Genomic DNA, 71,560 nt, shown 5'->3' with positions numbered 1-71,560 from the left:
CCCATTGAATAATATATTGCACAGACCATTAACTGTGACTAGAAGATCTGGAGATGGAGAACATTCAAAGATCCAGGCTGCTCATCCACCTGGAAGTGAAAGTCTTACCTTTGGTTCTAAGAGCAAGAGAAAGTGAGAGCCAGAGAGAAAAGGCAGGGGGCAGGGTGACAAGGGGAGAACTGAACCCCACCCTAGAACCCTTGACCTTGCCCCTGCTCAACACATCCTGCCCTTCATAGTGTCCCTCCACACATTATCACCCACACACAAACCTACCCTGTCTCTGGCTGACAACTTCCGCTGACACACATTTTCCATCACTCAGGGGGGCAGAGCAGGTGACAGGTAAAAACAACCTCTGAGGTCTCCTGGAAAGAATCGTCCCCCAGCTTCCAGTCCCTAGGCTGGCTTCCAGTCTGTGTAGGTTTCACCTTCACACACTCCTGACTTGCAGGGACCAGGGACGGTCACAGACACAGAAACATAGGGTCACCTGTGTCTCAAATCAGGTACAGGATACACAGTCAGGATGTGGGCATTTGAGTTGTGACTCAACCAGACCTTTACACTCTCTGAATCTCCTTTCTCCCAGCAAGGAGAGGGAGCAGCAGTTCCAGTTCCCTGGGACCTACTGAGGCCATAGGAATTAAATGGGACCATGGAGAGTATATAACTGGCCACTCTGATCAGATTCTTTTTGGAGACAGGGCAGCTCCCTTTTATTTTATTTTATTTTATTTTATTTTATTTTATTTTGGGTCACACCCGGCAGTGCTCAGGGGTTACGTCTGGCTCTATGCTCAGAAATCGCTCCTGGCAGGCTCAGGGGATCATATGGGATGCTGGGACTTGAACCACTGTCCTGCATGCAAGGCGAACACCCTACCTCCATGCTATTTCTCTGGCCCCAGGGCAGCTCCCTTTTAAAATAGTGAAGTTCAGGCCGGAGAGATAGCATGGAGGTAAGGTGTTTGCCTTTCATGCAGAAGGTCATCGGTTCAAATCCTGGCCTGCCAGGAGCAATTTCTGAGCATGGAGCCAGGAGTAACCCCTGAGCACTGCCAGGTGTAACCCAAAAACCACAAAAAATAAAATAAAATAAAATAAAAATAGGGAAGTTCTTCTCAGAGCCCTGTATTTATTGAGCACTGAGAACCAGAAGAAACTATTGTTTCTCAGTGGGAGGGGGATGTATGGAGTCTTGTTTCACCTAGGATATTTCAGCAGGACCATAGATGAAAATTGATGGTAGGAGGTCAATTGGTAGGACAGTATGCCTACAAGGAGACAAGATCAGAAAACAATTAAGGAAGACTGGTTTAGACTGTTAAGTGAAAGATTAAGGCTTCAACTCTTTGGGAAAGATATTCTAAGCGTAAGTGTTAGAAATCCAGGCTCTGGGACCTCTTGACTTTAACTTTGGTCTTTCTAGGACTCCATTACTTCAATGACCTTGGGATGTTTCCTTTGTCTTGCAGGTGTTGGGATATCAGGTCCTGAACTGCACTAAGCAAACCAAGGCCAAGAAAGTATGGTACATGCTTCAGGGTTGCCCCACTTTTAAGTCCTAAAAATGGGGGTGAAACTGGCTTCAGGCTAGTCTTCTTTTCCTTTCTGCACTACTTCTGTGGAAGGTTCTAAATATTGAGCCAGTCACATCTCTGCCCAGCAGTTCAGCTCCCCTCTGGCTTCACCATTCTCTGATAGGTCCTCCTACAGACCAGTTCTGGGGTCCTCTCAGGGAGTTTTCTCTGATTTAACACCTCCCTGGAGCTCCCCCTGAACCTTCTAGAATCCTTCATCACCACACTTATCTCACCTGTTAGACTATCAGATTTGGAGGAAAGTTCATAGCTTACTCTTCATGGCACATGAAGCATGACACCCAGGACCAGGGGTACAGTTGAGGGCAACAGGAAGGTAGGTAATAGCATTGATGGGAATGAAAGAATGCACAAGAGAGACAACACCCAGTGGGACATGTCGGTGCTGGCTGGCTGGTGACTGGGTCCGCAGATACATGGAGAATAGTTGAACACTCACCTTAAATCATTGTTTTTAGCATCACACAATGTCTCTGCAATCACCAAACACACACCATGGACTTGCTAGAGAGATCTACCCACTTCCATTCTTCTCTGACTCAGCCTCTTCTGGAAACATGAATGTGGGCCAAAGATCCTCCCACAAACCCCTCCAGGGCATCCCAAGTGAGCTGCTCATTACCACATCCTCCCTTTATCATCCAGTGAAATTCCCCAGATAGGGCCAGGGAGGTAGCCTCAGGGAGAAGGTGCTGCGCCAGCACCTACAGGGCAATGGCTAGAGGGAGGCTTTGGAGCAGCACAAAGACAGGTTCAAATTGAGTTCTATCGTAGAGTTATACCTGTGGGCAAGTGACTTAGCCTCTCAGAGTCTCTATTTTCCCCTCTGCAAAGTGGGTTATAGAGCCACCACCTCCCATAACTGCTATGACTTCAGGTCAAAGATGCTCAATGTCGAGAGAGAGAGAGAGAGAGAGAGAGAGAGAGAGAGAGAGACAGAGAGAGAGAGAGACAGAGAGAGAGAGAGACAGAGAGAGAGAGAGACAGAGAGAGAGACAGAGAGAGAGAGACAGAGAGAGAGAGAGACAGAGAGAGAGAGACAGAGAGAGAGACAGAGAGACAGAGACAGAGACAGAGACAGAGAGACAGAGAGACAGAGACAGAGACAGAGAGAGACAGAGACAGACAGAGACAGAGAGACAGAGAGAGACAGAGAGAGAGTTTCTGAGTTTCTGGCAAAAGGGTTCACTGTGTGTGTGTGTGTGTGTGTGTGTGTGTGTGTGTGTACTATTACTGGAAATCAGGCACAGGCACAGGCAACCACTGGGTTTCTGGCAAAAGGGTTCACTGTGTGTGTGTGTGTGTGTGTGTGTGTGTGTGTGTGTGTGTGTGTGTGTGTGTGTACTATTACTGGAAAACACATACTGGGACTCAAAGGCTCAGAAACACAGGAGATCTTAAGTTTTTTTGTTTGTTTTAGGACCATGAGTGGCTCTGCACTCAGGGATCCTTTCTGGTGGAGCTTGGGGACAAATTGTGGTACCTAATGTGGTACCATGTCTTTCTGCATGAAAGACAAGCACCCCCAGAATTTTTGTGTAGATTTTTTTTTTTTTTTTTTGGTTTTTTGGGACCACACCCAGCGTTGCTCAGGGGTTACTCCTTGCTGTCTGCTCAGAAATAGCTCCTGGCAGGCACGGGGGACCATATGAGACACCGGGATTCAAACCAACCACCTTTGGTCCTGGATCGGCTGCTTGCAAGGCAAACGTCGCTGTGCTATCTCTCCGGGCCCTTTTGTGTAGATTTTTATTAACAAAATTATATGCTCATAATATTTTGAAATATTGGGTTAAGTAAAATGTTTTTTGATTGTTTTAAAAGAAGCTGTTCCAAAAATCCTAGCACAATATAAAACCTCCCAGAGTCTCTGAGTTCGTAGCTTCCCTTCTACCTTACCTCAAGATTTACACTCTAGTCTGGCTTTGTGTTGTGCTTGTCTAAGTTTCTGTTTCCCCTGAGCCCCTTGAGACCTGGGTGTGCATACATCTCAGTTTCTTTGTTCCAGCTCCAGGTACAGAACCTGGCAGATAGTGGAATCTGATGAATAAGCAATGCACATATAGGATAGCCATGTGGCTTTACTGTGCCTGGATCCTGGAGGGATGTAGCAGGATCCGAAAAAAACTAAAGCCTCAATCAAGGTTCTGGTGGGAAGCATCAGGTGCCTACAAAAAGGGCAATTTGGGGCCGGAGAGATAGCATGGAGGTAAGGCGTTTGCCTTTCATGCAGGAGGTCATCAGTTCAAATCCCGGTGTCCCATGTGGTCCCCTGTGCCTGCCAGGAGCAATTTCTGAGCCTGGAGCCAGGAATAACTCCTGAGCACTGCCGGGTGTGACCCAAAAACCACACACACACACACAAAAAAAAAAAAACAAAAAGGGCAATTTGAAGAGCTTGATCCAGGAGCTACTTACCAAGACAGAGGCAGGATTTAGGGAAGCCCTAGCACCACCCAGGGCAAGGCTGTAGAGCTGTGAAGACCACCCTGGGTCTGAGACAGGAGAAGGAGAGCTTACCCAGACCTGGAGCCAGCCATGTTTGTACAAACTGTCTGACAGGAGTCACCTTTGGTGTGGGACAGGACACAGCCGGCCGTGGCCACCTTACAAGAAGAGACCAGGGGTCAAGATACATCTCTACCTTCCTTCTGTCCTTTCTCTGCTTGCCCCATGACCTGGAAGCCAGATGGTGAAGGAGGCCACTGAGGTCACCACAAAGGACACATCCCATATCACAGAACAGGATGGGAAGGGCAGGGGGATTCTGGAGGAATCTAGTAACTGAGAGAACATTATGACTTAGGATCATTAAGGGTCTTGGCTCCTCCTCCTATTGTGCAAGAATAGTCAAAGCCAGGGCCGGGCGGTGGCGCTCGAGGTAAGGTGCCTGCCTTACCTGCGCTAGCCTAGGAGACGGACCTCGGTTCGATCCCCCGGCGTCCCATATGGTCCCCCAAGCCAGGAGCGACTTCTGAGCGCATAGCCAGGAGTAACCCCTGAGCGTCACCGGGTGTGGCCCAAAAACCAAAAAAAAAAAAAAAAAGAATAGTCAAAGCCAACCAGGATCACTAAATTACTGTCTCAGGCACCAATGCTGGTGTTCCCCAGGTTCAGAGGGTCCAGGTAGGCTGGCGAAAGTCACCCTGCAGGAAATGGCAGAGCTAAGCCTGAAGACATGTTGGTACAAAAGCTCAGCATCATTTCACCTATTTATGAACATATGCCAGACTCCAGGTTCAGCATTTCCTGTCCATTATCCCTAATCTGATAAAACTACAATATAGGAACTGTTTTTTGACTCAGAGAAGTCAAGTGATTTCTCCAGAGAACACAGCTTATGCTGTGGGTAAAGGGAGCAGATAGGGTAGCAAAGCAGGGCTGGAGAGCTTGTCATGCATTAGAACAGGTGACCAAGCAGCCTGTAGGCTGGCAGCCTCAGGGACTTTTTTTTTTAGCTCCAGCGGATGGAGCCACCCCTTAACAGGTGGCTCCTGAAGTTAACTCCCCAGCTGCAACCACAGGATTTAGATTTTCAGAGCTGGGCAGGGCCCTCAGCATCCTCTGGGTTGATTCTAAAACCAATAATAATTATCACAGTGACAGTCACACCTTCCCATGCTACTAGTATACTCATTCGTAGCCTTTCCCTACGTTGTCACTAAATCAAGCCACAACTGTGCAGTAGGAGTGTCTAATATCTGAAGGCAGAGATTATGGACTACTTACCTTGTATAGTCACTCTACAGATCACATGCTGCTCAGCTGTATCTGTCCCCACGACAGTGCCTATAGCTGAGGACAGCCACTCCCAGCCTAGACCTGTCCCTCCTAGACAGGGTTAGTAGACTTAGCACCAACTAAATATGGGGCCATGGGCAAGGCACTTTCCACTGTCTTAAATCTCCTCCTCTGCAAAATGCAAAAAACAGTAGCCAAGGAGATAATGGGGAGGGCACTTGCCTTACATGCAGCCAACCTGAGTGCAATCTCCAGTACTGCATATAGTTCCCTAAACCCTGCCATGAGTGACCCCTAAGCACAGAGCTAGGAGCAGTCCATGAGCACAGCCAACTGTGGCCCAAACAAACCAAAACAAAACAATGCAGAAGAGAATATAATAAATTTATTTTTATTGTGATAAGGATGAAGTAAATTATACCTAAAGTACTTAAAAAAGCAAACTGGGAGGGGCTGGAGAGAGAGCATGGAGGTAAGGCATTTGCCTTGCATGCAAAAGGATGGTTGTTCAAATCCCGGCATCCCATATGGTCCCCCAAGCCTGCCAGGAGTGATTTCTGAGCATGGAGCCAAGAGTAACCCCTGAGTGCTGCTGGGTGAGACCCCAAAACAAAACAAAAAAATAAACAGCAGACTGGGGCCTGGAGAAGTAGTACAGCAAGTAGGGTGCTGACTGCACAAGTCATATCCCTGGCACTCTATAGGTTTCCTGAACCCCACTAAAAGTGATTCCTGAGCACAGAGTCAGGAGGATGACCTGAGCACCATCAGGTGTAGCCCCCAAAACAAGATCCCCCCAAAAAATCAGCAGCTGGAACACACCCAGACTTTTCTGAGTCTCCCCCAGCTTTCCTACCATGGCTTAGGAGTCTCTTCTATCACATCTGCCTGTCTGACCCTGACTTTCCAAGTCACCAGACTGTGGGTTTTGGTGCACGCTCCACACCACCCTCACCTTCTCCTCACCCCTATTTTGAAGAAGAGACACCCAAGTCCCAGAGAGCAGCCGTGACCTGTGTAGGCCTCAAGACCTCAGAAATCTGAATCAGGGCAGCCATTTCTATCCAATTGGAACTGGTAATCCCTCCTTCCCAGCAGCAGGAAACCTAGGAGTATTATGATTATTGGTATTGTTCAAAACAATACTGGAAACAATGACAATCGTACAATCAGAGAGGGTGCTTATTTCCCTGGGCTCACAATTATCCTGCTGCATGGGGAGGGGGCCTGGGACTTGAAGAAGAAGCTCCTCAAGTAGGATGAACAAACAGGCAGTGAAAACTCGCAGCTGGGCCCCAGGTGCTGGGAGAGAGAGTGGGGCAGGAAGCGGGCAGGCCATTTCTTTCTTTCCTCTTCTTTCTTATTTGTTTGAGAAGCAACTTTACTTTCTAAATCGGTCATTGTCACCCAGCCGGCCCAGCCCCACCTGGGCCAGGGCCTCTGGTGAAGGCTCAGGAGGAAGCTCTAGGGGGCAGCTGGGACAACGGTATTAGCTAAGGCGCAGCCTGGGCTGGGCAGACCTTGGGGAATTGCCTTCCTGGGAGGGGTTCCTGGGTTTTCAGATGGTTTCAGTCTGAGATAGGACCTGAATCCCTTAGTTCTGGCTGCTGGAAGGAACCACTACACAGAAAGGTAGTAGGGATTGGGATGAGAGGTCCTGGCGTTGGGTCATGACTGGAGTCAGATCCATTTGGTTTCCAAGAGTGGTGAGTGCTCCTGACCTAAGATAGTAGCATGATCAGTATAAAACATTTAACATTGGGGGTGGGGCAGAGAGATAGCATGGAGGTAGGGCATTTACCCGTATGCAGAAAGGCAATGGTTCAAATCCCAGCATCCCATATGGTCCCTCGAGCCTGCCAGGAGTGAATTCTGAGTGGAGAGCCAGGAGTAACCCCTGAGCACTGCTGGGTGTGACCCAAAAACCAAAAAAATAAATAATTAAAAAAAAAACATTTAACACATTTATCATCCAAATGTGGACTTAAGAAGGCAAGTTAGGGGCCAGAACAGTTTACAGAGGACAGGGTACAAATAATACCTTTGCCTTATATGTTGCCAACCTGGGTTCAATCCCAGCATTCCATATGGTCTCCCAAGTACTGTCAGGAGTAATTTCTGAGTGCAGAACTAGGGGTAACCCCTGAGTACCACTGGCTTCAATCCCTCCTACCCCATATAGTCCCCTCAGCATTATAAAGAGTAATTTCTGAACATCACTAGATATGGCCCAAAAACAAACAAACAAACAAAAAGGTCAAATTATTAAACATTTACAATGTGCCAGCACTTATCTTTTTCTTTTCTTCTATGTGTGTGTTTAGGCCATACCCAGTAACTTCTGGCTCTGTGCCCAGAAATCACTCCTGGCAGGCTCAGAGGACCATATGGGATGCTGAGGAATGAACCTGGGTCTGTCCCGGGTGGGCTGTGTACAAGGAAAACACCCGGCTGCTGTGCTATCGCTCTGGCCTGCCAGCACTTTTCTTTCTTTTTTCTTTTTATTTATTTATTTATTTATTTATTTATTTATTTATTTATTTTTGTTTTTTGTTTTTTGGGTCACACCCGGCAGCACTCAGGGGTTACTCCTGGCTCCATGCTCAGAAATCGCCCCTGGCAGGTACAGGGAACCATATGGGATACCAGGATTTGAAACACCATCCTTCTGCATGCAAGGCAAATGCCTTACCTCCATGCTATCTTTCTGGCCCCCTTTGTTATTTATTTTGATTTGAGAATAATATCTAGATGTGTTCAGTGGTGACTCCTGTCTCTATGCTCAGGATCACACCTGATCCTCAGAGGACGATATGTGGTACTGAGGGATCAAATCTGGGTTCACCATGTGCAAAACAAATTCTGTTACCAATGTGTTATCTCTTCACCCCCTCCTGTATCAGCACATTTAAAGCTCCTCCCACATACTCCTTCATTGATTAACAGGTATATTCATCCCACTTAAACAGATGAAAAGAATGGGAAGCAGGAGCTATAATACAAGGGTCAGGGCACCTGTCTTGCAAGTAGCTGACCTGGGTTTGATTCCCAGCACCCCATATAATCCCCCCTCCCCTGAGCATTGCCAGGAATGATCCCTGAGTTGCAGACCCTGGAGTAAGCCCTAAGTACCTCTGGGTAAGGCCCCAAAACCCAATAATAATAACAATAATAATAATAATAATAATAATAATAATAATAATAATAATAAATAGGACTAATCTCATTGCCATTGAGGTGTCTCAAGTAAACTGGTCTCTGTGCTAAGATCTCTGAAACGTTCTCAGGATGGTAGTGAGCTAAGAAATCCAGTACTCCATCTATACTGGACATTCTCTGGCAGGTAAGTGGCCCAGCTTCACAGCTCCACAATTCATCTCAAAGAGACACCAAGCTACTGAATCATCCCAGTTCAACAGCATCTCTAGAGCAGGGCCATATGACATCTCCAAATTTCACAGTACTGACAGCCCAGTAGGAGCACAACAAATTCGAATAGAAAGTTGTTTAGAAGCCCACTCTGCTTAGTGAGCAAAAACAATAACACAGAAGGCTCACTTAGCCTCAAACAGCTCAATAAATCCTTAGACAATGACTTTAGTAACACTATTGAAAGATCTATGTTATAATAAGCAATATAAAGTAAATTATTTTGAGCCTTTTTAGGGGGCACTCTGGTGGGGGTAGGCTGTAAATGGAGACTTTGGTAGAAGGTAGATTACAATAACAGTGGGAGGGGCTGGAGCAATAGCACAGTGGTAGAGTATTTGCCTTGCATGTAGCAAATTCTGGACGGAACCCCGGAGCCTTCCAGGAGCAATTTCTGAGTGCAAAACCAGAAGTAAACCCTGGGTGTGACCCCCCCCCCCAAAACAAAACAAAACAAACAAAAAAACCCAAACCATAATGGTGGGAATGGTGTTAGAACACTGAATATGTAATATAACTGTATTATGAAAAATTCTGTAAATCATGGTATTTAATAAAATTTAAAATAATGCAAAATTAGGGTCTGGAGAGATAGCATGGAGGTAGAGCATTTGCCTTGCATGCAGAAGGACGATGGTTCGAATCCCGGCATCCCATATGGTCCCCTGAGCCTGCCAGGAGCGATTTCTGAGCATAGAGCCAGGAGGAACCTGTGAGCGCTGCCAGGTGTGACCCAAAAACCAAAATAATAATAATAATAATAATGCAAAATTAAGCCAAACCCATGCAAGTGAGAGTCTACAAGCCTCACATTAAATCTCCTTTAAAGCTCTAGACCCCCACGCTAGCAAATGACAGAGCCTTGGTGGCTACCTCTGAATCCCTAGAATTATAAGAGTAACATAATATGTCCCCCCTTCCCTTTGTTGTTGTCATACTGCCAGGGATCATATATGTTTGGTTATGGTGTTCATGCACAATTACAGCAACTGGAAATCACAGACTTTTAGCACCAGGGATCATAAAGCAGGGCTTTGGGGACTGGAAGTTTCAGTTTTAGACATTCAAAGCTAGTGCTGCCACTAAGCCACACCGCCAGGTGCCAATGAAAGTAGTACTGACGGCAGAGATAGGGTCCGTACAAAGTACTAAATGAGATGCTTACAAGTAAGATGTATTACTTTCAAAACTGGGGTGATAGTACAGTGGGTAAGGCATTTTCCCTGCACTTGGCCCACCTGGTTTTGATCTCCAGCATCCCATGTGGCCCCCTGAACCTGCCATGAGTAATTTCTGAGCACCTCCAGGTGTGGCCCCAAAACAAATACAAACAAAACAAAGAGGCTTCACTTCCATAACTCTTGCCTTGTTGTTAAGGCTCTTTTATTTTTTTTTTTTTGTTTTTGGGCCACACCCGGTAACGCTCAGGGGTTACTCCTGGCTATGCGCTCAGAAGTTGCTCCTGGCTTGGGGGACCATATGGGACACCGGGGGATCAAACCGCGGTCCGTCCAAGGCTAGCGCAGCAAGGCAGGCACCTTACCTTTAGCGCCACCGCCCGGCCCCGTTAAGGCTCTTTTAATTGAACTCTCCGAATTATATCAATTAGGTATATTAATACCATTTACCATTTCCAGTTTACTGATGATGAGATTAAGGACCAATAATTCACTGGCTGACATAGAAATAACGAATGTCAGAGAACCTGTAGCTATAGCACAGTAGTAGGGCATTTTGTCTTGCATACAGCCAACCTGGGACGAACTCACGTTTGATTCCCAGCATCCCATATGATCCTCCAAGCCTGCCATAAGTGATTTCTGAGCACAGAGTCAGAAGTAACCCCTGAGCGCCTCCAGGGTGAGCCAAAAAGTTCCCTCCCTTTGCAGGTCCTCTAGGCTCTCAGCTAAGAACAAATAAGACAACTGCCTTTGGAATCAGAGATGCTAAGACACTAACTAATCTTCAGTTTGTTACTTCCAAGCCTTGAGTCCCTAAGACAGTCTTTTCACATCTCTCAACCTCAGTTTTTTTCATCTGTAAAATAAGATTGTGAATAGTCGAGTGACCATAAGGTCTGTGTAATTGATTATTATTATTTAACATGCTCTGCAATGTACTATCCATTGATTGCTTATTGCAAATGTTGCATATGTATTTGCCTCTTTTCTAGAACTTTCTGGTGGCCTAGATATTAAATCATAAGTAGTTTGGAAACTCAGAGATAAAGGAGGCAGAAATGCATGCTGCAATCCTAATTTAGGCCACACTGAGATTGCTATCATGGAAGAAAGATGAGAAGTTACTTTATTTCATTTTTTTGGTTCTGGGGTCATGCCCGGCAGTGCTCAGGGGGTTAGTCCTGGCTCTGCACTCAGCAGTCACTCCTGGCAGGCTCGGGGGACCATATGGGATGCCAGGATTCGAACTGGGGTCTGTCCTGTTTTGGCTGTGTACAAGGCAAACGCCTTACTGCTGTGCTATTGCTCCGGCCCCGGGAAGTCATTTTAGACAGTGGAAAAGGCACTGATTGGTGTGAGGCAAATTGCATTCAAAATAGATCTCTAGATAGACCTTGGACAAGCCACACATCCTCCATCAAACCTGTTTTCTCATATATTAAACAGGAGAAAGTAGACAGCCTTATCCCCATTGAGAAACTCAAAAGTCCCAGAAGTCACTGCAGGTCATGGTACCCACCTTGTCCTACTTTCTCTCCCCACAATGTGGGAATCTTGACCCTTCAGTCCATACCAGGATGTCAGGTTCCCATGTCATAAGTAATGGGGCCTCACTGTCCTTTACTCTGTTGACATCCTATTCTTCCTCTCTTCTCTACCTGGTCCTGTGGGATCAAGCCCTTTGCACACCCCCGTGCACTTCCTTTCAACCCTGATGATTCTGATCAAGCTTCCTACCTTCTCTGGACCTCCTCCCTCATCCATGTAATAGGAAGCATGGTTGTATAGCAACTACTTGTGTCCTTATCAGTTGTCCTGTAAATCCACCTCAAATGTTGCTACCTGAGTAGGCACCAAATGAAACAGGCTTTCATAGTTCCCTAGTCCAGTCTTTCTGGCACTTACTACCCTGTATTGTGTTTTTTGGTTTTTGGGTCACACCCAGCAATGCTCAGGAGTTACTCCTGGCTCTACGCTCAGAAATAGCTCCCGCAGCCTCAGGGGGGACCATATGGGATGCCGGGATTCCAACCACCGACCTTCTGCATGCAAGGCAAGCACCTTACCTCCATGCTATCTCTCCGGCCCCATTACCCTGTATTGTAATGATCTGCTATCAAGACTGTGTTCCACTCCCTCAGTCTCTTATAGTCTAGTTTTATTCATGTCTGCTGTGTTTGGCACAGGAACTCATCTAGAGCAGATGCTCAGTTACAGATGGTTAAATGAATAAATGGATGCTCATCACTGCTTGACTTATTAGCAATACTTCCTGCCCTAGTAGGACAGCAGGATTCTGGGGGCTGTAACAATTATTTCTTTCAACCATATAATAAATAGCACCCAGTTAGTGAGCCTTTTCTATGTGTCAGGCATGGGGTTGGGAGGAAACTTTCTCAGCATCCATGGAGCATTTTCTCCATCTCCCAAAGGAAATGATGTTCTGTTAGTATTCTCCTTTCACCAACAAGGTGGCTGGATTCTGGTGGAGGTGGTAGCCTCTGAACAGGCTCAACCAAGAACCCCAGCCTTCTCCCTCAAAAGAGTGTGGGTGGTTGATTCCCTCAGGACTTTGTGAGTAGATGATCCCCTCAGGTGAGTGTGGGTGGTTGAGCCCCTCAGGAGAGTGTGGGTGGTTGATCCCCCTCTGGTGAATATGAGTAACTGATCTCTTCAGGTGAGTGTGGGTGGATGATGCCCCTCAGGTGAGTTGTGAGTATTTCATTCTCCTCAGGAGATTGATTGTCCTCAGGAGAGTGTAGATGACTGGAGTCTGGCACCCATTTCAGATTTTGTCTTTGACCAGCTGCTCCTTAAACTTTCCTTGAAGACCTTGCATCTCCCAGAACTCCCTCATAGTCCTCAATTTCCTTCCAAGTTCTATCTAACTTTATATTTTTATGGATTTTTTTGTTTATTTTTTTGGGGGGGGTCAAACCCGGCAGCACTCAGGGGTTACTGCTGGCTCTATGCTCAGAAATCGCTCCTGGCACGCTTTGGGGGACCATATGGGATGCTGGGATTTGAACCATCAACCTTTTGCATGAAAGGCAAATGCCTTACCTCCATGCTATCTCTCCAGCCCCCCTAACTTTATATTTTTAATTATGTAATTTTGTAAATTATTTTAATTATTTATAAACATTATGTAATTTTGTTTTCTGTTTGTTTGTTTATTTTGAGACATACCTGGTGACGCTCAGGGATTACTCCAGGTTATGCACTCAGAAATCACTCCTGGCTTGAGGGACCATAGGGGCCCTGAGGATCAAACCGAGGTCCATCCTGCGTTAGCCACGTGCAAGGCAAACAGCCTACTGCCGCGCTATCGCTCCAGCCCCATAAAAATTATGTAATTTTGTAAAATAATCAAGAACTGGGGCCGGAGCGATGGCTTGAGCCATAAGGTATCTGCCTTGAGCGTGCTAGCCTAAGACGAACCACAGTTTGATCCCCCAGCACCCCATATGGTCCCCGAGCCAGGAGAGATTTCAGAGCATGTAGCCAGGAGTAACCCCTGAGCGTTACCAGGTGTGGCCAAAAACAAACCAAAAAAAAATCAAGAACTATCTAACTAACCAAGTTCTCTCTAACTTTAAATGGTGTTCCCAGCAGTGTGTTTAATTGTAGCTGGCACCCTACGCCATCCCCTCTCATTTTGTGTCGATCTGGGCACGTGGGCTTCTAGCTCAGATTTACACTCACAGGTGGATCCTAGGGATGTGGTCAGGCTGGGAGCATCAGGTTTCTCACTGGGTCATGGGTTGAGGCAGTAGGACTCTTAGCCTCTTCCTCTTACACAAGGACTGAAAGGCTGTGGACATGTCAGCACATTGCCTGAGATTCATGCATGAAAACTTGCCTTTATCAATACTGTTAATCACGGTGCCTAAAGTTTAAAAAAAAAAAAAAAAAAAAAAGAGGGCCTGGAGGCCAGAGAGATAATACAGCAGGTAAGATTCTTGACTTTCATACAGTTGAACCAAGTTCAATTCCTGGTACCATTTATGGTTCCCCAAGCTTGTCAGGAGTGAAGCCAGGAGTAACCCCTGAGGACCACTGGGTGTAGTCAAAAAAAGTGGGGGACTGGCTGCCCCAGAAGAGGAGGAGACCCATTTTTCAAGGAAAACAGAAACATGAGGGCTGGAGTGATAATAAAGCAGATATAGTACAGTGCATTTGCCTTGCATGCAGCCAACCCAGGTTACAATCCCTGGCATTCCATATCGCTGGTATCCTGAGCCTGCCAGGAGTGATTTCTGAGCACAGAGACAGGAGTAACTCCTGAGTATCGCCGGTATGGGAAAAATAAAAAAAAGGCGGGACCGGAGAGATAGCATGGAGGTAAGGTGTTTGCCTTTCATGCAGCAGGTCATTGGTTCAAATCCCGGCATCCCATATGGTCCCCTGTGCCTGCCAGGAGTGATTTCTGAGCGTGGAGCCAGGAGTAACCCCTGAACACTGCCTGGTGTGACCCAAAAACAAAACAAAAAAAAACAAAACAAAAACAAAAACCAAAAAAAGGCAGAAACAGGGCCAGATAGATAGTACAACATGTAATATGTTTGCTTTACACATGGTTGATCCAAGCTTGATCCTGGGCACTATGTCTGGATCCCTGAACCCACCAGGAGTGACTCTATGCACAAGGCCGGGAAATAAGCCTTGAGTACCACTATGTATGGCTCTAAAATAAAATATAAATAAAATATAAAATATAAAATAAAATTTAAAAAAAAAGGGAGCCGGAGAGATAGCATGGAGGTAAGGCGTTTGCCTTGCATGCAGAAGTCGGTGGTTCGAATCCTGGCATCCCATACGGTCCTCTGTGCCTGCCAGAGGTGATTTCTGAGCATAGAGCCAGGAGTAACCCCTGAGCGCTGCCAGGTGTGATCCCCCCCCCCAAAAAAAAAAGGGCAGAAACAGACATTTCACTGAAAGACAGTGGAGAACCCTAACCAGCAAATACCTAACCCACCAAATTCTTAATTTCTTTCACTGTCTTTTTATTTTTTTTCTTAATGTTGCTTGAATTGAATTTGTGTCACTTTCAATTAAAACACACCTAAATATTCTGGTATCTCCCTCTTTTTAGCATTTCCCTGGACAACTTTGCATCTTACCTACTCCCACATCTGGGTGCCCAGACAATAGATGTATTGCTCCAGAGCAATAGATGTCTGATAGTTATCTCAAGATGACCTCACTCTGTGTCTATGTCCTTCCTGGGTTCCTCCAACACAGTTTATATTGTCATCATCTACTCAGGCTCTAGAGACAGAAAGCTCTTGACCTTCCTTCTTCAGACTGTTCTCCTGTAAGAAGTGCAGTTCTGGGCCCGGAGAGATAGCACAGCAGCGTTTGCCTTGAAAGCAGCCGATCCAGGACCAAAGGTGGTTGGTTCGAATCCCGATGTCCCATATGGTCCCCCGTGCCTGCCAGGAGCTATTTCTGAGCAGACAGCCAGGAGTAACCCCTGAGTGCTGCCGGGTATGGCCCAAAAACCAAAAAAAAAAAAAAAAAAGAAGTGCAGTTCTGTTTTAGAAAGTTCTCGTCCATCGGTCCCTATCTACTGTTGCTTTGCCATTGTCTTGGTTCAGACCATCTTTAGCTCACTGGATCTTCAACCTTTGCTCACCTCCTCTTCATCCTCTTCCACTCCTATAACTAGGGTATTCCTGGAACCACACTTGACCATGCTGCACCCTCCTTCAGACTCTGTTCAGCTCCCTGCCAACCTGGGAGACTCAGAGTTCCCTAAGATGACATTGTGAGCCTTGTCCAGTAGCTCTTTATCCCGAAGCCCCCTACTATCCTTCTTAGTTTAGCTACATTTCAAGTGCTTTTCTTGTGCACAAACCACACTTTCATTGCCCGACTTTTCTGATGGAAATTGTCTCTGCCTGGACTGCCTCTCCCTTTTCCCTGCTCTCTAATCTACTACTCTTCCCTAAACTACTGTTCCCCTCACTGTTCTCTCAAGGCCAACACCTCCAGGAAGTCCTCCTCTTAGAAGCCTCAGCCCTGCACCCCCCCTTCGGGGTCTACTTCTTCCCTCCTTAGTGCTTCCAGTACACCTTTTGCCTCTTGGCAAAAGGCAAGGATCATGAATGCTAAGTGGCTTTCAAAGATGTCCCTGAAACTCACTGAAAATTAATTTGGTTTTTGGTTTTTCTTTTGAACCATGCCTGGTGATGCTCAAGAGCTACTGTAGGCTCAGTGTCTGAAGTCGCTCCCAGATGGTATTTGGGAATCCTAATAATGCCCCATATAGTGACGTGAACCTGGGACTCCCATATGCTATGCACACATATTCAGCCCTTTGAGCCATCTCTCTGGCTCTAGTTTGCTTCTTAATTCTTTTTTTTTTTTTTTTTTTGGGGGGGGGCACACCCATTTGACGCTCAGGGGTTATTCCTGGCTATGCGCTCAGAAATCACCCCTGGCTTGCGGGGGGACCACATGGGACGCCGGGGATCGAACTGCGGTCCGTCCTATGCTAGCTCTTGCAAGGCAGACACCTTACTTCTAGTGCCACCTTCCCGGCCCCTGCTTCTTAATTCTTTACCATTCATGTCAAAGAGGTCCTGGGAAGAATTACTAATCACAGTCTTTGCATGTGAACAGTACTTTAGGATTTCAAAGACTTGGTTTCAAAGAAACTCTGCCCTTGGGCATGGGAGTGTTACCCATACCAGTTTACAGAAGGAAAACTGGTTCAGAGAGCTGGAAATGGAAGCTATTTCCAGTTTTGGGCAAATCTCTCAATCGCTCATTTTTTGTCCATCCAAGTCCTCCTCATTTCTTAGATAGAAGCTGATAGCCTGGGAAACATAAGCCTGAGTCAGAAGAGAGTGTCAGAGAATTCCAGCAACAAACGGGCATAAAGTGAGCCACTATCCATGACCTATACCTGGTTCTAGGCCCTGCACTAGCCTTCTATGGACAAGAGCTTTTAGTTTTGGTTTTATAGCCAGACCTAGCAGTGCTCAATAATTACCCCGGCTCTGTGCTCAGGGATCTATATGGGGTGCCAAAAATTGAACCCAAACATGAAAAAATGCCCCACATCACTGATCATGTTTTGATGTAAATCAAAACAATAATGAGGTACCATCTCAAGCCACAAAGACTGGCACAGATCACAAACAAGAACAATCAGTGCTGGCAGAGATGTGGGGAGAAAAGAACTCTCATTCACTGCTGGTGGGAATGCAGTCTAATCCAGCCATTATGAAAAATAATATAAAGTTTTCTCAAAAAACTAAAAATAGAGCTCCCCATTTGATCCAGCTATACCACTCCTAGGAATATACCTTTGGGACACAAAAACACAACACAAAAATGCCATTTGCACACCTATATTCATTGCAGCACTATTTACAATAGCCAGAATTTGGAAACAACCCAGATCCTCAACAACAGATGAGTGGCTAAAGAAACTGTGATATTTACACAATGGAATACTACGCAGCTGTCAGAAAAATGAAGTCATGAAATTTTCCTATACATGGATAGACATGAAAACTATTATACTGAGTGAAATAAGTCATAGGGAGAGACAGACACAGAATAGTCTTACTAATCTATGGGTTTTAAGAAAAATAAAAGACATTATTGTAATAATACAGAGACAATAGAGATGAGGACTGGAAGGGCCGGCCCACGATATGAAGCTCACCACAGTGAGTGGTGAGTGAAATAACTACACTGACAACTATGATGACAATGGTAGTGAGTGAAAGAAGTAGAGTGCCTGTCTCAAGCACAGGCAAGGGATGGGGAAGATGGAAGTTGGGGGCCATTGGTGGTGGGAATGATGCACTGGAGAAAGGGGGTTTTCTTTTTTATAATTAAAACCCAACTATAAACATGTTTGTGATCATGGTGCTTAAATAAAGATATTGAAAAAAAAAAAAAAAGAATTGAGCCAGGCAAACACCTTGCTGCTGTACTTACTACCTCTCTGGTCCTACTTGGTACAAAGAAGGAAACAGAAGCACCGGCAGTGAAAAGACTGACCTCTTTTCAGTTTTCCCCTGACTTCTGGGTATTAGTTCATCACTTTAGAGTTTATTAACATCCATATCGTTTTCCTAATTTCCTAATGCCAGCCTGACCCTGGCATGGGGGCACGATCTCATTTTACAGAGGTGGCAGTTGCAGCTGAAAAGTCACCAAAATCTGGGCTGGAGCTGGAGGGCAATGAATAAAGCGCTTGCTTACCTTGAACCCTGCTGACTGTATTCAATCCAGGGCTCCACCTATGGTCCCCTGAGCACTGCCAGGAGCGACCCCTGCGTTCTGCAGGGTGTGTGGCCCCAAAGCCAAAAACCAACACACAAAAGAGAAAGTCAACAAGTCAACAGAGGAGCGCGGGAACGGGGGCGGTAGGGTGGGCAGGTCTTGTGCGGGAAGCCGGCCTGCAAGCCCTGCGGGGGTGGCATCAGCTGCAGCATCTTCCCGCAGCAGCAGGTGGCATCCAGGTGTGCGCAGCCCTGTGCAGCGGCGGGCGTGGCAGCGTGGGCGCCGCCAGCTCCCCTACCCCAGCGGGCGCGGCCCACGCCCACCCTCCCTCCCGCCCCTTCTCCCGTGGCTTGTGGCAGGTGAGTGGGTGTCGAGGAACCGCCGGGCAAAGGAGAAAACAGGACGCCGCAGAAATCAGATTACTCACCTGCAGCTGCGACGACCCAGGGCTAATAAAAGCTGCGCTTCCTGTTGTTGCTTTATGACCATCCTCTGCCTCCCCCAGACCCTGCCGGCTCCTGGGCCTAACTAACCCAATGATCAGACATGGAATTGGGAGAGGGGGGTTCAGTTTGGGACCTCTCCTCTGACTGAAAATGTCACCAGGTATGCAGCCCACTTTGGGTTCATGTCGTAAGGGAGGCCCAAAAGGAAATCTCCTGGGATGCTCCTTCCCTAAATAAGGCTGCAGACTTGTTGCTTCACACCTGCTGACTGCAGACACTATGGGGTTAGGGAGTCTGAATTCAGGCGGTGTTTGCTGTTCTTTAGATGGGGTGAAGGCTGCGCTGATAGGGCTCAGGCGGTATGCTGGGGGGACCCCGGTGTTTCTTCTGTCTGCCACCCCCAAGGGAAGGACTGTTCCCCCAAATAAGCCGCTGACCTCAGGGCCTCGGCTGGCTTATGTGTTAGGTGGGGATGAAATAATACAGACTTCCTGGGGCTGAAAGGAGGCTCAGATGAGCTCATACGCTTTGCAGATTCCCGGGGCGGCCCCTGGAATTTACAGTCCAGCCATGGGTAGACACTGCTTGGAGGATGGGAAGAAAGCTGTAGAGGCGGCACAGGAAGGGCTGTTTTTCGCTCTGGGAACAAGGAGAGAGACAGACTTCATGATAGTGTCCCCACCCTCGGGGGGAAAATGTTTCTGCCCTTGATGCAAGCTGTGGTGGCTGCTTCTCCACCTCTGTGGCAGCCGGCTGTAGGGGGCGTCACACTCTCCCCCTGCAAGCTCTTTCCTCCCTGTCTCAGGGAAACCTTGCATTCCTATTGAACTTCTTCCCCTATCCCCCAAGCAGGTTCCTTGGCTTCTCTTCCTGCCCCAACATCTGCAGTCCCTTAGCCTACATCACAGCCTCCACACCCTCCCTGGACAACCTTCTTGACTTCCAATGTATATGTACAGGACCTAGTAGGCGACCCCTCCCAAATACCCCTGTTTAGCCCCATCAATTTTGAGCTCATCCCCTTGCCTTTCCTGCCAACCTGTTTCTCTCTGGATCTTCAATCGCAGGACATCACCACTGTGATGGTTTGCCCAGGGTGATTTCAACACCTTGAAACCATAAATAATCTTCCATTGGATTCTGTTATCTCTCCAGTAGCTCTCAAATTGGGTTTCTTCTTTCCAGTTTTCTGTTCCTGTGCACTGTGGACCTGTTGGTTCAGGACTCCACTGGAGAAGGAGGTAGGCCACACCCAAAGGTTCTCAGGGTCTATTTTTGGCTCTATGCTCAGGTGGTTCTTAAGGTCATATGTGATGCTGGACCAGGACCTCTGCTATCTATCCTATTTCCTCCAGAAGGAAACACTAGTCTGAGATTTGGGTCACTGTTCACTTGCTTTGGGAGAAAGCAGTGGATAGAGAGATAGCTAAGAGGTAGAGATTTTTGTCTTACATTTGGCAAGTCCCTGGCTTCTATCCCCAGTACCCCATACCCACCTCACTGCCCCCAGCACTGCACGATTGTGCTTGAACACTAAACTTGCATCACTTGCATCATTGAGCAGCTCCAAAGGTGACCCTACCCCTTCTCAGCACCACCAGTCATCATACCAGTAAAGAAATAGTGTCATCATATGGGGTAGGTCCTAAACAACATATTGTTTTGCTTGATCTTTGGCATTTATTAACAGACAACAATGATACGCTTTTCTCATTGCCTTGATTGGTTCTTTCATGCATTACTAAGCCTCTAAATTGCATATATGGTTTTGCACCATAGTTGTCATTCATTCATTTTCTCTACTACCCTCTAAAATCAATCATGTACTACTTAATGATAGGAATATATTCTGGAAAATTGCTGTTTAGACGTCATTGAGTATAATTACACAAACCAAGAAGTTATGGTCTGTAATATGTTGAAGCTATACCTGTTGGACCCATTGTGGAATATGGAGTCTGTTTCTAAACAACAAAATAGTTATTTAAGAATGTGGGACAGGGCCGGGCGGTGGCGCAAGAGGTAAGGTGCCTGCCTTGCCTGCGCTAGCCTTGGACGGACCGCGGTTCGATCCCCCGGTGTCCCATATGGTCCCCCAAGCCAGGAGCGACTTCTGAGCGCATAGCCAGGAGTAACCCCTGAGCGTTACCGGGTGTGGCCCAAAAACCAAAAAAAAAAAAAAAAAAAAAAAAAAAAAAAAAAAAAAAAAAAGAATGTGGGACTAAGTGGCTAGTCCCTAGTCAGTGGCTTGCTGCTAGGTTGATTCTGGTTTGTGTGTGTTCTTCATCATCATGCATGTCTCTTGGAGCACCTATACAGGTATTTCTCTAAATATCACAGTTAGGATTCAAATTGTGGGTCATCAGGGACAGATTGATAGTACAGGTAGGGCACTTGCCTTGCATATAACTGACCTGGGTTCAATTCCCAGCATCCTATAGGGACTACCAGGAATAATTCCTGAGAACAGAACCAGGAGAATACTCAAGCACTCCTGGTATAGCCAAAAAAACAAGCAAACAAAATTTATTAAAATTAAATTGGGGCTTAGAGAAATAACTACATTTTGAACTGTCCTAATATTGAGAATGTATGAGGGAAATGTAGAGCCTGTTTAGGGTACAGGCGGGGGTTGGGTGGGGAGGAGGGAGATTTGGGACTTGGGTGATGGGAATGTTGCACTGGTGATGGGTGGTGTTCCTTTTATGACTGAAACCCAAACACAATTATGTATGTAATCAAGGTGTTTAAATAAAAAAAAAATTAAATTGGGGCCTAAACAATAGTGCAGTAGGTAGGACATTTGCCTTGCATGTAGCTGACCTGGGTTTGATCCTTGTCACTCCATATGGTCCTCCAGTACTGACAGGAGTAATTTGTGAGCACAGAGCCAAGAGTAACCCCTGAGCATTTATGTGTGTGGTTCAAAAAACAAAATTAAATTTGTTTTTATTTATATTTAATTAAATAAAATTAAATTATGGGTCATCAGAAAAGTGCATTTCAGCTTTTCAAAATGCTGCCAAATAGTTCCCAAGAGATGTTTTTATTGATGTTTGTTCTCCTATTCCAGTGCTATAGTGGAGAGGAACATTCTAGCTGGTTCAGGTCCTCCCCAGCACAATGCTATCATATTTCTCCATTTATCCCAGGATGTCAGTCTTCATCTACATTTACCTAATAAATCAAGGCATCTTCATTTGTCTATTTTTATTCCGGTTTCTTGGCCAGTTAATTGTTATTTAAGCCCCCCTTCCACAGTTTATATATATGTCTCTCTCTCTATCTCTCTCTCTCTCTATATATATATATATACATATATAGATTTATATGTAAGGTTATGTAATCTTTGCTTATTTCTTTGAAGTATTCTAGGAGTTTTTGTTGTTGTTCTTTTTTTGTTTTGTTTTTGTTTTTTTGGGTCAGCTCTCAGGGGTTACTCCTTGCTCTACACTCAGAAATCACTCCTGGCAGGCTCAGGGAACCATATGGGATGCCGGGATTCGAACCACTGTCCTTCTGCATGCAAGGCAAATGCCCTACCACCATGCTATCTCTCTGGTCCCGCCAGGATGTGCCCACCCACTCAAACAAAAAGATAAAGCAGAGCTTCATTTTATCCAAAGTAAGGTAGAGCCCTTAATTTGAATGTGCTTGACCTGGTTTCCATCCCAATAGCATATAAAGTCCCTGAACCCAGCTAGAAGTGATTCCTGAATGAAAAGCCAGGAGTAAAACCTGAGCACTGCTAGGTGTGGCTGGCCCAACAAGAAAAAAAAAAAAGATAAAAGATAAAAGGGCCAGAGATTACTCAAAGGGCTGGAACACATGCTTTGCATTTGGAGGTCCAGGCTTGATTCCTGGCACCACAGAATCTCCCAAGTTTTGCCAGGAATGACATTTGAGTAGAATCAAGAATGTGGCCTGGGGGTCAGAGAGATAGCACAGCCTTGCAAGTGGCTGACCCAGGACCAGTTGGTTCTAATCCTCGCATCCCATATGGTTCTCCAGTGTCTGCCAGGAGTGATTTCTGAGCACAGAGCCAGATGTAACCCCTGAGCAATGCCGGGTGTGGCCCAAATACCAAAAAAAAAAAAAAAAAAAGAATGTGGCCTTTTTTGGGTTTGATTTGGTTTCGGGCCACACCTGGCGATGCTTAGGGGTCACTGCTGGCTCTGCTCAGAAATTGCTCCCGACGGGTTCAGGGGACCATACGGGATGCCAGGTATTGAATCTGGATTGGCTGTGTGCAAAGCAAACGCCCTACTCGCTGTGCTAATGCTCACTTCAAGGGTGTGGCCTTTTAAACCACAGCTGAGTACAGGCCCCCAAACAAACAAAACACTCTTAATAATACTGAGACCAACACACTTCTCTCAGAGAGTTGCTGTGGGGGGACTGAAGGTGCCGATTTATACGCAAGCCAGTGCTGATGAATAGCTAGCATGTGCAGGCACTAAGCCAGAAGGAACTTGTTCTAGAACCATAATGATGACAGCGCTATTCTCGTGGAGCTCACTGTTCAGCAGGAGACTGACATGAAACTAGGAGAGGAAGAAGAAAGAAGACAAGCAGGAGACAGAGTGACCAAGCACTGACTCACCTGGCTGGCCAGGCAGGGAGAGCTCCTAGGAAAGGTGGCAATTAGACTCAAGTGTGAAGAATGAGAAGGGATCTCAAACAGGGTGGAGACAGATCATGGCAGCAAAAAAGCCCCTTTGTTTTTGTTTTGTTTGTTTGTTTTGGTTTTTGGGTCACACCCAACAGTGCTCAGGGGTTACTCCTGGGTCTATGCTCAGAAATCGCCCCCGGCAGGTTCGGGGGACCTTATGGGACACGGGGATTTGAACCACCATCAAAAGGCCCCTTGTTAAACAGGAACAGCCAGGGGCCAGGCGGTGGCGCTAGAGGTAAGGTGCTTGCCTTGCCTGCGCTAGCCTTGGACGGACCATGGTTCGATCCCTGGCATCCCATATGGTCCCCAAAGCTAGGAGCAACTTCTGAGCGCATAGCCAGGAGTAACCCCTGAGCGTTATCGGGTGTGGCCCCCCCCCAAAAAAAAATAAAAACAGGAATAGCCAAGGAAGAGGCTGCAGGTGGGGCTGGAGGCTGGATCCTTGAGAGCAAAGAAATCAGGGACTTCCTGAAAGGGCTGTACGGGATGGGATCCAGCAAAGAAACTGGATTTTCTTTTCTTTTCTTTTTTTTGGGGGGGGGGGTGTCCACACCCGGCAGCACTCAGAGGTTACTCCTGACTTGACACTAAGAAATTGCTCCTGGAAGTCTCGGGGGACCATATGGGATGCCAGGGTTTGAACCACTGTCCTTCTGCATGCAAGGCAAACAACTTACCTCCATGACATCTCTCTGGCCCCTTTTGTTTTCATTTTTGAAGTGGGGTGCCACAATAGACACTACCCATGGATTATTTTTGGCTCTGTGCTCAGGGATCACTCCTAGAGGGGCTTGAGATACCATATGGAGTGCCAGGGCTTAAACCAGGATCAGCCACATGCAAGGAAAGCACCCTCCCAACTGTATGGTTTCTCTGCCCTTCCACCCTTTCTTTGTTGTTTTTTTGGGGTCACACCCGGCAGCACTCAGGGGCTAATCCTGACTCTATGCTCAGAAATCACCCCCGGCAGGATTGAGGAACTATATGGGATGCCAGGATTCAAACCATCAACCTTCTGCATGCAAGGCAAATGCCTTACCTCCATGCTATCTCTCCGCCCTCCCCCCCCCTTTTTTTTTTTTTGGTTTTTGGGCCACACCCGGCTGTGTCAAGGGTTACTCCTGGCTGTCTACTCAGAAATAGCTCCTGGCAGGCACGGGGGACCATATGGGACACCGGGATTCGAACCAACCACCTTAGGTCCTGGATTGGCTGCTTGCAAGGCAAACACCGCTGTGCTATTTCTCCGGGCCCGCCCTCCCCCTTTTTTTGGAAGCCACACATACTTGTGCTCAGAATTTACTCCTACCTCTGTGCTCAGGGATCACTCTTGGCGAGGCCCAGGGGACCATATATGGTACAGGGAATTGAACCTGGGTTATTCCTTTTCAAGGCATGTACCCAACCCTGTGCACATTTTTCTGGCTCCCGGACTAGATTTTCTTCCAGGCACAGTCAAGAGTTTTTTTATGGAGATCTGATTTCTGTTTTGAAAAATTCCTTCAACCATTATGTGAAGATCAGCTCTCTGTGAATTCACCTCAACTCTCCTTGAAGTCACTTGTATTTTTAGGAAGTACCCCTTCTGTGTAAAGCAAACTTCCTTTTACTGGTATTAAATTTACTACTTTCAAGTTGCAAGGGGAGCCCCCTTCTACCTCATCTCAGGCTGATTTGCCCCAAGTGAAATTTTCCGCCAAGAGTTTTACAGAAGTGGGCAGAGACATAGTTCAGAGATCTGCTTGCCTTACATGTGTCTGATCCTGGTTCAAATCCCAGGCACCACGTATATGCAATGCCAGGAGTCACTCCTGTGCCCAGAGCCAAGATTAGTTCCTGAGCACCTCTGGCTTGGTGTGCTCCACACAGGTAGGGAGAAGAAAGTCTCCCAGGCTGCATCTTACATGCTTTGTGCAGTTTCCCCACCTGCCAAATAAAAACAAGTTGTTGACCACCTCTCTAAGGCTATGAGGAAGCTCCCAGGAACCCCCTACCAGCAGCACATGACCAACATCTGCTCATTACTGAGAAGATGACAAAGATGGTTATGACTATGGTGATGATAGTCAGAGGACAGATTCAGCTGTGAAAATCTTTTTGTTTTTGTTTTTGTGTCACACCTGGCAGTGCTCAGGGATTACTCCTGGCTCCTGGCAGACACGGGGGACCATATGGAATGCTGGGATTTGAACCAATGACCTTCTGCATGAAAGGCAAATGTCCTACCTCCGTGCTATCTCTCCGGCCCCAAGCTGTGGAAATCTTTCAAGAGTCCTGAACCTCTCCAGCCTGGACTGAGAAAGTAAATCAAAATAAACCTGTGAAATGAGGATGTTGGAGCAGGTGACCTGTGGGGACTCACCCAGGGTAAAGTCCTAGAATTCTTCACTGTCTCACTGCCTTTACTTTCTCCACTGTCTCACCCTCCCGTCAGCTTGAGTTACTTTCTTCTCTGTCACCTGATTGTTCATGACAAATTGTCAGCTGTGTCAATGGCACTGAGAGTCTCATAATGCCTTTAATTTACACACCTATGAATGTCCTTTAGTTGTTTTACAGGGCTTCACACCTAGCCCTGCTCAGGAGACTCCAAATTATCCTTGGGCATGGAGGCATGCAGTGCCAGGGATCAAACTCAGTCTTAAATGGCCAGCATGTGGCTCTTTTTTTTTTTTTTTAACTTGTTTTTAGTTTTGGTTTTTGGGTCACACTCAATGGTGCTCAAGACTTACTCCTGGCACTGCATCCAGGGATCACTTTCTGGCAGTCTTGAAATGAATTCAATATTGAATGCTGAGGATCAAACCTGAGTCAGCTGCCCTATCTGAAGTACTATTGTTACTGCTCTAGCTCATGAGTATGTGATTGTATTTGTGTGTGTTTTCTATCAGTTGAGCAGTCTTCCCAGCTCCCGCAATTTTTGTTTTCTTTTGTTTTTGGGTCACACCCAGGAGCGCTCAGGGGTTACTCCTGGCTCTATGCTCAGAAATTGCTCCTTGCAGGCTTGGAGACCATATGGGATGCCGGGATTTGAACCACCATTCTTCTGCATGCAAGGCAAATGCCTTACCTCCATGCTATCTTTCCGGCCCTTCAGCTCCCCAAATTTTGGTTTGTTTTTTGGCCACACCTGAAAGTTCTCAGTACTTACTTTTTTTTTTTTTTTTGGGGGGGGGGGCCACACCCGGCAGTGCTCAGGGGTTACTCCTGGCTGTCTGCTCAGAAATAGCTCCTGGCAGGCACGGGGGACCATATGGGACACCGGGATTCGAACCAACCACCTTTGGTCCTGGATTGGCTGCTTGTAAGGCAAACGCTGCTGTGCTATCTCTCCGGGCCCTCAGTACTTACTTTTGACTCTGTGCTCAGGAATCGCTCCTGGCAGGGATCAATCATATGGGATACCAGGACTGAAGCCTGGTCAATTGCATTCAAGGCAAGTACCTTAAAGTAAAACTTTTCTGATCCTCCTACCAACTATAGGGTTACAATAACTGAAGTTCTCATACTTTGGTTGTGGTGCTTCCACATATGCTCTCCAGAAGTTGCCCACTTGACTGTGATGCTCTCATACTTTGGCCATGGTGCTCGTACACATTTGGTTGTGCCACACCAGAGATCACAGTTTGTTGTGGCACCAGGAAATTCAGATGATAGTACCATTGAACTCCCCCTCTGGGCAGATGGCTTGATGGCCAGCTTCAGACTGTGAACCTCATGTTTACTAGGTAAGTGGCATTTTGCCACTGAGCCACCTTCAGGCCCAACTTATGTGCAGATACATGCATAGAACAATCAAAAATCATGCAGTAATCAGTGCCAATGAGCCACACATTTGTCCCACTCTAAGATCACCTTCATCTGAAGGGAGGAAACTAGGGAAACTGCCATGGCCCCCAGTCAGTCCCAGCTCCTCACACAGGGCAGAATATGAGCTTTTGACATGCTTCTCCTGCAGTCATGGATTCCCTCACCACTGCGGTTCCTTCCCATAGCAGACAATCATACGACAGCACACATAATATATATTTGTGTGTGATTGTATATATATATATATATATATATATATATATATATATATATATATATATATACAATCACACACAAACTTTCACACAGTGACCCACATAGACACACATTCACAACATATGCATTCGCACACCTCAAATTCGCACACATTTCCACAGTTACACCATCAGACTCAGTCACACATGTTTATTCACATTCACAGACTTCTTTGCTTTAGCCTTTATAGTTAAATTTCTCCAAAAGCTTTCTGGATTGATATTTTTTGGGGGGGTGGGCAGCAGGGAAGGTTAGTCAAAGCTTTTTATTGAGGGACTTCAGAAGAGGATTAAAATCTAGATTCCTCGGACCACTGGGAACTCCCAGTTTTACGGTCACAGAAAGCTAAATTGACATTCTTGACTGTTTTTTTCCTCTCTCTTCAACTCACTTGAGTCCCCTTTCCCTTCTCAAGGGTCCTCAAGGGTCTTTCTCAAGGGTGTCTGTCTACATCCCACTGCCTGATGAGCTGGTTCATCCCAGTCCTCAGCAGCAGCCATGCGGGATTCCAGTCCTCCTGCCTTTCCACATCCTTGCCCTTTCTTCTTGGACGCCACCTCAGGGCTTCTTTTCAGTCTATTTCTTCCTCACCTTCACTATATCCATAGGCTTCTCAGGTAGTTCTGGACTATGAGGTATTAGGGATCAAACTTGGGGTTGCTTGTGCAGGGAATGTGTTCCACCACTTAAGCTATTTACCTTGCACTAAAAGTAATGCTTTTTTAGAATGCAGAGGAGGGGAGATAGTTCATTGGGCTGGCATGTGTGCTTTATATGTTTGCTCCCTGACACCAGATGGTCCACCAAGCATGACCCAAACTGCTACCAAAAACAAAGAGTTCAGAAGACTGTGTAATATAACGTGAGTTCTAAATATATAGATTTTAGTGAATTGAGACTAGGAAGATGTTTAGAACGAGAGTCCCAACATGTTTGCAATATGGTGGTTTTAGTTGGTTAATCACGTGGTGGACATGTGGGTATTGATCATGCTGCAATTTTAACCCTTCAGTATATTTGAAGAAAAGTTTTCTGGTTTTGTTTTTTTTTTTTTTTTTGGTTTTTGGGTCACACCCGGCATTGCTCATGGGTTACTCCTGGCTGTCTGCTCAGAAATAGCTCCTGGCAGGCACGGGGACCATATGGGACACCAGGATTCGAACCAACCACCTTTAGTCCTGGATCGGCTGCTTGCAAGGCAAACGCCGCTGTGCTATATCTCTGGGCCTGAAGAAAAAGTTTTTAATAAAAGTTGAAATAGAGGGCCAGAGAGATAGCATGGAGGTAGGGCATTTGTCTTGTATGCAGAAGGACACTGGTTCAGGGGCCGGAGAGATGGCATGGAGGAAAGGCATTTGCCTTGCATGCAGAAGGTTGGTGATTTGAATCCCGGCATTCCATATATTCCCCTGAGTCTGCGAGGAATGATTTCTGAGCATAGAGCTAGGAGTAGCCCTTGAGCCTGCCAGGTGTGACCCAAAAACCAAATAAATAAATAAAAGAATGACAGTGGTTCAAATCTCGGCATCCCATATGGTCCCCGGAGCCTGCCAGGAGCAATTTCTGAGTGTAGAAGCAGGAGTAACCCTGAGCACTGCCGGGTGTAAAACAAAAACCAAAAAAAAAAAGTTGAAAGAGAATGTGGTTGTTTTAGAGAAGACTGATGGGGACAACTTTTTCTTCTTTATAATTATTTTATTATTTTATTTAATTTTCTTTTGTTTTGTTTTGTTTTGTTTTTTGGGCCACACCTGGCAGTGCTCAGGGGTTACTCCTGGCTGTCTGCTCAGAAATAGCTCCTGGCAGGCACGGGGGACCATATGGGACACCGGGATTTGAACCAACCACCTTAGGTCCTGGATTGGGCTGCTTGCAAGGCAAACACCACTGTGCTATCTCTCCGGGCCCTCATTTAATTTTCTATGATGCATATCTACTGCTTATACAAAAATAACAAAGCTGCAGAGCTGGCCCAATGAGACGAGCACATGTTTTGCCTGCTGAAAGCCCATGATCTGCATATATAGGGTCCCTTAGTACTACTAGAAAAGATCCCTGAGCACAGAGCTAGGAGTAGCTCCTGACCACAAACTATATAATAATAATACTTTAACATATGGCTTAACTTTGTAACTGAATGTCCCAGACTGATTCAATTTAAAAATGTATTCTTAGGAGCTGGAGAGATAATACAGCAGGGAGGGCACTTGCCTTGCACACAGCCAGCTCAGGTTTGATTTGTTGGCATCCCTATGGTCTCCTGAGCATTGCAGGAGTGATTCCTGAGTTCAGAGCAAGGAGTTAGTCCTGAGCACTGCTGGGTATGGCCAAAGCAAAATAACAAAACAAAAAATTATTAAAAATGAAGTAATGAAATGATTTGTGTACCTTAAATATCACTGTGTAAGATTTGTAATTCACTTTGGCCACAATAAAAAAAAGAAATGATTTTAAAAAATAAAATAAAATAATTGGGCTGGAGAGATAGCACAGCAGTAAGCATTTACCTTAGATGCCGAAGGATGGTGGTTCAAATCCCAGCATCCCATATGGTCCCCCGAGCCTGCCAGGAGTGATTTCTGAGCATAGGGCCAGGAATAACCCCTGAGCGCTGCTGGGTGTGACCCAAAAACCAAAATAAAATAAAATAAAATAAAATAATTAAGGGGCCGGAGAAATAGCATGGAGGTAGGGCATTTGCCTTACATGCAGAAGGACAGTGGTTCGAATCCCGGCATCCCATAAGGTCCTCCGAGCCTGCAGGAGCTATTTCTGAGCATAGAGCCAGTAGTAACCACTGAGCACTGCTGGGTGTGGCCCAACCCCCCCCCAAATAAAATTTAATAAAAATAATCAAATGTAATTTATGTCTACATGAAATTATTTTTTTTACACTATGATTTAAAAATAAGGTTTCAGGAATCCAATGTTCCCACCTTCAATACCACCAGCCCTGCAACCTCATCTCTCTATCAGTGATTTAAGTTCCCTCCTAATTCCTAGCCTCGCTCCATAACAGATACAATTTAAAATTAAATATTATGATTAGCTCTTCATATGTTGGCTCTAGTGGATGGATACCTCACTTCTAACCTAATTCCTATACCTTGCACTATGTTACTGCCAGATCTTCTTTCTTCTTTTTTTGGGGGGGGGCAGGATTACACCTGGCAGCACTCAGGGGTTACTCCTGGCTCTGCACTCAGAAATCATTCCTGGCAGACTCAGGAAACCATATGGAATGCTGGAGATCAAACCTGGGTCCATCCCAGGTCAGCAGAGTGCAAGACAAACACCCTACCACTGTGCTATCGCTCCAACCCCCAGATCTTCTTTCTTGCTTTATTTCTTTCCTTTCTTCCATTTTTACTTCCTTGTCACTTTTCCTTTCATAATCTAGAATCAATGATCTTCCTACCTTTGGGACTGAAGAGAAAGTACAGTGGGTAGGGCATTTGCTTTGCATATAGTTGGTATGCATTCCAAAGGTCCCCCAAGCACTGCATTTCTGAATGCAGAGCCAGGAGTAATCCCTGAGCACCACAAGGTGTACCCCCCTCAACCCAAATAAAGATTTCCCCACCTTTGATACCTTCATTCCCTAGACATTTATTCTTTATATCACAAATTAGTGAGAAAGCCAGTATTTGTCCTTGTCCTTCTGTCTCAACATGAGATTCTCTAGTTTCATCAAAGTTGTAGTAAATTGGGCCCGGAGAGATAGCACAGCAGTGTTTGCCTTGCAAGCAGCCGATCCAGGACCAAAGGTGGTTGGTTCGAATCCCAGTGTCCCATATGATTCCCCGTGCCTGCCAGGAGCTGTTTCTGAGCAGACAGACAGGAGTAACCCCTGAGCAACGCCGGGTGTGGCCCAAAATTTAAAAAAAAAAAAAAAGTTGTAGTAAATTGCATGATTTCCATCGTTCCTTGTATTCTATCACAATTTATACAACTTCATTATCTATTCTATCACTATACACCCAGGTTTCCATATCCTGGCTATTGTATTAAACACAACAATAAACACAGGTGGGGATATATCTTTCTGAATGAATGTTTTGGTGTCTGAATGAATGTTTTTATGTCTTGTGGGTAGATAATAAACAGTGGAATTACTGGGTTTTATGGGAGCTCTATTTTTAGTTTTGTTTTTTTTTTTTAAATAATTCCCTTATTATTTTCCATAGGGCTGAACCAGATGACATTCCCACCAGCAGTCATGAGAGTTATTTTTTTTTTTACACTGTGTTTCTGCCAACACAGGTGGTTTCTCCTTTTTGATATTATCCCATTCTTATTGGTGTGAGGTGTTATCTCATTTTGTCCTAATTTGGAATTTTCTATTATAAATGACAATGAACATTTTTCCATATGCTATTGGCCATCTTTCTGTTTTCTTTAGAGAAGTATTTGTTCATTTCCTTTCCCCATTTTTTCTTTTCTTTTCTTTTTTTTTTTTTTTTTTGGTTTTTGGGTCACACTTGGCAGCGTTCAGGGATTACTCAGAAATCGCCCCTAGCAGGCTTGGGGGACCATATAGAATGCTAGGATTTGAACCACCGTCCTTCTGCATGTAAGGAAAACGCCCTATCTCCATGCTATCTCTCCCGGCCCTTCCTCTCCCCATTTTAAAAAGTTTTTTTTTGGGGGGCGGGGCAAACCCATCAGTGTTCAGGTTTTACTCCTGTTTCTGTGTTCGGAAATCATTCCTGGCAGGCTCAGGGATCATATGGGATGCTGAGGAATCAAACCTGGGTCAGCTGTGTGCAAAGCAAATATTGCTCCATATCCTCCCCTTTTATTATTTTATTTGGTTTGGGGGCCACACCCAGTGGTGCTCAGGCATATTTCTGGCTATGTACTTAAAGATCTGAGAGCTTGGAGTTCTCTAGGGGGTGCCAGGGATCAAACTTAAGGCAGCCACTTCTGAGGCAAATGCTCTAGCTGCTGTACTGTCACTCTGTCTCCATGTTCCCTTTTTTTTGTTTGTTTTGTTTGTTTTTTGGGGTCACACCCGGCAGCACTCAGGGTTACTCCTGGCTCTGCACTCAGAAATTGCTCCTCGGGGCCGGGCGGTGGCGCTGGAGGTAAGGTGCCTGCCTTACCTGCGCTAGCCTAGGAGACGGACCGCGGTTCGATCCCCCGGCGTCCCATATGGTCCCCCAAGCCAGGAGCGCCTTCTGAGCGCATAGCCAGGAGTAACCCCTGCGCGTTACCGGGTGTGGCCCAAAAACCAAAAAAAAAAAAAAAAAAAAAAAAAAAAGAAATTGCTCCTGGTAGGCACGGGGACCATATGGGATGCAGGGATTCGAACCACCATCTATCCTGGTACAGCGGTTTGCAAGGCAAACGCCCTATCTCTGTGCTATCTCTCTGGCCCCTCCATGTTCCTTTTTAAATGAGGTTATTGGACTTGTTGATGTTGATCATTGTGAGTGCTTTGTATATCTCACATATAATACTTTATCTGACATATCGTGTGCAAATATTTTCTTTCATTCAGTAGGTGTGTTTTAATTATAGCTCATATTTCTTTTACCATACAGAAACCATATTTTTGTTCCACTTAACTTTTTATTATTTTATTAAGGAATGACAGACACAACTATGCAAACCACAGAGCCAACAACACTGAAATCATGACACCCAACCTTTTACAATCTTTAACAATAAAGATGGCAGGCTTGAGGGTGAGGGCTGCGGTGGAATATGGGAGAAACTTGGGAACACTAATGGAGGCAAGTTGACACTGGCGAGAAGCCGGAGAGATAGCACAGGGGTAAAGAAAGCAATTAGCAAAAAATAGTATAAAAAAATTAAAAGGGGCCAGAGAGGAAAAAAAATTGATAAACTTTCTCAAATGTTTGGGGCTGGAGAGATAGCACAGCGGCGTCTGCCTTGCAAGCAGCTGATCCAGGACCTAAGATGGTTGCTTCAAATCCCGGCATCCCATGTGGTTCCCGTGTCTGCCAGGAGCTATTTCTGAGCAGATAGCCAGGAGTAACCCCTGAACACTGCTGGGTGTGGCCTAAAAAAACAAAAAACAAACAAACAAAAAAAAGAAGCCGGAGAGATAGCATGGAGGTAAGGCGTTTGCCTTTCATGCAGAAGGACCGTGGTTCAAATCCCGGCATCCCATATGGTCCCCTGTGCCTGCCAGGGACGATTTCTGAGCATAGAGCCAGGAGTAACCGCTGAGCGATGCCAGGTGTGACCCCCCCAAAAAAAAAAAACAATGAACAAAACAAAAATATAAAAAAAAGAAAGAAAGCATTTAGCATTTGCCTTGCATTTGGCTGACCCTGGACCCACTCGGTTCAATTCCCGGCATTCTGGGGCCGGGCGGTGGCGCTAAAGGTAAGGTGCCTGCCTTGCCTGCGCTAGCCTTGGACGGACCGCGGTTCGATCCCCTGGTGTCCCATATGGTCCCCCAAGCCAGGAGCAACTTCTGAGCACATAGCCAGGAGTAACCCCTGAGCGTTACCGGGTGTGGCCCAAAAAAACCAAAAAAAAAAAAAAAAAAAAAAAAAAAAAAAAGTCAATTCCCGGCATTCTATATGGTCCCCTGTAAGCCATATAGGAGCGATTTCTGAGCACAAAGCCAGGAGTAACCTCTGAGCATTCCAGGTGTAGCCCAAAAACCAAAAAAAAAAAAAAAAAATTGTTGACACTGGTGATGGGATTGGACCTGGAATAATTGAATAATTGTACATCTAGAACTCAACTATAAACTTTATGAATCTGGGGCCGGAGAGATAGCATGGAGGTAAGGCGTTTGCCTTTCATGCAGCGGGTCGATGGTTCGAATCCCGCATCCCATATGGTCCCCTGAGCCTGCCAGGAGCGATTTCTGAGCATAGAGCCAGGAGTAATCCCTGAGCACTGCTGGGTGTTACCCAAAACAAACAAATAAACAAACAAAAACAAACAAAAAATCCTTTATAAATCCAAGTGAATTAATAAAATAAAAATTAAAAACATTTTTAGGGGCTGGCGAGGTGGCGCTAGAGGTAAGGTGTCTGCTTTGCAAGCGCTAGCCACGGAAGGACCACGGTTCGATCCCCTGGTGTCCCATATGGTCCCCCCCAAGCCAGGGGCGATTTCTGAGCGTTTAGCCAGGAGTAATCCCTGAGCATCAAACGGGTGTGGCCGAAAAACCAAAAAAAAAGAAATTTTTTTAGGAGGCAAGAGAGATAGCATAGCAGTAGGATATTTGCCTTGCATGTGGGCCAACTCAGGAGGGACCTGGTTTGATTCCCAATATTCCTTATGGTCCCCCTAGCCTGCCACAGGCGATTTCTGAGTGCAGAGCCAGAAGTGACCCCGGAGCACTGCTGGGTGTGGCCTAGAAGCCAATCAATCAATCAATCAATCAATCAAACAAATAAAGTTTAAACAATTTTTTTAAATTTTGGAATGAGAAATAATACAGCAGACAGGCACTTGTCCCAATTTCATCTTTTTTTTTAATTTGTTTTTTTGGGCCACACCCGTTTGATGCTCAGGGGTTACTCCTGGCTAAGCACTCTAGAAATTGCCCCTGGCTTGGGGGGACCATATGGGATGCCGGGGGATCGAATCGCAGTCCATCCTTGGCTAGTGCTTGCAAGGCAGACACCTTACCTCTAGCGCCACCTCGCCAGTCCCCAATTTCATCTTATAGCCAAGTAGAATTCTATTACGTATATGTGTCGTAGTGTCTTTATCCAGTCATCAGTCCTCAGAAATGTGTGTTGTTTCCAGATCTGAGCTATTGTAAATAGTGCTATAATGAATATAGGAGTATAGCTGTCTATTTCTGTTTTGGGTCCTTGAGGTAGATACCAAGATGTGAAATTGCTGGGTCATATAGGAGCTCAATTCTTAGTTTGTTTTTTTGTGGGTTTTTTGGGGGGTACACATCAAGATGCTCAGGCCTTAATTCTGGCTTTTTGCTCAGGGATCATTCCTTATGAGGCTCAGGGGATCACATCGGGGTTTTGGGGATTGAACCAAGGTTATCTGTGTGCAAGGCAAGAACCCTACCTACACTATCTTTCCAGCACCCTCAATTCTTATTTTTTTTCAGAAGAAAAAATTTTTTTGGTATCTTCACAGGCTGAGAGTTTATTTTTTCACTTTGGGAGCTGGGTGATAGTTGGCTTGAGTGGGAGAAATGATCTGCTTCATGAGGAGCCAAGAACTGAGGGTGAAAAGGGTTAAATGTGGGGTAATAGGTGGTAGGGGTGAGGGAGTAAAGGACTAGAAATGAGCTTGTAAGGTGGTGAGCTGGGGGGGAAGAAAATTATACAACATAGACATTCTGTATATTGTAAACATAGATTAAACCATAGGATATACTATTAAACTATCTATACTTTATGTGCGGGAGTGCCCCATGCAGTTTGAGAATGGATACTGGTGGGAAGGAAAGTTGCCGGTGACTTCCTCACACCCGCCCCTCTTGTGCAGGGTGGGGGTTGGAGAAAGCCTGGGGTCCCCTTTAAAATTCTCCCTGGCACCTACCTCTCTGGCCCCCTGGGTGGGTTGCCAGGGATAGCCCCGGAGTCTGGGAGGAAGAAGAAGAAAGGCTGTTGGGGGCAACCTGAACCCCGCAGCCCCCTAAACTTGGTAAAAAGGCCTTTGGCATGGAGCATGGCTCTTCCCCATGCTGGTAAAAACTTCCCAGAAGAAAAATTTTAATTTGATGTCGTCCTATTTGTTTCTGAGTGCAGAGCCAGGAATAACCCCTGAGTGACACTGGGTGTAGGAAAGGGAAGGAAGGAAGGAAGGAAGGAAGGAAGGAAGGAAGGAAGGAAGGATGGAAGGAAGGAAGGAAGGAAGGAAGGAAGGAAGGAAGGAAGGAAGGAAGGAAGGAAGGAGAGGAGAGGAGAGGAGAGGAGAGGAGAGGAAGGAAGGAAGGAAGGAAGGAAGGAAGGAAGGAAGGAAGGAAGGAAGGAAGGAAGGAAGGAAGGAAGGAAGGAAGGAAGGAAGGAAGGAAGGAAGGAAGGAAGGAAATAAAATACCTTTGAGGTCCAAATCCTGTAGTACTGTCCTGTATTTGCTCAGTGTATTTTGTGTGATCATGGTTTGATCTCAAATCTCTAATGCACTTTGGCTTATTTATTTATTTGGGGGAGGACAACACCAGCAGTGGGCAGAGCTTACTCCTAACTCTGCACACAGAGATCACTCCTGGCAGGCTCTTGGGGCCATAAGGAGTGCTAAGAACTGATCCTGGGCCAGTTGCAGGCAAAGCAAGCTCCCTATCACTCTACTATCACTCTGGACCCTAATCCATTTAAGATTACTATTGTAAGAAGTAAGATATGGATCCAGTTTTACTTTTTGCATGTAGCTATCCAATTTTCTAAAACCATGTGAAAAAAAATACCTTTACTCCATAATATGGACCCTACTTCTTTTTTTTTTTTTTTTTTTTTTTTTTTTGGTTTTTGGGTCACACCCGGCAGTGCTCAGGGGTTACTCCTGGCTGTCTGCTCAGAAATAGCTCCTGGCAGGCACGGGGGACCATATGGGACACCGGGATTCGAACCAACCACCTTTGGTCCTGGATCGGCTGCTTGCAAGGCAAACACCGCTGTGCTATCTCTCCGGGCCTGACCCTACTTCTTTGTTATAATTTTGCTGTCTATATTTGACAGGAATATATAGGGTTTATCATTGGGTTCTCAATTCTTTTTTTTTCTTTTTTTTGGTTTTTGGGTCACACCTGGCAGCACTCAGGGGTTACTCCTGTCTCTGTGCTCAGAATTGCTCCTGGCAGGCTCTGGGAACCATATGAGATGCCAGGGATTGAACCATCATTCATCCTGGATGGGCTAGGTTCAAGGCAAACACCCTAACACTGTGCTATCTCTCTAATTCCAGGGGGTTCTCAATTCTAATTCTTTGGTCAAACAGTCTATACTTTTTCCTATACCATAATCTTTTAATTACTATATAATATAGTTTCAAGTCAAGTATTAAAATACCTTCCAATTTTTTATTTCTCAGATGGCTTTGAATATTTGGGGGTATTTTGTGGTTTTGTACAGATTTTATTAGTGACTGTTCCAAGTACTTGAAGAGTATCATTGGGATTTTGATGGAAATTGCATTAATTTTATAATCATTTAAATATATCTCAAGTTATACAAAAAAATTTGCCTGGGCCACATCTTGCAGTGCTGGTGGCTATTCCTAGGTTGATCCTAAAAGAATCATGAGATACTGGGAATTGAACCCGGCTCCAGCATGCAAAGCCTGTGCTTCTACTCTTCATGCTATGTCTCTGACTGTAAGATGATTAATTATTTTATTTTATTTTTGGTTTGGGGGCCACACCTGGCTAAGGTGTTCAGGGCACCACATGTAAGATTGAGCTAGGGATGTGGTCACAACCACATGCTAGGCAAGTGCAGTAACCTTTTCACTATATTGTTTATTTTTTTTTAAAGAGTAATTGCCCTCAGATTTAAAAAGAAGAGTGTAGGTATGTAGGGAAGATATAAATAACACTGGGGGTAGGAAATTGGTTAAATAAAATTATGGTCAATACTGTGCTGCAGTTTTCAAAGATATTGTAAAATAGATATTTACATATATTATTAAGTAAAACAATAGATTGCAAAATAAAATGCACAAAATACATTTAAAAAAGTGTACAGGCAGAGTGATAGTACAGCACACTTTTTTGCCTTGCATGTGGCCCACCCCGGTTCAAGTTTTGGCATTCCATATGATCCCTTGAGCGTGCCAGAAGTAATTCCTGAGTACTATAGGGTGTGGCCCCACAAAAGAACAAAACAAAAAAACAAAACTTGGTATACACTATCCACCCATTGAAAACATTGGAAACATGTGGCCGGAGAGGTGGCGCAGCGGTAGGGCATTTGCCTTGCAAGCAGCTGACCCGGTACAGACGACCGAAGTTCGATTCCTCCAAGTCCGATATGGTCCCCCAAGCCAGGTGTGATCCAAAAACAAACAAACAAACAAAAAAAGAAAACAAAAGAAAAGAAAATGTTGGAAACATTCATGACAACATAACAGCTGTAATTTTCTTTGGGAAGTGGAATTGCAGGTGTTTTTGCCTTTCTTTTGCTTAATTTGTGTGTCATAAAGTTTTGCTTAGCTCAGGATAAAAATGATCTCTGTTCACACTTTCCAGTTGTGGGATTCACAAGCCACATGTGGCCATCATGTCCTTTACATGTGCTTAGTCAGGCCAGAGAGATAGAACAGAGGTTAAGGTGATTTTCTTTCTTTTCTTTTCTTTTTTTTTTTTAATTTCTTTTTTTATTTTTGGGTCACACCGGCAGTGCTCAGGGTTACTCCTAACTGTACACTCAGAAATTGCTTCTGGCAGGCTCGGGAGACCATATGGGATGCCGGGATTCGAACCACCGTCCTTCTCATGCAAGGCAAACACCTTACCTCCATGCCATCTCTCCCCGGCCCCTAAGGTGATTTTCTTGCATGTAGGACCAGGTCTACACAGCACCACTGGGACCAGCATTGGGACGACCTGAATACCACTGGGTGTGGCCCTAGACTCTCCCAGAACTGCCCAGTGTGGATCACCTTGGGATGCAGGAACTGAGTTGCACTGTATCCTCAGGCCCTAGGATAAGAATCGCTAGAAGCGACCTCTGTACCTCTAAGGGAGACCTTGTGCCCCAAAATGTGCAAACCAATGCTGTGAGGGAACTCAGAAGACTTATCTCACACATGACAATCCTTGGGTTTGATCCTCAACTTCTTTAAAAAAAAGAGAGCTGTAGATGCTAAATATGCTTAATGAGACTGAGGAATTGAGTTCATACTTTGATTTTTTTGAATAATTTTGGTTTAAGAACCCTATGTTCAGTGGCTGTCAAACTGCAAAGCATAGTCCTAAAATTGTTTACAAAAGCCATACACTAGCTCTGCAAAGAGAGAAAAAGCGCTTTTTTTCTTTTGTTCTTTTTTTTGGGGAGGGGGGTCACACCTGGCAGTGCTCAGGGTTCTCCTGGCTCTGTGCTCAGAAATCGCTCTTGGCAGGCTCCGGGGACCATATGGGATGCCGGGATTCAAACCACCGTCCTCCTGCATGAAAGGCAAACGCCTTACCTCCATGCTATCTCTCCGGCCCCCTTTTATTCTTTTTTTATTTGTTTATTTAGGTCACACTCACCAGTGTTCAGTACTACTCCTGGCTTGGATTTGTGCTCAGGGATCATTTCTGGTGGGGCTCAAGGAACATTATGGGGAGCCAGGGGTGGCGACTGGAGTGACTGTATGAAAAGCAAACACCCTCCCTGAGCGCTCTCTCTCTCTCTCTCTCTCTCTCTCTCTCTCTCTCTCTCTCCCCTCTCTCTTTTCCTCTCTCTCTCATTTTGTCCTGCTATTTGCAAATTTTTCTGATGCTTTTTGTTTTGCAATCTCAATAAGAGACAGTAAAGGTAAGGACTTTGCAAACTGTAAAGATCCATCCTCAGGGCTGTTGCTCTCTGTGGCTCTTTTTCCCTTTGCCTGGGCCTATTTCCCTCCTCCTCCCTCTGATGCTCCCAGTAGAGAAAAGAGCCATAGCTAGAGAAAGCATCTCTGGGTGGTCTCCGAAGAAAAGAGGAGGAGGTCGAGGACTCTGGCCCCTGCTGCTGAGGAGGCATCATTCACTCACGAGTCCATTCAATGCCATTGTGAGGGGCAGGGAGAGAGTGCAAGGACCAGCTTGCGATCCCCAGCTCAGCACAGCCCTGCTGAACACTGCATAGTGTGGCTCTGGTGGTCCTTTTGCCTTGAGCCAAGCACTGAATCTTCCAGCCCTATTAGCTGAGTGGTTTTTGGGTCTCCTGAGGAGGAGGGGATCCTCAAACCACCTGTGGATATAGTGCCCTCTAAATATATTTAGTTGGGCCAGAGAGATGGAACAGGGGTTAAGGTACTTGCCTGGGAGGCCCCATCCCCTGCAACAAGGTCATTATGAGCTTCCACTCCCAATTAGGCTTTGCGCCAGGGGCTGGACCAGGAACTGGAGGGATGGAGAATAGAGTCACAGGTTTTGCACACACCAGCTGGATGAGTCCTAGCTCTGCCTCCCATGGCGTGGCTCCTCCATCTTCTCATTGCCACTTTCTCTACTGTGAAAGCAAGAGGTGCTTTCACACCCAACAGGTGCCACCACAGTGGCTAGGAGCCAGAAAATGAACCCAATGTCAAGCAGACTGTGCTCTCCTGGGGAGTTACTACACATAGTGTCACTCATAAAGGTCCATAATAGGGTTTTTGTTTGTTTTAGGGCCATACCTGGTCACACTCAGGGCTTACTCCTGGCTCTGTGCTCAGGGATCATGCCTGTCATGGCTCAGAGGACCATGTGTGGCGCCAGGGATTGAAACTAGGCAAGTGCCCTTCCCTTACACTAGCTCTCTGATCCTTTTCAATGGCATTTTACTGAATATTTAATCACAACACACCATGTTTCTTTTTGCATAGTTAGAATAGCAATGACAGGGGGCCGAAGAGATGGCTCTGAGGACTGGCACACAGGCTCTGCATATAGATGACTTGGGTTCAATGTCTGGCTCCATTGGTTCCCTGGGCACCATGCGTATGACCCCAAAAAATAATAACAAAATAAAATAGCAACCATAGGAAGACCAGAAAAAGTCATAAAACTTTATTCATATGATTTCATTGCCTTCCTACTATGCTTCAAGCCAAGGAGGAGTGGAAAGTCCCCAGAGAATACAGGGACTCCATAGCCCTTCCCTAGGAGTCAAGGAAGCAGAGGTGACACAGGAAGCAGCCAACCTCCATATAGTCGTTGATCAAGGTCTGTCCAGCCATAGGGACACAGTGGCAAAAGATCTCAAGAGCGTCAGGAGCTGACAGCCTTCTAATAGATGCTCACACACTAGAACAGGAACCAGATAGTCCAGAGGGCAGGGCATTTGCCTTCTTGTAGCCAACCTGGGTACCATCCCCAGTATTCCATATGGTCCCCCAAGCATCATCAGGAGTAATTCCTGAGTGTAGAGTCAGAATAACCCCTGAGCATCACTGGGTGTGGCTCCCCTCTCAAAAAAAGGAAAACTATTAAAAACACACTGGGGTGGGGAGAGCGGTGGCACTAGAGGTAAGGTGTCTGCCTTGCAAATGCTAGTCTAGGATGGACCACGGTTCAATCCCCTGGCATCCCATTTGGTCCCCCCAAGCCAGGAGCGATTTCTAAGTGCATATCAAGGAGTAACCCCCAAGCGTCAACACGTGTGGGCCAAAAACAAAAACAAAAGACAAACAAACAAACAAACAAAAAAAACACACTAGGACAGATGGTGATGGTCCCAGGAGGCTGCAGCCTAGGAAGACCTGAGGTGGGCTGCTGGGAAGTAAGAGGGATCCTGAAGAGATCAGCCTCTAAAGAAGTTAAATGGGGGGCCGGAGAGATAGCATGGAGGTAAGGCATTTGCCTTTCATGCAGAAGGTCATCGGTTCGAATCCCGGCGTCCCATATGGTCTCCCGTGCCTGCCAGGAGCAATTTCTGAGCATGGAGCCAGGAATAACCCCTGAGCACTGCCGGGTGTGACCCAAAAACCACAAAAAAAAAAAAAAAAAAAAAGTTAAATGGGGAATTGTGGGGTGATAGGGCACTGTGGGAGAAGCAATGTGTTCCTGAGAGGAAAGCCCCTCCCCTGAGTTCCTAAGGAGGGTGTGACTGGAACCTGGTGATGAAAAAGATGGGATTCCCTTTGTGGCCTGGAAGAGGCCAGAGCATAGCAAGTGTGGTGTTTGAGAGTCCCTAAAGGGGCATCGGAGAGGGCAGTCATCATTCTGGAGTGAACCTGGAAAGAGCAAGGTAGAAGTAGGATGAGAGTGAAAGAGACAGATGCAAAAAGACCTGAGAGTCATTGGGAAGAAATGAGGTTAATGTTGGTGCAGGAGTTATTGAGGGGGGGGGGCTGTGGGAACAAGAGGGGTCCTAATGTGATCAGATTTAGGAAGGAGGAAAGTGTGATTGAACTGGACCTAGCTTGCCCCCTGAGTTCTGTGGGCTGGTTAGCAGCATCCCTGGTGGAGTAAATGGGGAAGGACAGTCTCCACTGAGGATTCCTGAGCTGCAAAGACCAACTTGAGAGGCCTCAGGGAAATGAAACTAGCATTTGGGAGCCAGAGCCATAGTACAGTAGGTAAGGCATTTACTTTGCATGTGCCTGGCTGGGATTTCATCCCCAGCACCGCTATGGTCCCCAAACTAGCCAGGAATGATCCCTGAGCACAGAGCCAGGAGTAAGATCCTGAACACTGCTAGGTGTGGCCTCTAAACAAAAAAGAAAACTAGGGGGCCAGAGAGATAGCACAGTGATAGGACAGAGTCTGGTGGTTCGAATCCTGGCATCCCATATGGTCTCCCGTGCCTGTCAGGAGTGATTTCTGAGCACAGAGTCAGGAGTAATCCTTGAGTGCGACTGGGGGTGACTCCCCCCAAAAAAGGAAACTAGCATATGTAAGGAGGATCTGGCTGTGTGCAGTGCTTTCCCTTCACCAATTTGTTTTTTCACAACCACCTTTTTTCCAGGTTGGTTCCCTCTCATGCCCATTTTATAGATGAGGGAACTGGGGTGCAAAGAGACACAGGATGTTGGCATGGATTGTGCTCCAGCCAGTGGACTCTGGACATGCTGTGGGGTCACCAGCAGTCACATGTTCATGCAGTTTGGGGTCCTGTGGTCTGCAGGAATTGGAGAGAAGGAAGGTATGAGACCAATGATGAGAAGACTTTTGGCTGGTACAAAACGCAGGAGGTGGGCCAAAGAAACAGCATGGAGGTAAGGTGTTTGCCTTGCATGCAGAAGGATGGTGGTTCGAATCCTGGCATCCCATATGGTCCCCCAAGCCTGCCAGGAGCAGTTTCTGAGCATAGAGCCAGGAGTAACCCCTGAGCACTGCCTGGTTTACCAAAAAAAAAAAAAAAAAAAAAAAAAAAACCAGCAACAACAACAAAAAACGCAGGAGGCTGGCTATATATATATTGGCTAGGGCAATGATCTGCCACCACTGCCAATGCTGGTCTGCAGGTGTAGGAAGGCTAAAAACCACTGGTTTCAACGGATTGGAGCAATAGCACAGCAGGCAAGGTGTTTGCCTTGCAGGGCTGACCTAGGTTTGAATCCCAGCATCCCCTATGGTCTCCCTAGCCTGCCAGGAATGATTCCTGAGTGCAGAACCAGGAGTAAGATCTGAGCACCGCTAGGTATGATCCCAATACAAAGAAAAACAAAAAACACTGGTTTCTTGCTGCCTTGATTTTTAACTGCTAGTGCAAGACTGGATGGAGCACAACGTCAGAAACTTTCTGAAGGAACCAGAGTGATACTACAACAAGTAAGACACTTTCCTTGCATGTGGCCCACCTGCATTTGATTACTGGAATCCTATATGGTTCCTCCCCACCCTACTAGGAGTAATTCCTGAGCTGAGAGCCAGGAGTAACCCCTGAACACCTCTGGGTGTGGTCAAAAAAAAAAACAAAAGAAAAAAGAGAGAGAGAAAGAAACTTCCTGAAAAATCATTGAATTATATATACTTAAAAATATGTGAATGTTATGTCAGTGCTATGACAGTAACGTTTTCCAAATATAATTAAGGAAACACCATAAAAGATTTCTTATATTTAAAAGATAGTAACAACACAGGGGAGAGAAGGACGTTCTGGAAGCGGGCAAAAGGTAGGAGTAAAACTGACCACCAGCTTGAGCTCTCCAGGCTTCTGAAAAAGGCTGGAGTTGGGGCCTCGCTCACGAGCCTAGGAAAGGCCGCCCAGTACTGCCCCCTGCAGGCGGGAGAAGCCTCAGCATCCGAGACTGACAGGCCTCCCTACAACCCCAGCAGGAGGGATGCTCTTTTAAAACGACGTGGCTTTTCTCGAAGACAGACAGGGGGTAAGGAGGAGGGAGATGGGGTACATTGGTGGCGGGAAGGTTGCATTGGTGAAGTGGGGTGTACTTTTTATGATTGAAACCCAACTACAAAATTGTTTGTAACCATGGTGTTAAACAAAGATAATTTTTAAAAAATGACTTCGCTTTTTTTTTTTTTAAGCCGAGGAGTCAGGAGTCCAGCCCGGCTTTGTCGGCTCCAACACTTGAGCCCTAACTAACTCTCGACATTGAATTTTGCCACTGACAAACCCATCCTTTTTCACCCAGAAGCAGGACAGGGGCTGGGACCTGAGAGCCGGGCCCCAGCACTGGCGCTACAATGGTGCTATCTACTGACTGAAGTGTGTCACTGCACCAACCTCATGAAGCCCTTTAGGTCCATTAAGACACTGTCCCTTTCTACCCCTCTACCCCTCCTCTAATTCTTTTTTGGTTCGTTTGTTTTTTTTGGGTCACACGGTGACGCTCAGGGGTCACTCCTGGCTATGCACTCAGAAATTACTCCTGGCTTGGGAGACCATATGGAACGATGGGGATCGAACCCAGGTTCATCTGGGTCAGCCTCATGCAAGGCAAACGCCCTACTGCTGTGTTATTGGTCTGGCCCCCCCCTCCTCTAATTCTATCCCTCCAAATACTCTGGCAGGGTTAACAGGGGTTAATGCCTCTGTTTCCTAGGACTAGAAAGAGGAGAGGAGTGACTCAGAATTAAAAGGGGACTCAAGATTTAAGTCTGTTCTGAGAAAGGTCTCTCCCCTCCTGACCCCATTGAGGGTTAAATGGACCCTGGAGGGTCCAGAGGCCTCACCATTCAGGTGAGATAGGCAGGAAGTTGGGGGAAGGGGTAACATGTTTGTGTGTGTGTGTGTGTGTGTGTGTGTGTGTGTGTGTTCAGGGACATAAATGGAATGCAGGACCTCAGTCATGAAAAGCACGTGCCCTACTGTTGAGCCATCTGCAGTATGGGGGGAGTTTGCAGTCAAATGCTCTAATACTCAGGAGACCCCCTACCTTGGAGGCTGTGACAAGAGATGCTCCTCTGTCAACGTAGAAAAGCAAGCCATCACTGTTTCTTATTCTTTCCAAACCAATGCCAGCACCTCATTTATCAGGCACTGACCTGTACTCAGCCAGATGCACTCACCTCACCTTTTTGATGAAGTGGCACCTGTTTAATAATAAAAGCAGTGCGGATAGTAAGAGGTGGAGCTGAGACTTGAATCCAAACATCCTGGTTCCAGAGTGGGTACCGCAGCCTCTCGTCCTATATTTGTAAGTCTTTGTCATTGTGCCATGCATGTCATGGTGACAATCACCTCCACCTCATGTCAGTCGACTCTGCTCTACTTTCTGCCTCACTTTATAGAACAGCTCTTGCACTGGGGCTTTGAAGAGCTTTAAAGCTGCCATCCAGGGGCTGGAGTGATAGCATGGAGGCAGGGAGTTTGCCTTGCATGCACAAGGACAGTGGTTTGAATCCCAGCATCCCATAAGGTCCCCCGAGCCTGCCAGGAGTGATTTTTGAGCATAGTCAGGAGTAACACCTGAGCACTGCCAGGTGTGACCCAAAAACCAAAAAAAAAAAAAAAAAAAAAAAAGCTGCCATCCAGAGAGCTCAGGTGGACCAATGAGATTCTAATTCAGGCAGATGGCATTGGGCAGCAAATCCCATTGTGAGTCATGAAGTCATGTTCCATGCAGTCTTCCATGTAATGCAGAGGGCCAGGAAGAAAGCCCAAAGGGCTAAGCACACAGAAGGCCTGGGTTTGCTCCCTAAAACTGTAAGTCTCTACTAAGCACCACCAGGAATGATCCTGAGCAGAGAGCCAGGAGTAACACCAGAGCATGACAGGTATTGCACACTTCCCACTCAAAAGATACATTAAATTTTTTATCTTATTTATTTATTCTTTTTATTGGGGGGGTCACACCCAACAGCACTCAGGGGTCACTCCTGGCTCCACGCTCAGAAATCGCTCCTGGAAGGCGCGGGGGACCACATGGGATGCCAGGATTCGAACCACCATCCTTCTGCATGAAAGGCAAATGCCTTACCTCTATACTATCGCTCCGGCCCCTTATTCATTTATTTTATGGTTTTGGGGCCATACCAGCAATGCTCAGGGATTACTATCTCCTGGCTTTGCACTCAGGAATCACTTCAGGTAGGCTCTGGGGACCATACGAAGTGTTAGGGATCTAACCTGGGTTGGCCACATGCACAACAAATGCCCTACCTGCTATATTATCGCTCCAGCCCCATATTTATTCTTTAAAAAAAAAAGTCAGAGCAAGAGCAATAGTACATTGGGTAGAGGGCTCTTGCCTTGAACTTGTTCAATTTGGGTTTGATTACAAGCATCCCATATGGTTCCTGAACACCTCGAGGAGTGATTCACTGAGTATATAGCCAGAAGTAACCATAGACAAACAAATAAACCAAAGGTATTGCCATTTTTCACACATAATGGTCCCAGTCCTCTTTTTCTTTTTTTTTTTTTTGGTGGAATTTAAATGTCTTTATTGGGGGTACAGGTTGTCACCCAAGTGTCCTTTTAGTCTTCCTGAGATTGTTTTTGTGACTTTTTCTTTTTCTTGGCACTGCCATTACTCTTAATGCTGCACCCAGTTTCTTCAGGGCTGCTGAGTGGCTCCTCCTTAAGGGAGAATTTCCGCTTCTTTTTCTTGGAAACCTTGTTTTCAGCTTCTTCCTGATCACTAGCTGGTGACCTCTTCCTCTGAGGAAGACTTACAGTGACAGTGGTCTCTTCAAGATCATCACTATTAATTTGCTCCTCCATGGAAAATGCCTTTTTCTTTTTGGGTTTGGAGGCAGAGGGTTCTTCATCCATCCCGTTCTCTTGAGGCACCTCCCGGTTTTTTTTCTTTTTCTTCTTTTTGGGCCTTTCACTTGGCTCCTCACACTCCTCAGGGGTAGTGGTCTCGGGGGTGTTGTTTTCTGAAGAGGCAAGGGCAGCTGCGGCCAAGCGTTTCTTTTCCTTCTTCAAGCGTTTCTTCTCTTCCTTCTGCAGTTTTCTGGCAATCTCAGCAGCCGCTTCCTCTCAACCATTGCCTCCTTCATGACAACCAGATTCTTCCGTGGAGTCACTCCCGTCTCATAGAAGGATAGCCGCTCCTCAACTTGCTCTCGAAGTTTCTCGCCAAACACACTTGTGGGCACCTCAGAGAAGCAATCTATTCGTGAGGCAATACTGCATTTGTTTGCCAGGTATCGGGAGATGCGGCCTTTGTTCATGGCAGCTGCTCGACCAATGAAAGTAGAGTGGAAAATGAGTCCATATTTTGGGGTGTTGCCCCTTGTCTTCAAGGCTCTGAAAATATGCTGGGCCCTGGGAATCACTCAGACACCAGGACTTGCCCATCATCCCCACAGCAGAGAAGCCTCTTTTTCAATATTATCAGTAATATGAATGGTTTGTTTTTTTTTTTGAGGGGGAGGCACACATGACAGTGCTTAGGCCTTGGATAAGGTTCAAGGGTAAGTGCTTAGGGCTTCTGGTTTTATACTCAGAGATCATTCCTGGAGGTGATCAGAGGCCCTTTATATGGTGCTGAAGATTGAAGTGGCATCTGCCACTTGCAAAGCTTACCTGACCCCACTATTCTCTTAATAGCAAAGGGTAGGGCATTTGCTTTGCATGCGGCCAACCTGGGATAGACCTGAGTTTGATTCCTGGCATCCCATATGGTTCCTCAAGCCTGCCAGGGGCAATTTCTGAGTGTGAAGCCAGGAGTAACCCCTGAGTGCCACTGGGTGTGGCCCAAAAGTAAAATTTTTTCTATCAATGCTGAAGGTTATATTTGGGGCTGGGGGAATGACTTAAAGGGTTGGAAAACATGCTTTACATGCAAGACTTCCAGGTTTCATCCCAAGTACCACATGGTCTCCCAAGTACTCCTGGGAGTGATCCCTAAGTACTACAGGTTATGGTCCAAATTATTTCATATTAAATTTCTAACATGGGGCCGGAAAGATAGCATGGAGGTAAGGCGTTTGCCTTTCATGCAGAAGGTCATTGGTTCGAATCCCGGCGTCCCATATGGTCCCCCGTGCCTGCCAGGAGCAATTTCTGAGCGTGGAGCCAGGAGTAACCTCTGAGCACCGCCGGGTGTGGCCCAAAAACCAAAAAAAAAAAAAAAAAAGTACTGGCAGACTAGAATTTCAGCACATTTTTATAGCTTTTTTTTTTTTTTTTTTTTGGTGGGGGGGAACCACACCTGGCGGCACTTAGGGGTTACTCCTGGCTCTGTGCTCAGAAGGCTCAGGAAAGCATATGAAATGCCGGGAATTGAACTCAGGTCAGTCCTAGATTGGTCCCAGATTGACCAAATGCAAAGCAGATGCCCTACCTGCTGTGCTATTGCTCTGGCCCCATTTTCATATCTTTAAAGTAATATAACTCTTGAGATTGATTAGGTAGTGTGGAGGCTTAAAGTATACATAAGATATGGCCATAGTACTCATAGGCTTTATAATATAGCATGGTTAGTGATTTCTAGAGGAGAGCTGGAGAAATAGCTCATAAGATAAGTACCTTTGTGGGAGGCCTGAGTTCTATTCTGGCACAACTTCATTCTCCAAACTCTGCCATGTCTGTGCCAGAGAGATAGTTCAGCAGATAAGGGGCTTGCCTTGCATTTGGTCAACCTGGGTTCAATCCTCAGTATCCCATATAGTCCACCAAACACCACTAGAAATGATTTCTGAGTGCCTCTGCACTCAGGAGTAACCCCTGAGCGTTGCTTGGTAATACTCCAAACCAAAACAAAACTAAAAACACTGCCAGGTCTGACCCTCATATGCCAGAAGTAGCCCTTGAGCACTGGTATATGGCAAAAACACTGGGGGAAATTACTCTCTGAGGTCTGGGAGATAGTGATAAGGGATGAAAAACATGCCACATGTGTGAGGCCCCGGGTTTGACACCTGGCACTATATTGCACTCCAAGCAGATGCTGGCTCCATTGGGCTCTTTGTTTTCATTTTGTTTTGTTTTTAAGTTTTTGGGTCACACCCGGCAGCGCTCAGGGGTTACTCCTGGCTCTCCACTCAGAAATCACTCCTGGCAGGCTCGGGGACATATGGAATACCAGGATTCGAACCAATGACCTTCTTCATGAAAGGCAAACGCCTTACCTCCATGCTATATCTCTGGCCATTGGGCTCTTAATGCTAGGCTGATCATGGCTGGGGAGGCCCTTATTTTTTGGGAGGGTCACACCTGGCAGCACTCAGGGGTTACTCCTGGCTCTATGCTAAGAAGTCACTCCTGGCAGGCTCGGGATCATGTGGAATGCCGGGACTCGAGCTACTGACTTTCTGCATGAAAGGCAAACGCCCTACCTCCATGCTAGCTCTCCGGCCCCGGAGGCCCTTATTTTTACAAAATACCCTAGATGTGGACTGGAACAAGATTACAACAGGTAGAGTTTTTGGAATTCCCCAAAATAGATTTACCTCACAGAGTTACAAGTGTCCTATTCTCTCAAACACTTGCTGAACAAATGTTAATGACTATTGCTTTTACTTTATTGCCTGAAGCATATCTTTTATGTAATTGACTTGGGGTGGTTATTTTTTGGGGGTGATCATAACCCAGAAATATTCAGGAGTTACTACTTGTTCTAACTCAGGAATTACTCCTGATAGGTTTAGGAGATCAAATAAAATGCTGGGGATCAAAACTGAGTTGGCAGCCTGCAGATCAAGGACCCTACCTGCTGTACTATCTCTCTGCCCCCCCTTTGGGTGTTTTATTTTAAAAAATTATTTTTGTTGTCACCATCACTAGGATCATATACTTAGCTAAGGTGTTTGAACACTCTTAGATATGGCATGTCAGGGGACACGTGTTTTGTTGTGGTGTAGGGAATTAAATATGTCAATTCCACTAGGATCATGCCTAGCACATGTGGGGTATTTCCAAGGGTCAAACTCAGGGCATCACAATTTCAAGGTGCTTTGCCACTGCCTTCCCTGGGGTCTTCTCATTTGAGAATTTGTCATTGCCTTTTTGTCTTTTTTGGTTTTGGTTTCTGGGATCTATTCAGTAATGTTCAGAGACTGATGCTGATGTTGGGGTTGATCTAATGGTACTGAGGAACCATGTGGTGCCAGGTATAATATCTGGACCTCCCACATACAAAACATGCACCCTTGTCCTTTGAACTATCTCTCAGGGCCCCTGATCTGAGGATTCTTAACCTTTTCCTCTATCTACATAGAGTTATCCCCACACACACACTATAAAAGTCTTTACAAACAACATTTTTTTTTTTTTTTTTTTGGTTTTTGGTTTACACCCAGCGGCGCTCAGGGGTTACTCTTGGCTCTCTGCTCAGAAATCACTCCTGGCAGGGGATGATATGAGATGCCGGCATTTAAACAATCATTGGTCCTGGGTCGGCACTTGCAAGGCAAACGCCCTACTGCTGTGCTATTTCTCTGGCCCCAACATTTTTTTTGGGGGGTGGCCACACCCGGCGGCGGCGCTCAGGGTTTACTCCTGGCTATCTGCTCAGAAATAGCTCCTGGCAGGCTCGGGGGACCATATGGGACGCTGGGATTCGAACCAACCACCTTAGGTCTTGGATCTTCTGCTTGCAAGGCAAACACTGCTGTGCTATCTCAACATTTCTTTTTTTAAAATACTTTATTTATTGATTGATCAATTGATTGGTTTCTGGCTCACACCTGGCTGCACTCAGTGGTTACTCCTGGCTCTGCCCTCCGAAATTGCCCCTGGCAGGCTGGGGGACCATATGGGATGCTGGGAATCGAACCAGTTCCCTCCCAAGTCGACAGCATGCAAGGCAAACACCCTACCACTGTGCTATCTCTCTGACCCCTACAAACAACATTTCATGAAAATTGGAAATATTAACTACAACCCATGACTTACAGGTCAATTGTTTTTCATGTAGTTCTTAGGTATTCACAGATAAATACCTACTTCTTAGGTATTCATAAACTCAAGCAATAGACGAATGTATAAAACTTCTAATTAAACTTTTCCTTGACACTTAAACATGTTGGGTACTTTAATGGGTACTTTGTATTACTTCTCAGAAAGCTGCAGTCATTTGTTTAGCTAGATCCATTTTGTTTGGAGAACTACACCTGGCAATGCTCAGGACTTAATCCTGATTCTGGACTCAGGAGAATTCCCTGGCAGTGCTCAAGGGACTGTATGAGGTACAAGGGATTCAATCAGGATCATCCATGTGTAAAAATAGTACCTTACTCTCTGTCCTATCTCTCTAGCCCCAAGTTTAGTTATAGCCATGAAATGAAAAGGGTGATTAGTGACTTCAGAAATTACCGTGTCAAAACCAGACTGACACTGCTCATATACACCACCACAGGAAGAGAGAGCTTCATTCCCAGGTAAAACAAGAAAACTAGGACATGAACTACTCCAAAGCCCATTAGTCCCCAGCTTCTAGGAATACTTTTTTTTTGGGGGGGGTTGGGTCACACCCAGCAGTGCTCAGAGGTTATTCCTGGCTTTATGCTCAGAAATTACTCCTGGCAGGGTTGGGGGACCATATGGGATGCTGGGATTCAAACCACCGACCTTCTGCATGCAAGGCAAATGCCTTACCTCCACACTATTTCTCCAGCCCCTAGGAATACTTTCTTTTTTTTTGGGGGGGGGGTCACACCCTGCGATGCTCAGGGGTTACTCCTGGCTGTCTGCTCAGAAATAGCTCCTGGCAGGCACAGGGGACCATATGGGACACCGAGATTCGAACCAACCACCTTTGGTCCTGGATCGGCTGCTTGCAAGGCAAACACCGCTGTGCTATCTCTCAGGGCCCAGGAATACTTTCTAATGTTATTAAAAACTGACAGAGCGGGGGCTGGAGAGATAGCATGGAGGTAAGACGTTTGCCTTGCATACAGAAAGATGGTGGTTCAAATCCCAGCATCCCATATGGTCCTCCAAGCCTGCCAGGAGTGATTTCTGAGTGTAGAGCCAGGAGTAACCCCTGAGCGCTGCTGGGTGTGACCCAAAAACAAACAAACAAACAAAAAAAAAAAAACAAGAAACTGACAGAACATCTTGGTAAATATAGTTTTTTCCTATGTCCTCAGTCATTGAACTAGATTAAGTTTCTAATGAAAAACATAGATAGACATTGACATTATTTTGGGTTCTTCTGAGACAAGCTACCCAATTATCCTTGAAGAACATTTTGCTAGCAGATTCATCTGTGTTTTTTGTTTGTTTGCTTGTTTCTGGTTTTGGAAGCCACACCTGGCTGGCTCAGGGGATCTTATGGGATGCCAAGAATCAAACCCACATGGTCTTGACAGAAAGCAAACACCCTACCTGCTGAACTATTTTTACTTTGGCCTCCTGTAGCAGATATATCTGAACATCGTTTGAGTATTATCTTAGCCTTAGCACTCTGGGTACTGTCCTTGGTGCTGAGGGTCCAGCAAGGAATGTGACTCAGCTGAGCATCTCTGCTCTCTGAAGGAGACTACCTCCTGGCAACTATCAGACTGAGAGAAGGGTCCATCTTCACATGGACAAAGAACATGTCACTCTTGTGCATGGTGGGTTGGTGTGGCTTAATTGCTTTTTTATGTGAGTCTGTAAAGTAGGTGGTAATTTTGCTCTTTTACAAATGAGGAAGTTGAGGCTCAGAATGCATAAATTGTTGGAGGTGAGGGATGTGGCTCAGAGCATTGGTAGAGCATTTGGGAAGGAAAAAAAGGGAAGAATTAAGATGGGGAGGAACAGCTAAAGTAATAGTAAAGTGTCTTGCATGCAGCCAAATCAGATTTGATCCCCTGCACCCCATATGGTACCCCAAGATCCATCAAGAGTGATTCCCTCGCTGGCGAGGTGGCGCTAGAGGTAAGATGTCTGCCTTGCAAGTGCTAGCCAAGGAAAGATCGCGACTGTGGTTCGATCCCCCGGCGTCCCATATGGTCCCCCCAAGTCAGGGGCAATTTCTGAGCGCTTAGCCCGGGTGTGGCCCGAAAAACCAAAAAAAAAAAAAAAAAAGAGTGATCCCTCAGCACAGAACCAGGAATAATTCCTGAACACTACAATTGAGAGAGACAGAGAGAGAGAGAGAAAGAGAGAGAGAGAGACAGAGAGAGAGAGAGACAGAGAGAGACAGAGAGAGAGAGAAATATATTGGAGACAGAGCAATAGCACAGCAAACAGGGCATTTGCCTTGCATGCAACCAACCCAGGTTCAATCTCTGGTATCCAATAGGGTCCCCTAAACCTGTCAGGAGTAATTTCTGAGTGCAGAGACAGGAGTAACCCCAGGAGTGCCAGGAGTGCCACTAGGTGTGTCTGAGAGAGAAAGAGAGAGTGAAAGAGATAAAGAGAGAGAGAATGAAAAGGAATTGTGAGAAAAGGAGAATGTTAATAGAAAGGAAGAGAGAGGAGAAAAATGGTCAGAAGTTCCATATGTAGTACAGGACAGAGCCTGGAGCTCGTCTCTCAGCAAGCACTCTGAGAGGCTGCACATTTTGTTCTTTTTCTTGATGTCCTAGTTTAAATAGAAAGATCACCAGACAGGAAGACTACACCGTATTTGTTGCCACCCTTTGCACAGGGTCCTACAGATGCCTGTGCAGAGAAATCTGCAGATGTGGAGAGGACAGTAAGATGAACTCCACAGGGACCGGGAAGGTGGCGCTACAGGTTAGGTGTCTGCCTTGCAAGCGGATGGACCGCGGTTCGATCCCCCGGTGTCCCATATGGTCCCCCAAGCCAGGGGTGATTTCTGAGTGCGTAGCCAGGAGTAACCCCTGAGCGTCAAATGGGTGTGGCCCAAAAACTAAAAAAAAAAAAAAAAAAAGATGAACTCCACAGAATGGCACATGCCTCATCTGTACAGGTTCTTGGGTTTATGCCCAGCACCACACACATACACACACAGAATAATATATATGCACACACATACATATGACACAAATCTATAGAGATATCGATTTAATTCAAGGGTGCCCATATACCATGTGGGGGTATTTGGGCAGGGTCTCACTGGGATCTGGTGGTATTGACCCTGGTCCCTCTTCCCTTCTAGGCATCAACTGTGGGGTCTGGTGAAAACCAGTTTTCACAAGTGGTCCTGTGTTGCATTAATTATTCATTAATGAGTACTAGTGTGAATGGATGGTGTTGGAGCTGGAAGAAGGCTGCTTAGCTTAGAAGCCACGTGAGATATACACATGGCGATTAGGGCCTTGTAATAAAGCTGGATTTCTCCTGAAACATCATCTGATTACTGTGGATCATTTCCTCACCGTTATCCTGAACCCGCAGATCCGTGGGCCAAAGGGACTGCAAGCACCAGGCTGGACTGAGAAAGGCCTCACCATCCATCCATGCACCACTAGAACTTTATAATTAATAATTAATTCAACAGACCTGGTGATGCCTCTGCCCCTTACAATACCCCACAAAGGTTGGTCTGTGGAGACACTGGCATGGCTCAGCCTGTGCTGCGTGGACTTCAATGTGAAGCATATGTCAAGGAAGGACTTTGGGCAGGGCCACTTGGGGAGGGACAAGAACCTTGTAGCAGGCAGGGTGCTTGCCTTGCATAAAGACAGCCTAGGTTCGATCCCCAATATTCCACATGGTCTCCCCCAAGCCTGCCAGGAGTAATTCTTTTTTTTTCCTTTGGCTTTAGGGCCACACTCGGTGACGCTTAGGGGTTACTCCTGGCTATGTGCTCAGAAATCGCTCCTGGCTTGGGGGATCGTATGGGACACCGGGGGATTGAACGGAGGTCCATCCAAGGTCTGCTGCATGTAAGACAAATGCCCTACCACTACACCACCGCTCCAGCCCCCCAGGAGTAATTTTGGGGGGGGTTGGTTTTTGGTCACACCCAGCAGCACTAGCACTCAGGAGTTACTCCTGGCTCTATGTTCAGAAATCGCCCCTGGCAGGCTTGGGGGACCATGTGGGATGCCGGGATTCGAACCACCATCCTTCTGCGTGCAAGGCAATCGCTATACCTCCCTGCTATCTCTCCAGCCCCAGCTTAGTTGCATTGGCCAGTAATCAGCTATGCTCACCACTATACCACCAACCCCAGGAGTAATTCTTTTTTTTTTTTTTTTTTTTTGGTTTTTGGGCCACACCTGGTGGTGCTCAGGGGTTACTCCTGGCTGTCTGCTCAGAAATAGCTCCTGGCAGGCACGAACCAACCACCTTTGGTCCTGGATCGGCTGTTTGCAAGGCAAACGCCGCTGTGCTATCTCTCCGGGCCCGCCCCCCAGGAGTAATTCTTAAGTGCGAAGCCAGGAGTAAATCTTGAACACCACTGAGTGAGTTAAATAAACAAACAAACAAATAAATGAGAGAACCTCCCCCCTTGGTGGGTGGATGGAGGTCTTCATCTACTCATCAGCTGAGAGAACCCACTGGCAGCTCCTGAGGTGGCTACACTGTTCTGTGAGCAGATTCTGCAGGGTCACTCGGGAAGTGACATTCTCAAGTGTTGTTCTGAGTAGAGCCATTCCCACCCCCTGGAGCCCTACTTACTGCAGAGCAGAGCCTATTCTTAGGCATGAGAAGGCTGTGCTATTTGGCTGTGAACTGGGTTATATTAAAAGAGCTGAGTATCATAATACTGCAGACCCAGGGACATTTAATAAGTTACATTGCCATGTTTTTGGTCATACCCCTTGTGCTCAGGAACCACTTCTGATGGGACTCTGGGAGCAGGAGTGGGGAAACCATAAGTGGTGCCAAAGATTGAACCTGGGACTCAAACCAAGGCAAGTGTCTACTCATTGTATCATCATTTCAGTCCCAATAGGAACACTTTAAAGATGAAGATAAGAAACTTAAAAGAGGCGCATGAGGGGCCAGAGAGACAGCACAGTGAAAGGCCATTTGCCTTGCATGGAGCCGTTCCAGGATGGTCATGGTTCGAATCCTGACATCCCATATGGTCTTCCGTGCCTGCCAGAGCGATTTCTGAGCACAGAGCCAGGAGAAACCGGGTGTGGCCTAACCCTCCTCCAAAAAAAAAAAAGCACATGTGCTGCTTGGGTACATGGTACCTGAGCACATTACCCTCATCTCTCCTTTTGAGATGTGGATTTCCCTGCTTTAACTGAGTGTACAGGGCTGTCTGCTTTTGAAGAAGCCTGCACTCTCCTTTGAGCTTGGAATTCTTTATTTTTCTCTTTCTTTTTTTCTTTTTTTCTTTTCTTTCTTCTTCTTTTTTTTGGTTTTTGGTTTTTGGGTCACACCCGGCAGCGCTCAGGGGTTACTCCTGGTTCTATGCTCAGAAATCGCTCCTGGCAGGCTCGGGGGGACTATGTGGGATGCCGGGATTCAAACCACCGTCCTTCTGCGTCTAAGGCAAACGCCTTACTGCTGTGCTATCTCTCCGGCCCCGGAACTCTTTCTTATCCTCTCCTTCCCCTTCCCCCCTTCCTCAATACCTCTGAATAAAGTCTGTTTGTACTTAAATAAATAAATAAATAAATAAATAAATAAATAAATAAAATAGGGCCGGAGAGATAGCATTTAGGTAAGACGTTTGCCTTTCATGCAGAAGGTCGGTGGTTTGAATCCCGGCATCCCATATGATCCCCAGAGCCTGCCAGGAGCGACTTCTGAGTGTAGAGCCAGATGTAACCCCTGAGCGCTGCCGGGTGTGACCCAAAAACCAAAAGAAAAGAAAAGAAAGTTAAAAGAGTCTAATTAGGGGCCGGAGAGATAGCATGAAGATAGGGCATTTGCTTTGCATGCAGAAAGTAGGTGGTTCGAATCCCAACATTCCTTATGGTCTCCAGAGCTTGCCAGGAGCGATTTCTGAGTGATGCCAGGTGTGACCCAAAACAAACAAACAAACAAAACGAAACAAAAAGAATCTACTCAAGGTCACAGAGTAAACAGTGAGAGCTGGCCAGAAGCCTGTCTTCATTGTTTAGGATTCTTTTGTTTGTTTGCTTTGTTTTTGGGTCACTCACAGAGGCACTCAGGCAGGCTCACCAAATGAAATGCTGGAGATCGAAACCTGGTCTGCCGCTTCCGAGACAAAAGCCCTACCAGCTGTGCTATATAGCTCTAGGCCCCTGTTCAGAATTCTGTTTACATTGTTATGGAGAATTCCATTTAAAAATTCTTTTCTTTACAATTTGCATAGTAGGTTTTATGCAGCTGTGGGAATTTAATCACTTATGAACCTGCAAGTCCTAAAACTATATGGGAGGTGGGGAGAGGTGGGTGTCAAGGATAACAGAAGACCAAAAGTTAGGTCTGAGAATTTAGAAATCTGGGTCACCGTGTGTCAAACCATGAACTGTAGTGGCGATCAGTAACCACGAGGGGGCAGCAGACGCTGCTTTGAGCCGCGCACCCGCTTCCTCTTGGTCGCTGCGTTTCTTTGGTTAGCTCGGGAGAAGACCCGCCTCCTGACCCATAAGGCCTTGGACCGGAAGTTCCGTTCTCTCTTCCTGTTCTCCATCATGGCGGTGAGTAGTCAGAGCTCGGGTTTGCTTCCTTTCATCCGCTGCCATCCGCTGCCGGCCGAGCTCGCCGGGCTGTTGGGCTTTGCGGTTCCGGGTAAACAGAACCCGCATTATCGGCCGGAGTGGGACTGGCGCGGCCAGCGTAGGGCGTAGGGCTCGGGACTGGACCTTGGCCCCCCCCCCGTTTATTAGGAGTGGACTCGGGCCGCCCTTAGGGCACATTGGGGGTGAATCAGGGGTCTCTGCGACCTGAGACTGGCCAGCTGCGGCTCTCTTGGATCTGCTGGTCCTAGTTGAGCTTCAGCCCGTGTCTGTGTCGGGAAGCAGCAGCCAGACGTAGCACAGCCACGTGTTTCTAAAGCAACTCGATTCCATTCGAATCCCATGAAACGTCAGTCTGCAAAGCACGCTTCGTCGCCCCAACTGTGTTGCTTTGGCACTGCTGGGCCATTGGCAGCTCCAGAGGGAGGGGAAAATGCAGCCCCGAGCCGCCTCCCCAGGGCCGAACCCCGGGGGTGGGATTCAGGCGCCAGAGAGCAGCGGGTTGACAGGCCTCGCTTGCCCCTTGCAGCAGGACCAGGGTGAAAAGGAGAATCCCATGCGGGAACTTCGCATCCGCAAGCTCTGCCTCAACATCTGCGTGGGCGAGAGCGGAGACAGACTGACCCGCGCGGCCAAGGTGCTGGAGCAGCTCACCGGACAGACCCCCGTCTTCTCCAAAGGTGAGGGGGGGGGGGCCCAAGTTACCCGAGCCTGCCCGCCCCATCTTCCTTTGAAGATTGATTGATTGGTCTTGGCATTAGAGTACCGGGGGCCTTTGGTTTCATTGAGTAGATCTTAGGACTAAAGAAATGGAGGGTCTTCCAGGGGGCCGAGGTGGAGCGGGAATGTTGGGTGCTCTCGGACCCAACATCAATCCAAAGCTGGGTTTGGGTATCTGACATGTCTGCTGTCTACCCGGAATACAGTAGGCAGTATTGTTGTTTCGTTTTAAACACTTTAGTTGAGCTGGAAAGGAAGTACAATAGGTAAAGTGCTTAGGCTCGCATGCATTGACCCCGATTCGAAAGTATATTCCGTATGATCCATTGAACACCAGGTGTGGCCCCCATATCCAAATAAAGTACTTCATTATTTTAAGGATAGTGGAGTTCTGGCCTGAATCAGTTTCCGGGCCAAGGGAGCAGGTCTGCTCTGGAAATCGAATTTGAGGACTGCTGGGAAATTTTTTTTTTATTTTTTTTAAGTGGAAGGAAGTCCCAAGTTTTGGAGTTTATGCTTAACTGCTTGCCTCTTGGTTATCAATGTGATTCTAAGGAATTGAACCTCTGAAAACCTCCATCTGTAAAGAAAGATTAACAGTAGGATCAGGTTATGCTTAACAGATCATCTGTTTACTGTCATTTAGTTATTTATATTCTTAGGTGTTTGCACTTTATGGGACTAACAAGATGTAAGACTTCTTAATGATGTGCATGCGGTGAGTGGCTTGGAAGTTAGTTTATTTTCTGTATCCCGTGGAGCCAATTAAAATGTAGGTGACAGTGGTGAGACTTGCACTGAGTGTGGATGACTAGTGTTTGGAGAGGAGGTTGAGGCCTGGGGTAAGGACAAGTCTTCTAGTGTATGAAACTTTGGATTTAATCCCTGTTACTGCAAAACAAAGCCTGTTGCCTTCTTTTCCACTTCCCTGCAGCTAGATACACTGTCAGATCTTTTGGGATCCGAAGAAATGAGAAGATTGCTGTCCACTGCACTGTCCGTGGAGCCAAGGCAGAAGAAATCCTGGAGAAAGGGCTGAAGGTGAGGCTGGTTCATTTCTCATTGGTGATGCTGCAGACCATTGATGTAGTACATGCACTTAACTATAGGGATAGGAATCTGATTGGACATACTGTGTTTGGTTCCTTGGTTTTGCCGGTTTTCCTTGTAACTTTTTTTTGCGGGGGAGTTATGGCCACATCTAGCATCGTTCAGTGGGTTACTCCTGGCTTCGTATTCAGCAATCACTCCTGGCAGCCTAGGGAGACAATATGGAATGCTGGGGATGGAACCTGGGCCCATCCAAGGTTGGCAGCATGCAAAGCAAATGCCCTACTGCTGTGCTATCTCTCTGTGCCCCCCCCCCCCCATTTCTTGTGACTTCTAACAGATTAAAGAGTTGGGTAAGTTCTGTGATAGGGGATATGATTAGTGTCCTAGGGAAATCAGATTTTTGTTCCTGATAAATTACTTTGAATTGTATTTCTGAGGTGGTGGGTATTCCATATCACACAGTTAACAAGGAATATAATAACTGGGTTTTTTTTTTCCCCTCAGGTGCGAGAGTACGAGTTACGAAAAAACAACTTTTCTGATACTGGAAACTTTGGTTTTGGGATCCAGGAACACATTGATCTGGGAATCAAATATGACCCAAGCATTGGTATCTATGGCCTGGACTTCTACGTGGTATGAATATTTTCTCTTTTCCACTCCTGTGAGAATAGTGGAATCTGCTCATTCTTTGACTTGTGCTGTTTTGCTGTTCAGATTCTGGAGCTTGAGTGTTATCTGCCTTTCGTTATCTCCTGGGGGGGGGGAGATATGCAACATTTGTGGCATCTAAAAAAAAAAAAACCCACTAGGTCCCTGATACTGTGCATTTACAATCTTGGATCTATCAGGCACCAACATGACATAAGGTGGATGAAGGAAACTTCCATCCACCATAGAATTGAAAACTTAAGTGTCTTGGTGCTGTGTTGTGCTGGTTTGACTTCTGGGTTGCTCTCCCGAGACTCCCTTCCTTAGATCCTGGGGGGTGAAGTGGCTTCTATCCAGAGAATGTCGAAGTGAATGGTGTGGCTTTTTGGTTGGGGTGGGGGTTGATAGCACCAATGTTTCGGTGAGGCAAAATCCTCGGAGCCTTGTTTAGTATAGGGTACCATTGTTGCATTTGAATATTTTTACTGTAGTGAGATGGAGATAGTTAGGCAATGTGGGGTCAGCAAACCTTTAAGTGTGTTGTCTGGGATGCTGGTAGTGACCTGGGAATCACAGGTCTTGTCTCCTGCTCTGTATGGGCCATCAGTTGACTCTGGAGGCTTAGTCTTCGCAATGTGTGAGTCTTGTCTTTGTGCTCTTTACTGAGCTGGCTAGGTGACTGTTGGTTATTCCTGGGACAGGTGCTGGGTAGGCCAGGTTTCAGCATCGCAGACAAGAAGCGCAGGACAGGCTGCATTGGGGCCAAGCACAGAATCAGCAAAGAGGAGGCCATGCGCTGGTTCCAGCAGAAGGTAAAACTGATTTATTTCAGGTGAAATGTGGTGTTGGGATTGGGGGTGCAAGATTTTTTTTTTTTTTTTTGGTTTTTGGGCCACACCCGTTTGACGCTCAGGGGTTACTCCTGGCTATGTGCTCAGAAATCGCCCCTGGCTTGGGGGGACCATATGGGACGCCGGGGATTGAACCGCGGTCCTTCCTTGGCTAGCGCTTGCAAGGCAGACACCTTACCTCCAGCGCCACCTACCCGGCCCCGGGGGTGCAAGATTTTGCATCTGTGAATGTATTGGGGCAGCTTGGTACCTGGGAGGCTTACAGGGTTGGTGGTTAAAAAAGAGCACCTGGATCCAGACCTCCCCACCCTGATGAGTGCAAGTAGCTAGAAGGGGAGGATAGTGGCTTTACTGTGAGCCTGTTTAATCCTTGGGGTGCAGCAGAGCCATGTGGCAGTTAAAATTGGCTAAGCTACCATGCAGATCAGAGGGATAAGGGATTCAGAGTTTGTATCAAATATAAAATCTGAAATATTAGCTTATACTGTAGTCTTTGCTGTTACCTCCTGTTCTGAAAAAAATAAAATCTCTTCTCTTTCAGTATGATGGGATCATCCTTCCTGGCAAATAATTTCCTGTTTTTATCCAAAAGGCCAATAAAAATATTGCGTGAAATGTACATTACTGTTGTGTTTTCTGTGAAAGGAGCCTGACGTTGTTCAAGTCCTTGGACCTCGAGCCACTTAAATCATCGATGGGAATGGCTGGTAACCGCCCATCATCCTCTGAATGCCAGTATGTCTTGGTCCATTCAGTTCTAGATTGGCAGCATTGGCAGTGATCCTGTGGAAACATTTTAGAGGGATGGGTTCGAATTTAGATTTTTGGATAAAGGTGGGATGCAGTGGTTACATATTCTAGGATGTTACTTGCCACTTCTAATGTCTAGTGAATTGCTAGCTTTTGGTGTGGTGTTTGGGATTAAATGTTGGTTTAACTGGTTAAATTTTTCCTTAATTTATAGGGTTGTTGAAAAGCTGTTTTTTATATAGTGAAGGGGGTCTTTGAAGCAAAATCTGTGCATTTGATTCCTTTCCTGCTTTCTGTAGGCTGAAATTCCTTAAGCAAGTTAATTTCAGTCTCAGCTTCATAGAGGCAGTAATTATATTTTAAGAGTTGAGTGGTTTAATCCCTGTGCTTTTTTGGGTGGTGGGGGAGCATAAAGAAGTGCAGTTTGGGAAAAACTAGGTTCCTCCCCTGATTTCCTTGTCACCCCTGATTAGTGACTGGGGTGGGGGGGACCATGGTTTACTATATCTCCAGCCCATTCAATGGTTTGATTTTACAGAAACTTGTACCAAGGACATAGTACTTAAAAGGAGTCAATTTTGTATCTTGGCATCTGAAAAGTGTTGCTTTTTGACGTTTTAAGACTCCATGGTGTGAAAGAACTTGTTTACTTGTAGTTATCCAGGTTACACAAGGGTTTAAATCTTGCACCAGGGGCTGGAGCAATAGCACAGTGGTAGGGTGTTTGCCTAGCCAGCAGCTAACCTGGGATGGACCTGAGAGCAACCCCTGAGCATCACTCCAGGTATGGCCCCAAAAATTAAAAATCATGAACCAATGTTTAGTTCAGTTTGGTGATTTTACACACTTGTGAAGAGTAGGTTTTCCATCGGCCATGTTTTGTGACCTCTAAATGGTTGTTTTAAACCATATGATTAATTTGTGTACATAATTTTCTATGAAAATAAGGCGTCTGGGGCCGGGCGGTGGCGCAAGAGATAAGGTGCCTGCCTTGCCTGCGCTGGCCTTGGACGGACCATGGTTCGATCCCCCGGCGTCCCATATGGTCCCCCAAGCCAGGAGCAACTTCTGAGCGCATAGCCAGGAGTAACCCCTGAGCGTTACCGGGTGTGGCCCAAAAACCAAAAAAAAGAAAAAAGAAAATAAGGCGTCTGGGCCTGGAGAGATAGCACAGTGGTGTTTGCCTTGCAAGCAGCCGATCCAGGACCTAAGGTGGTTGGTTCGAATCCCAGTGTCCCATGTGGTTCCCCGTGCCTGCCAGGAGTAACCCCTGAGCACCACCAGGTCTGGCCCAAAAACCAAAAAGAAAAAAAATAAGACGTCTTCCTGATAATCTTTGCCTGACAGGAGAGTGTCACTTAAAGGGGATCATCAAGGAATGTTTCTTGTTTTTCCATTTTTTTTGTTTCCTTCCTTGGAGTTTTGGGCTACAATTGCTCAGGGGATGTTCCTATCTCTGCACAAGGGTGACCCCTGGTAGTGTAGTGTCTGACATGAACCAGAACCAGGTCAGCCACATGCCAAACAGTGCCTTTCAGTACTAGCTCTCCAACCTCGATGACCTACTTGGGGTTAGGGGCTCCCCAGGTGCACAGACCTGGTTTATGTTCGTTGTACATACACTCAAATTATTGGAGCTCTATTCCTGACCCCAACCATTTACTTGATGTTTTCAGCTAATAAGCATTTACTTCACAGTAGGATTGGGGCCACTATCATAGTGAGTAAAGCTGGTGAGGTTTGAGTTTGATTCTTGTGATTTATCTTCATTTAAGAAGGTATAAGGGCCCGGAGAGATAGCACAGCGGTGTTTGCCTTGCAAGCAGCCGATCCATGACCAAAGGTGGTTGGTTCGAATCCTGGTGTCCCATATGGTCCCCTGTGCCTGCCAGGAGCTATTTCTGAGCAGACAGCCAGGAGTCACCCCTGAGTACCGCCGGGTGTGGCCCAAAAACCAAAAAAAAAAAATTTTTTTTCACAATGTTTAAAAATAACCACAGCTGATGGGGCCAGAGAGATAGCACAGTGGTAGGGCGTTTGCCTTGCACACAGCCGATCCAGGACAGGCAGTGGTTCAAATCCCAGCATCTCATGGTTCCCCAGGCCTGCCAGGAGTAACCCCTGAGCGATGCCAAGTGTGACCCCCAAACCAAATATATAACACCACAAGTGGGGCCAGAGCAATAGCACAGCGGGTAGGATGTTTGCCTTGTATACCTCTGACCTGGGTTATATCCCTGGCATTCCATAAGGTCCCCTGAGCCTCCCAGGAGCTACTCTTTTTCTTTTCCAGGAGTTATTCTTGAATGCAGAGCCAGTAGTACTCGCTGTTGAGAATAAATAGACTTTGTTAACTTAATTCTGTTGCTAAGTGCTACTGCTGTGTGGGTCTTTAGAGAGGAAATGGGTGAGGAAAGTGTATGTTTTATTTTAACAGAGGCCAGAGGGTGTTTGTCTTGCACATGGCAGGGGTTCGGTCTCGGCATCCCATATGGTTCCCCGAGCCTTCGAGGAGTGATTCCTAAATACAGTGCCAGGAATAACTCGTGAGTGCCGAGTGTGGCCCACAAACCAAAAAATAAATAGGGTAGTACATGAGGAATGGAGTCCCTCTTGCATTTTTTTGCTTTTTGCAGTAGGTCATTATGTATAAGGTTGTGATACTATTTAACTTTAACAAAGTAAACCTGCCTGAGTTCTTGTTGGTTCTGCTTTATTAGATACTACATCAATTTCCCATTAAAAGGGAAATTGCTATGTTCTCCAGTTGGAAACAACTCTTGGGAGTTCAGAAATCTAATTCTAGTGCTAATGGAATATAAGTGAAATCTATTCAATAGAACTAACTAATACAGATACTTTCCTAACTAGCTTAGAGCAGTCAGTGGCAGGAAAGCTTGCCTTGTGGTGAGGAACTTAAGTTCTAATCTGGTCACCCTGTGATAAAGCATTGCTGCTTTGGGTTGAATCTGCTGTAGTAGTAAGTGGGTAAAATCTGGGGTGGTATAGGGCTCCATCGCAGCTAGATTAGAATGTGGCCTAGAGTTAACCCCACAGATGATAAACACACAAAAATTGTAGAAAGTGTCCATACTCATGCCAAAACCTGGGTGGAGAATATCATAATTTCTTTTCTTTAATAAATTCAATTTTGTAAACTCACTGTGGTTGTTTTTCTCATTTCTTCCATTGCTGCCATATACTGAGTTAGTGAGCTAGCATTTCACATTGTGGTTGCAGTAAAGTACATGCCTTGCATAATCAAGAATGTTCGTGTGTGGGGCCGGAGAGAGCATGGATGTAAGGCGTTCGCCTTGCCTACAGAAGGATGGTGGTTTGAGTCCCAGCATCCCATCTGGTCCCCTGAGCCTGCCAGGAGCGACTTCTGAGCATAGAGAGCCAGGTGTGGCCCAAAAAAACAAAAAAGAATGTTCTTGTGGGGCTGGAGAGCTAGCATAGAGTTAGGTAAGGCGTTTGCCTTGCATGCAGGACAGTGGTTCGAATCCTGGCATCCCAGATGGTCCCCCGAGCCTACCAGGAGCAATTTCTGAGTGTAGAGCCAGGAGTAACCCCTGAGCGCTGCCGGGTGTGACCCCCCCCCCCCCCAAAGAAAAAATGTTCTTGTTACTGTAGCACATCCCTTAAGTGCTCAGGTTTTATGTCAACATCCATGCTATCCCAAGCACCACTGGGAAACCCATGGAACTGGGAGTAGCCCCAGCACTGCTGTATGTGCTGACAACACACACAACTTAAGTTTGGATACAGTATGTGGTTGACATCTATTTCATGGTGGCAGGCACAAGGATAATTGAGTGCTCCCTCTTAGGCAGACAGTGCCCAGAACTGAGTTTGGGGTTTCAATGCAAGGCAGGGACTCTGCTGCTCTGCCATTCCACTACTTGAATGCTACTTTGTAGCTACCCTGACTTGAGTGTTGGACCATTTGGTACCAGGGATGGAACCTTAAGCACCATCCTCCTGAGCTGTCTCCCAGTCCTGCATGCTCCTGTGTGTGATAAACTAGTGCTCCAGTCACCCTATAGGGCAGAGATAACAAGTGAAGCAGTACTTGCCAATCACCACCCGGGGTATTTGAAAGTTGATGTGTGAGGTGACTGGAGGTCATTATTTCCAAACATTGCCATTCAGGAATCTAAAGTGTTCATGGAGCTGGATTCAGCTAGTCACTGATTTTTAAGCAGATCTCTGCTGTATCCAGCAAACTGCAAGTGTTAGTCCTTATTTTGGTTGAGAGAGAACAATGAAGCCACTAGAGAACAAGGGTGAAGGGCATAAGACTATGCTACACTATTGGAGGGACCAGTAAGAAACTAGACAGAAATAAAGACAGAAACAGGAATATAATAGTTACTTTTGTTTTTATTTTTTGGTTCATATCCAACTGTGATGGATAAGAACCTAATTCAGTGGTACTTGGGGGACTATAAGGGGTGCCGGGGATGAGGCCAGGTCAGCTAAGTGCAAAGTAAACACTACCCACTACTGTTGCTCTGGCCCCAGTACTGACCAGAAGGAAAAGATGGAAGTCCATATAGTTTGGTGGATTTGGGAGCCACTCCTGAAGATTGGGAAACGTATCAGATGGTTGAACTACGATTGCCTCAAGGCTAGTGTTTTCGTGTTTGGGCCATACCTGGCAATGCTCAGGGGTTACTCCTAGATCTGCATTCAGAAATCGTTCCTGGCAAGTGGGGGACCATGTAGGATACTGGAGATTGAACCCAAGTTCATCCCAGGTCGGTCACGTGCAAGGCAAACACTACTGCTGTGCTGTCACTATGGTTCCTAAGGCTAGTATCTTAACCTCTATTTTATCTCTTTTTTTTTTTTTTTTGGTTGTTTTTGGGTCACACTCGGCAGCACTCGGGTTACTCCTGGCTCTACATTCAGAAGTTGCTCCTGGCAGACTTGGGGGACTGAATGGGATGCCTTTGAACCACTGTCTTTCTGCATGCAAGGCAAATGCCCTACCTCCATGCTATCTCTCTGGCCCTTCTACCTCTATGTGTTGGTTTTTTGGTTTTTTTTTTTTTTTTTTTTTTTTTGGTTTTTGGGCCACACCCGGCGGTGGCTCAGGGGTTACTCCTGGCTGGCTGCTCAGAAATAGCTTCTGGCAGGCACGGGGGACCATATGGGACACCGGGATTCCAACCAACCACCTTAGGTCCTGGATCGGCTGCTTGCAAAGCAAACGCTGCTGTGCTATCTCTCCAGGCCCATGTGTTGGTTTTTGAGCCATACCCAGTAGTGGTCAGAATTTACTCCCAGTAAACCATATGCAATGCCAAGGATAATGGGGGTCCACTGTATGCAAAGCAAGGTGCTCTTCCTGCTATACTACATGTATTAGGTCTGTCTTTGAGCCACATACCCAGCCTGACAATAGGTTCTTTATCCTATTAGAACCTGATTATAGGGGGCCAGAGGAATAGCTTAGCGGTAAGGCGTTTGCCTTGCATGCAGCTGACCTGGAATGGATCAGGGTTTGATCCCTGGCATCATATAGTCCCCGAGCCTGCCTGCAGCTATTTCTGAGTGAAGAGCCAGGAGTAATGCCTGAGTGCCGCAGGATGTGGCCCAAAAACCAAAATAAATGTAAAAACAGAAAAAGAAGGGCCCGGAGAGATAGCACAGTGGCATTTGCCTTGCAAGCAGCCGATCCAGGACCAAAGGTGGTTGGTTCAAATCCTGGTGTCCCATATGGTCCCCCGTGCCTGCCAGGAGCTATTTCTGAGCAGACAGCCAGGAGTAACCCCTGAGCAACGCCGGGTGTGACCCAAAAACCAAAAAAAAAAAAAAAAAAAGAAATAGGGGCTGGAGAAATAGCACAGCAGTAGGCCATTTGCCTTAGACTCAGAAGTACGGTGGTTCAAATCCTGGTGTCCCCTGGGATTGGTCCTCCGAGCCTGCCAGGAGCTATTCCTGAGCGTAGAGCCAGGAGTAACCCCTAAGTGCTGCTGGGCGTGACCCAAACACCAAAAAAAAAATAAATAAAATATTAATTATACAGGGGAGCCAGGGCAATAGCACAGCAATAGGGCATTTGCCTTGAAAACTGCTGACTCAGCACAGACCCAGGTTCGATTTCTGGCATCCATGTGGTCTCCCGATCCTGCCAAGAGCAGTTTCTGAATGAAGAGCCAGGAGTAACCCCTGAGCACTGCAGGGTGTGCCTCAAAAAACCTATATCTATAGATTGTAGGGCTTGGAAGATAGCAAAGTTGATAAGGCACTTGCCTTCCATGCGGCTAACCTGGGTTCTATCCTTGGTTATATGGTCTCCTGAGCACTGTCGAAATAATTACTGAGAAGAGTGAGGAAGTGAGCATCACAGGTGTGATCCAAAAAAAAAAAAAAAAACAAAAAAAAATTAGTGTTACCTGCTAGGGTTTGGGGAGGGGGCATATTTGGTGGTGCTCAGTGGCATTTTTTGGCCACACCTGGTGGCGCTCAGGTTACTCCTGGCTCTGCGGTCAGAAATCACTCTTGGCTTGGGGGATCGAACCGTCTTATATTTAGTGCCACCACTCCAAAAAGGGGGGGGGTCACATCTGGCAGCGCTCAGGGGTTACTCCTGGCTCTATGCTCAGAAATTGCCCCTGGCAGGCATGGGAGACTATATGGGATGCCGGGATTTGAAACACCATTCTTCTGCACGCAAGGCAAAATGCCTTACCTCCATGCTATCTCTTCGGTCTTCCTTTTTTTTTTTTTTGATTTTTGGGTCACACCCAGCAGTGCTCAGGGGCTACTCCTGGCTCTATGCTCAGAAATCACTCCTGGCAGGCTCGGGATCATATGGGATGCTGGGATTCGAACCACCGTCCTTATGCGTCTAAGGCAAACGCCCTACTGCTGTGCTATCTCTCTGGCCCCCCCCCTTTTTTTTTTTTTTTTTTTTGTGGTTTTTGGGTCACACCCGGCAGTGCTCAGGGGCCACTCCTGGCTCCATGCTCAGAAATTGCTCCTGGCAGGCACGGGGGACCATATGGGACGCCGGGATTCGAACCGATGACCTTCTGCATGAAAGGCAAACGCCTTATCTCCATGCTATCTCTCCGGCCCCCCCCCCTTTTTGTTTTTAATGTAATTTTCCTCTTAGCATAAGTTTGTTCTACCAGTATAGTACTACTTTTTGGGCCACACCTGGTTATGTACAGGGACTAACCCTGGCTCTGCATTTAGGAATCACTCCTGGCATTGTTCAGGGGGCAGGTGGGATGCTGGAATCGAACCCAGATTGGTTGCGTGTAAGACAAGCTCTCTGCATACTGTGTGATCTCTCTGACCACTATTGCATTTTCATAATATTCTGTCATGTGAGTGAAGCCAACTCAATGTTATAGAACCTGCCCCAGTAAAGGCATATTCTTACTATCTTGGTTTCTGTTTTGGCTGTCCTCCAGGGGATATTTCTTTTTTTTTGGGGGAGGGGGTACCCCATCTATCACCATACTTAGGGACTACTCCTGGTGGATTTGGGATTGAAGGGTGTCAGGGATTGAACCTGGGTTGACTTGCATGGCAGGTGTTCTACCCTGTCTCTGGCCCTAAGGTCCTTAAAGCAGTTTGATAATGAGGCGATAGCATGGCTGTAGGACATATACCTTGCATGCATCTGATCTGGGTTTGATTCTCAGCATCCAAAATGGTTCCTCAAGCAAAAAATAAAAGCTGTTAGATGTTATGGTATAGTTTAAGGGACCCTAAACTGGAAAAAGGTCATAGATGTCCTAATTAAAATCTTTGCTCTGCTTCCCCTACCATATTCTCCATGACAATTTGCAACCTCTTTGATCCTTTAGAGTTTATGGACAGCCTTTGGCCATCTGCAGAATGGGGAACCATTCTCTGCAAGTCCTCTAAGTGTTGGTTGAGCACTCCAGCTCACAGAAGGGTAGTGCCCACAGTGAGTGAGTAGGTTTTGATGTTGTTTGCTTGTTTGTTTTTAGGCCACACCTGAGGATGCTGTGGTTAATCATGGCAGTTGATCAGGAATCAACTCTTGGCAGTGCTTGAGGGCACAATCTTGGATGCTGGGGATTGAACCCATGTTGGCCTCATATAAGGCAAATTGCACTACCTGCTGTTCTATCACTCTGTCCTGTGAGGATGCTTTGAGAGGGCCCTGAGCACTAAAGGGTTAAGGCTTTCCAAGTGAGTGGCATGGTCAGGGCCCAGAAAGTACCCACAAATCTTTTTAACTGCCAGCCACTGGGGATGGAACTGGGGCCTTTCAGAGCAGCTTGTTATGGAAACCATGGTTGTAGTTGTCAGAGGGGAATCCAGCCTAAGGCACCTGGGGGGTGCCAGGAGGACTGAACTTGATTTTTTTCCAGATGAGGTGCAGGTGCAGGAAAGCTTTATGAAATAACTACAGATGGCTTGTGTTTTCAAAAATCTGAACTGTGATTGTACCAATTGAGGACCTTCTGCTTTTGTAATACAGATTAGGAGTCAGTAGTTAGCTATAGTTTTGCAAGTAGTTTGAAAGACAAAGGTGTTTAACAATGTAAGCAAAAGTGTTGTGTAGATTACTCCAGTTACCCTGCTCAGTGAATATGCCTTTTAGTCCCTTTCATCCTGTGATGTCTGCTCTGGAGATGTTTTCATATAAAACATTTCTACTTTAGCTTTGAAAATGTATATAACACAATGGATAAAAAACAGAATTTGACACTTTATCATCTCATTTTTGCTGACCAAAAAAAACAAAAATAGGGCCTGAGATATAGCATAGTGGTAAGGCATTTGCCTTGCATGCAGAAGCATGGTGGTTTGAATCCCAGCATCCTATATGGTTCCCATAAGCCTGCCAGGAGCGATTTCTGAGCGTAGAGCCAGGAGTAACCCCTGAGTGCTGCCGGGTGTGACCCAAAAACAAATAAAAACAAAACAAAAAAAAAGGGGAGCAGAGAGAACAGCAGTAGGGCATTTGCCTTGCACACAGCTGATCCAGGACAGATGGTGGTTTGAATCCCAGCATCCCGTATGGTTTCCTGTGCCTGCCAGGAGCGATTTCTGAAAGTGCTGCTGGGTGTGACCTCAAAAAAAAGAAAATCAAATCTTTCTTTTTTTTTTTTTTGGTTTTTGGGCCACACCCTGTGACGCTCAGGAATTACTCCTGGCTATGCGCTCAGAAGTTGCTCCTGGCTTCTTGGGGGACCATATGGGACGCCGGGGGATCAAACCGCGGTCCGTCCTAGGCTAGCGCAGGCAAGGCAGGCACCTTACCTCCAGCGCCACCGCCCGGCCCCCTAGAAAATCAAATCTTTGCTGGACCCTGGCAGACTATGTATGAGCTTGTTTTCTGTGAAGAGTTCTAGATGTCTTTAACTTCAGGAATTATATGGTTGTTACTCTCAGGCAGGTTGGCCATGCAGATGTGGTAGGGGTCTTTTCTGGGTGTTTCTTGAGATACCTGCCATGAATGTGTTATCTCATTTCCATGATGAAGACAAAGTGTACCATGATGACACAGAGTGGTATAGGAAAGGAAATGAATTGGCAAAAGCCACCTGTAGTGGAGTGGAGTCAGACTTTGAAACAGGGCAACCATCCTTAAGAACCTCCAGAGCTGGGCCCAGAAGAGATAGCACAGCGTCGTTTGCCTTGCAAGCAGCCAATCCAGGACCAAAGGTGGTTGGTTCGAATCCCGGTGTCCCATATGGTCCCCCGTGCCTG

At 46.3% G+C, this 71,560-nt stretch overlaps 2 protein-coding genes across 2 annotated transcripts; one reads left to right on the top strand and one right to left on the bottom strand.

The window, feature by feature from the left end:
• Positions 1-46,808: 46,808 nt before the first annotated feature.
• LOC126011756 (nucleolar protein 56-like) lies at positions 46,809-57,784 on the bottom strand. The gene is given in 3 exon segments (XM_049775560.1): positions 46,809-47,357; positions 47,360-47,636; positions 57,674-57,784. Coding segments are annotated over 3 exon segments (897 nt in total). The 3' UTR covers positions 46,809-46,848.
• A 476-nt stretch (positions 57,785-58,260) lies between these two features.
• RPL11 (ribosomal protein L11) lies at positions 58,261-61,721 on the top strand. Its single transcript, XM_049775559.1, has 5 exons — positions 58,261-58,507; positions 59,482-59,588; positions 60,105-60,236; positions 60,953-61,063; positions 61,644-61,721. Exons 1-5 carry the CDS (start codon positions 58,261-58,263, stop codon positions 61,671-61,673), a joined length of 627 nt encoding a protein of 208 aa, XP_049631516.1. The 3' UTR covers positions 61,674-61,721.
• The last annotated feature ends 9,839 nt before the right edge of the window (positions 61,722-71,560 follow it).

The sequence above is a fragment of the Suncus etruscus genome, chromosome 6 (assembly GCF_024139225.1).
Source record: "Suncus etruscus isolate mSunEtr1 chromosome 6, mSunEtr1.pri.cur, whole genome shotgun sequence".
Lineage (NCBI taxonomy): Eukaryota > Metazoa > Chordata > Mammalia > Eulipotyphla > Soricidae > Suncus > Suncus etruscus.
Note: the sequence above shows the minus strand (reverse complement) of the source record. Positions and strands in the feature narration are given on the sequence as shown.

What these genes read in the sequence shown, in the direction of transcription:
- RPL11 (XM_049775559.1), top strand. Translation starts at nt 58,261, where the DNA reads ATGCAGCCCCGAGCCGCCTCCCCAGGGCCGAACCCCGGGGGTGGGATT. An exon ending in TCCTGGAGAAAGGGCTGAAG is followed by an intron (nt 59,589 to 60,104) that starts GTGAGGCTGGTT and finishes TTTTCCCCTCAG; the next exon opens with GTGCGAGAGTACGAGTTACG. An exon ending in ATGGCCTGGACTTCTACGTG is followed by an intron (nt 60,237 to 60,952) that starts GTATGAATATTT and finishes TTCCTGGGACAG; the next exon opens with GTGCTGGGTAGGCCAGGTTT.